The 72,089-nt window shown below is 33.8% G+C and overlaps 4 protein-coding genes and 3 long non-coding RNA genes across 7 annotated transcripts in view; all 7 read right to left on the bottom strand.

Annotated features, from left to right (window-relative positions):
* The window catches only part of LOC131941513 (uncharacterized), a 6,540-nt gene extending 5,281 nt beyond the window's left edge, over positions 1-1,259 (bottom strand). The window contains exon 1 of the long non-coding RNA XR_009386651.1: positions 1,145-1,259. This is a non-coding gene — a long non-coding RNA (uncharacterized LOC131941513). The remainder of the gene's footprint in view (positions 1-1,144) is intronic.
* Positions 1,260-6,408: 5,149 nt separating this feature from the next.
* LOC131941487 (FMRFamide receptor-like) lies at positions 6,409-7,413 on the bottom strand. Its single transcript, XM_059300761.1, has one exon. It carries the CDS (start codon positions 7,411-7,413, stop codon positions 6,409-6,411), a length of 1,005 nt encoding a protein of 334 aa, XP_059156744.1.
* A 5,441-nt stretch (positions 7,414-12,854) lies between these two features.
* Positions 12,855-26,816, bottom strand: LOC131941486 (uncharacterized). The gene is made up of 11 exons (XM_059300760.1): positions 26,699-26,816; positions 26,114-26,284; positions 25,314-25,475; positions 22,132-22,182; positions 21,773-21,913; positions 20,705-20,896; positions 19,880-20,086; positions 17,148-17,339; positions 13,583-13,714; positions 13,128-13,287; positions 12,855-12,961 (listed from the first exon to the last, which is right to left on the bottom strand). The coding sequence occupies exons 1-11, from the start codon at positions 26,814-26,816 to the stop codon at positions 12,931-12,933; spliced, it is 1,557 nt and encodes a 518-aa protein (XP_059156743.1). The 3' UTR covers positions 12,855-12,930.
* A 7,158-nt stretch (positions 26,817-33,974) lies between these two features.
* LOC131941469 (uncharacterized) lies at positions 33,975-36,488 on the bottom strand. The gene is made up of 3 exons (XR_009386648.1): positions 36,417-36,488; positions 34,484-34,541; positions 33,975-34,062 (listed from the first exon to the last, which is right to left on the bottom strand). It is a non-coding gene; the product is annotated as an uncharacterized LOC131941469 (long non-coding RNA).
* Positions 36,489-39,001: 2,513 nt separating this feature from the next.
* On the bottom strand, positions 39,002-43,323 carry LOC131941468 (uncharacterized). Its single transcript, XR_009386647.1, has 4 exons — positions 43,225-43,323; positions 41,325-41,531; positions 40,280-40,471; positions 39,002-39,125 (listed from the first exon to the last, which is right to left on the bottom strand). It is a non-coding gene; the product is annotated as an uncharacterized LOC131941468 (long non-coding RNA).
* Positions 43,324-44,587: 1,264 nt separating this feature from the next.
* Positions 44,588-54,946, bottom strand: LOC131941485 (uncharacterized). Its single transcript, XM_059300759.1, has 8 exons — positions 54,217-54,946; positions 53,529-53,741; positions 52,319-52,522; positions 49,642-49,758; positions 49,315-49,485; positions 46,861-47,022; positions 45,788-45,838; positions 44,588-44,721 (listed from the first exon to the last, which is right to left on the bottom strand). The coding sequence occupies exons 1-8, from the start codon at positions 54,944-54,946 to the stop codon at positions 44,597-44,599; spliced, it is 1,773 nt and encodes a 590-aa protein (XP_059156742.1). The 3' UTR covers positions 44,588-44,596.
* Positions 54,947-62,065: 7,119 nt separating this feature from the next.
* Positions 62,066-67,802, bottom strand: LOC131941484 (C-type mannose receptor 2). Its single transcript, XM_059300758.1, has 9 exons — positions 67,748-67,802; positions 66,140-66,228; positions 65,624-65,714; positions 65,047-65,262; positions 64,508-64,594; positions 63,951-64,039; positions 63,439-63,529; positions 62,764-62,979; positions 62,066-62,328 (listed from the first exon to the last, which is right to left on the bottom strand). The coding sequence occupies exons 1-9, from the start codon at positions 67,800-67,802 to the stop codon at positions 62,066-62,068; spliced, it is 1,197 nt and encodes a 398-aa protein (XP_059156741.1).
* Positions 67,803-72,089: the final 4,287 nt, after the last annotated feature.

Here is a 72,089-nt window from a genome sequence, read left to right as displayed (position 1 = left end):
GCTTAAGTCTCGTTTTTTTAAATTGTATTTATAACTAATACATCTTTGAATTGACCTAGATTCTAGATTCTAGATCTAGATCTATAAATAACTTTCTTGGACAGATTGTAGATCTAGAGAAATTTATCGTAAAACTAAATGAAAAAGACAGTTGAAAATTGATATAAGTGTTGGAACGTAATAAATACAGCAAACGGACGTATTGTTAAAGTTATGACCGACAGAAAATTAGATTTAGAACGCGTTAAACTTTTGAATGCGAACACAATTTTCTTCGATAGACGCCGCCATTTTATTGTACTAAAGAGTAAACAAAAAAACTGTGACGTCACGGTCCCGCCGAGTGTATTGGTCGTTCTAATCTTTTTAAAAAAATAGGGTTACTCTACCTATGAATGAATCAATAAATTAATTAACGTCTTTAAATAAATGTGTGATTAACAGTGTGTCTTAAAACAACAAATTTTCTCTACCTACATACTATTTTACAGCTCTCCACGATGAGTGCAACCATGTGCAATAGTCAATCAGCCAAACAAAAAAAAACAAATAAATATTCAAACATGTAAACAAACTTGACTTTTAGTAGTATAATAGATAGAAGATTGTGGGTGGGCGCATGCGCAAAAGAAAGTGGAAGTAGAGAGGAAGCGGGAAGAAGAAATGGCGTTGTTTGGTAATGAAACTGTTGTATCTTTATATCAATAAAATTGTGTAAATTACCAGGACAAGAGTTGTTTGGTGTTATCCATCAGGCCTTAATATGCAATAACACAACAGTGATTCGGTTGGTATTTGTCTTGAGTTTGTGCCATGAAGTTGACAGTACAAAAAGGCCGTGACACATTGCATCGCTCTAATTTGCCAGTATGAATAGCCTACTGGGGCTATTCGTAGACAACTACACGCAGCCACTGATACTGTGGTCGCGCAGATTTGTGAAGTTATGGCTATTCGAATGTCTAAATAGGTTTCGGTTAGTTAACTGAAGCTAAAATGTTAGGATCCAGTAACATTGTAAATAGTTAATTTTGTATACGTGTCTTTGTCAATAGAATGACCACACACCTATTTAAGGAAAAATGTGTGTACGATACATTTCTACATTAAAAGTGTCTGATAACTATGAAGCAAAACTACTTACAGCGTTTAGAGAGCTTTTGAAAAGAACTGCTTACTGTGAGATCGCACTTACGCAGACTGAATCTAACAACGGGGCAGGCTGTTACACTGATGTATAATACAAGCTTGAACATAACAGATAAAACCAGAGGCTACCAGTAAATATTGATTCGATTATTCGTGATCCAGTGGCGTCGCTAGGTCGTGTGTCATCTGGTGTGTCACAACATATTGTAACCCCCATTTAAAAACAAGTAATTAAAAAAGTCTAGTGACAATTTTAGCGCAATTTCCTTATGTTATCTAAAAATAGCTATGTCGTAGCGTAAATCAAGAGCAGGGTTAGTAAAACCATTGGTTAGTTATTAAAACGTTTTTTATTAAAAAAAAATTTCAGTATTTTACATGTTTTATTTACAACAGAGTAACATGACTAAAAACCATTGCGCGCCTAGCTACCGAACGTTATGTCGCAGCCATTGAACGTGATGGCGCAGATATTGAACGTGATGACACGTGTGGTGTGGTTGGATAAAATGCCTACTAATTCGGTCCAAATTTTAATTAATTAAAAAAAAAATTGTGACCGAACAAAAGGATATTTTTGAAAACTCTCTTCGGCAATATTGTTCCGAATTATGGAAGGAATCGATTGGTACATGTTTCAAGCCGCTAAGTGGTCTGGTTGCCGAGATATGGGCCAAAAACTGCATTTTTTTTCGAGTTTTTTTTGGCATCTCCGGGAAATCTATGAAAGAAACCCGGAATTTTTATGGCCTATGTTCATCCTCGTAACTTGCTTAACATAATTGCTTTTGGAACTAGTCCTCGATATTGCTTCGTTGAGGAGGAGATACGACTTAAAGCTGCGGACACACAAACATTCATCCATCCATTCATCCATCCAGAAATGACGGTTTAATAAACGCAATTCTCCAGAAAGGAAATTGCGCTAAAAAGTTTAAGTAATTAAAAATCATGTCCATATCCCGAGTTGCCTTCTCCCGGAGTGCGATATAAGAATCTCCGTGTTTTTTTTAGGGGAGATCACTCATCCTGTTGTTGATAAATGTAACATTTTTTGAAAATATTAATTGAACAAAATGTGTTTTCTTTTCCCATCAGTAAATTTTACAGTTGGTGTCCCATTCGCACCCCCCCCCCCGCCAGAAGGTAGTTGTACTATGTGCACATTGAACAGTAACGATATTTATCTTTTGTCGATTATTAAAACAGCTGGATATATCAAAGTATTAACTACGGTTGGCAAATTTCCACCTCAACGATTGTACCTGTTCTTGTCACTTGTTAGCCTTGTATTGTCCCTGTTCTTGTCAGTTTTTATATTTGTATTGTCCTTTAGTTGCCAATTATTAGCCTTGTAGTTTCTCTGTTTTTGTCACTTTTTAGCCTTGTATTGTCCCTGTTCTTGCCATGTGTTAGCCTTGTATTGTCTTGTTCTTGTCACTTGTTAGCCTTGTGTTGTCGCTGTTTTTGTCACTCAAATTGTTAGCTTTGTATTGTCCTGTTTTTGAAACTTGTTAACCTTGTATTGTTCCTGTTCTTGTCACTTGTTCGCCTTGTATTGTCTTGTTTTTTTGTCACTTGTTAACCTTGTTTTGTGCCTTTTTTGTCACTTGTTAGCCTTGTATTATCCCTGTTTTTGTCAATTGTTAGCCTTGTAGTTGTAATAGACACATTTTTTCGCTTGTTATGATGACGTCCTACAGCCAGTTTTGGAGAGGAAAATTTCCTAAAATATATTTAAATTGTTTCTAATGGCTTGAAAACAGACTTGTTGAACAAAGTTGATTTCTATCAACATTGATAACAACCACACTACGCTCACAGGTAATGTAACTGTGGCTCACAACATTGTTTAAATTGTAAAAAGTTGTCTAATGTTAGAACAGCACATATAGTGAATACATACCAACATTGTTACATTACTTTTTTATAAATATCGCATATAATCATGCGAAGTTGTAAAGCGCGGTCCACTGTAATATTGATTTCAGCCTGACTTCGCTATGTAACAAGTTTAATTAAAATGTTTTAACCACACATTCTTTATTTAGTAAAGCGATATAATTCACTGTTTATTAAACTAAATTTAATTAGAAGAAGAATGTGTACAGATTTGTTCAGTTTTATAATCCAGCATTTGTTTGTGTTTATCTAGATGGATTTACTTAGATAAAGCAAGATAGGGATCTCATATGGTCGTATACATTGTTAGAACATATTGGTTTACAATTATTGTGTCTGATACATTCCAGCATTATTTAACGATACAAGTTAAGTTATTTGTGACCTTAAATTTCTAACAACACATTTTGTCTTTATAGTTGTCCACTCATTTTATATTTGAAACAATTAACACATAACCTGAATATTTATTAAGTGCCAGAACAATTGTCTCGAATTCGAATTCTGGGCGTATCGCAATCGAAGAATGAATCTGAACAAACGATTGATTTCAATGCATTCGACAACGATTATGTTAATTCTACTTGAACTACATTCTTTTTAACTTGATGTTCGAAAGGTTACTTAGCTTTTATTTAATACATCGCTGTTGGCCTTAAAAGACTACTCATTGTGCTGCTGTTCATTTAGCCTTCACCCAGAATACGCCACCTTACGCTGTTTTTTTGTGTTAAACTTTGTTAAAAAATATGCAGTTTTCAAGATAACGTCATTGTTTGCATTGTACATGTATGCATTACTTCGAGTTTAGTTGTCTATCTCATGCAGATGTATTACCAAGCCCCAAGCACAACACTTGATTAAACGTATACGCTAGCAGTTTTAAATCTTGCAAGGCCTCCTTCATACAGGTAGACTTTTAATTAATTTCAAGAGTAAAACAATTGGAGTTTGTTGTGGAAAACTAGTGCGTAGCACAACAAATAAGATACACAACACCATTTAGGTAACGAAGCCTATACTAAATGAAAGAAATATTCTTTTACAAGAATAATAATAAACTTCAATATCATATCTAAACTAAACACAAACTAAATATCATATTCTATTCTAAATAGTCTACAACATAACACAAAAGAAAATCCTAACTATAGAATACATTGGCAAACTAATATTCCACACATAAACTATGTAGATATAAGGTGCTATTTCACACTTACAATGGGACGGCGTGGCCTAGCGGTAGAAAGCTAGACGGCTAACCCAAATATCTCAACCTCGATTACTGATTCAAGTCAGTAGGATTTCCTGAGCCCCCCCCCCCCCCCCCCCCACCCCAACTGTGATTGGTACCTAACTCACAAAAACAAAGGCGGCTGGGCATCGTGCTGACGACCCTTTATATGCTGAGGTCTCTGAAACGGATTCTCTACTTCATCTGCCCAATGTGTCTTAGGAAAATATGGTGATGATGAATTTAGAATCACACCCTGCTGTACAATTTCATCACTGCGAATGACGCAACGTGAATCTATTACTGGAATTGAGATCAAGCATCTAAAAATAGACTATTGAATCGTTATATTTGGATAATGCTAATCAATACTACACTAGTCTGCCAATTATCTCACTTACGTGAGCGTTATAATGTTTATTATTTCCAGACGAATATTTCCTTAATGTAGATTACAGGAAATTCTTTTATGTGTTGCCCATTAAACATTGTACTTCATGGTTTGATTGAAATGATCACAAAGCATAAAGTGTGATCTGGTGCATATTGATCTAACTTTGTTGCAAAAATGATACAATTAGTTTAGTAAGCAATATTCGTGGACAAATGAAGGATTTCAAATTTTGAATTTTATTTTGTACAAATTTTAATATTAAACTTTCCTTTTCAAACCTGACGGTCTATGGGGCAAGTGAAGTAGAGTTCAATTGTTTCTGTGACCTCAGCATATGAAGAGATAGTGTGGTCAGTACTAAGCCCTGTCGCCTTTACTTTCCCTTACGCGAGTTAGGTACCCATCAGAGTTGGGTGGACTCAGGGACGGTCTACTGATTTGAACCCGGATTCGAACTCGAGACTTACGGGTTAGCAGTCCAGCTCTCTACAAATATTAACATAATGCTAATAATATCCAGATGTATTGCTTAGTTCTAGACAGGCCACATAACTTTAAAGGCCTATATATTTTCTCTCGTAAAAAAGAAAATACCATCTACTAACTTTTTAGCATGTTGGCGTTATCCCTATTCCCTACAGACCAGCTAATAAGGATAGAAAAAGGAGTATATCTATTTATCCGACCTGGGGAAGAAACGGATAATGAAGACTGTTTTAACATACACCTTCTTAAGTCAGGTCCGAATAGATCAGAGTAGATTCATGGAATTCCAAAAACAAAGACTTTCGGATTATTGATCGCTTGCACATATTACCAGTATAAAATAAAATTAAAAAAGCAGTCACATAAATAACATCGTTTCAATCCGGTCCCCATTAGTCAGAGGCGTAGCGAGTGGGGGGGGGGGGGCAGGGGGTACATATGTTCCCGGGCGCCGACCCTAGGGGGCACAAAAATGGGTTTGAAAAAAAATTAAAAGCTTATTTTAACTGCAGTTTTGAATTATAAATATAAACAAGTTAATAAAAAGTCTAGTGACAATTTAAGCGCAATTTCCTTATGTTATCCATAACAATTTTAAATCGAGATAAATCATATATTCAGCAAATAAATAATGCAACACAAGTAGTTATAATAATTCAAAACAAAATAGAAAAAATATTTATTATTTAATAGGGTACAAAAATAACGTTTGAATTTGAATTAATAAGTAAAAAATAAAGACAACTATATTAACCTATATCAACGGAAATAGTTTTATTTTAACGAGTAGGCCTACACGATGCTCAGTTTAAAAAAGTAAAGTAGTAAATATCATCCTATAAATCTAAACTAATTTGTTCTTAATTATTTTTTTGTGACCGAACGAAAGGATATTTTTGAAAAACTTTCTTCGATAATATTGTTCTAAATTATGGCAGGAATCGATTGGTAAAGGTTTCAAGTCGCTAAGTAATTTTTTTGGCCCACAATCATCCTCGGAACTTGCTTAACATATTTGCTTTAGAACTAGTCCTCGATATTACTTCGTTGAGGAGGAGATACGACTTAAAGCTGCGGACACACATCCATACATCCATCCACCCATCCAGAAATGACGAATTATTAAACGCAATTGCTAGTATGGAAATTGCGCTAAAAATATGGGGGGGGGGGGGGGGGTTGCGCCAACGGAAAGGGTCGCTACGCTTCTGCCATACATTTACACAATTCTACGTTAGAGTATCTATGTTCGGGTAAATATTATGAAAAACTGTTCCCTATATTTCTGACTCATCCTGAGGTAGACAAAAATATTGACACTAGAGAGAACGGTCTCAGAGAGGTAGGAGGCACAGTAGCACACGAGGGCCACACCGAAATTTTTCCCTCCCAATCTCAAGTCGGGCACGAAACTGATGGCTGTCAGGATGGTAGATTGCGGGATGAGGCAGACGACGAACACGATGGAGATGGTAGACAGCATGATGACTGTCTTCTTCTCTCTGCTGGAGATGTGTGTCTCTGTCTTGACATGTGACATGGATTGTCTCCATCTCGCTTGGTGTTTTAGTTTGATCGTAATTATTCCTGTACTCATTAGTATAATGAAGAAAGTTGTGTACGGCGCCATGAGATCGTTAATATAATACGAGATATTGAAGACAATGTATGGGTTTTGGCGATACATGATGTGTATGGTGGATGTATTGGAAGAAGCGGAAAACGACTTGCCTAGGTAGACCGTGTAATATAGAGGAAACAGATCCAACGTTGTTATAGCAAAAATTAAAATCACGGTGACGATGACAGTTTTGTTGGTGAAGATGCGTTTAACTTTTAAAGGATTGACCACACAGACGCATCTTTCTAAAGACGCGAAGGCGGTGATAAACCCACAGACCCTGATGAAATAGTTGTGGGGGTAGAACGCTATGATCGTGCTCAGATCTAAGGGGTTAAGGTCAAGGTCGCCGTTCAGAATCCAGGGGTTCATGAGCAGGTAGAAGACCTGGAGCGTCACCAGCGCCCCTGTGTCGCTGACGGCGAGTGCCGTGAGGGTGATGTTGACGCTATCGCCGTAGCCCTGCTTGTAGAAGACCAGGATGTTGATGACGTTGCCTAGGATACCGAACAGCCCGGCGGCGCCACAGACGAAAAGCTGGACCGTCAGGACATGTTCCACGATGTGGGGGTCCAGCAGGTTGGTGGTCTGGGAGCTCTGGGGTGGGAACGTTGTGTTGCGACTCATGGTGTGAAGACCGGACGGTTTGATTATATCGCGTCTCTCAGTCTGAGGCGAGTCATAGGCACATTGGCGTCACTAGAGGAAATAGGCACGAATGGAGTTCCGGTATTTGGATTTATGTTGATATTGTTTTGTATATGCTTCAATAATATAATTATTAAAATTATATAAAAATGTATGTATGCCTTTACTACATGCATATATATTTATTGTATATATCTATATCTATATCTATATCTATATCTATATCTATATCTATATCTATATCTATATCTATATCTATATCTATATCTATATCTATATCTATATCTATATCTATATCTATATCTATATCTATATCTATATCTATATCTATATCTATATCTATATCTATATCTATATCTATATCTATATCTATATCTATATCTATATCTATATCTATATCTATATCTATATCTATATCTATATCTATATCTATATCTATATCTATATCTATATCTATATCTATATCTATATCTATATCTATATCTATATCTATATCTATATCTATATCTATATCTATATCTATATCTATATCTATATCTATATCTATATCTATATCTATATCTATATCTATATCTATATCTATATCTATATCTATATCTATATCTATATCTATATCTATATCTATATCTATATCTATATCTATATCTATATCTATATCTATATCTATATCTATATCTATATCTATATCTATATCTATATCTATATCTATATCTATATCTATATCTATATCTATATCTATATCTATATCTATATCTATATCTATATCTATATCTATATCTATATCCATATCCATATCCATATCCATATCCATATCCATATCCATATCCATATCCATATCTATATCTATATCTATATCTATATCTATATCTATATCTAAATCTATATCTATATCTATATCTATATCTATATCTATATCTATATCTATATCTATATCTATATCTATATCTATATCTATATCTATATCTATATCTATATCTATATCTATATCTATATCTATATCTATATCTATATCTATATCTATATCTATATCTATATCTATATCTATATCTATATCTATATCTATATCTATATCTATATCTATATCTATATCTATATCTATATCTATATCTATATCTATATCTATATCTATATCTATATCTATATCTATATCTATATCTATATCTATATCTATATCTATATCTATATCTATATCTATATCTATATCTATATCTATATCTATATCTATATCTATATCTATATCTATATCTATATCTATATCTATATCTATATCTATATCTATATCTATATCTATATCTATATCTATATCTATATCTATATCTATATCTATATCTATATCTATATCTATATCTATATCTATATCTATATCTATATCTATATCTATATCTATATCTATATCTATATCTATATCTATATATATATATATATATATATATATATATATATATATATATATATATATATATATATATATATATATATATATATATGAAAATGTTAAAAAGTTATGAAATAAAATTGATAATTGCAAAAGTCTACCGCAGTCCTCTACTTTGCTTAGCAGATATTGAACTAAGCGTCTTTGTCCTTTTAAGTCCTTGTGTGGGTTGACTTATTGAATCTCTAATCGATGTAATGAGCCTGTGACTTTACGCGAAAATGTATGCCACGCAATCGACAGTGACGTGCTTACAATTTCATCCAATTAGTTTGTAGAACAGTAAGACCTATTTCCTCACTCACCCGGTACTTTCTATTACAACAAATTTCGTTGATTTGTGATCGATGAAAACTGCCTCGTGGGTGAAAGTTTCTAGACTCTTCTCGTTATTTCAAATGTATTTGAACTGGATGACTGCTCAAAAAATGTCAGATCTCAAGCGGAGCCTACTTTTTCGATTTGATTTTTCCATACCCTTCGGGCAGGTAAGTGATAAAAACTACACGAAAATATAATAAAATTGATTTTTAATGCCGAAACAGGCTAACGCTGTCGTGTATTGCGATTTCTTTAGAGGATAATTGTCAAATAACTAAATTTTTGAATCAATAGCTGCAGTAGGAATTGATACGTTTTTGATTGATTAAAACCCGTTTCAACTTTCAAAAGTTGAATACCAGGGTGTATCAAATAAAGAAATCCTTTGTCATGATATAATCTTCTTTCTACTTCTACGTTCTAATTTTAGTGTTAGAAGCGATCCCTTCCAAAACAGTTAAGTTTACGTGTCAACTGGTTATACGCCATTGAAGGCATTGACTTCAATTTCAGACTGCTATTATTTTTGGATTTGTTTCCATAGCCTTTGCCCAAGAAAGAACAAACTACGAGGCAGCAGTTGTTTAATTTTGGAGTTGCCTCTCTTACAAGAGTGGCTGTCCCCAGCTAATCAGACTCATCTGCCCGCAGGTTCGAACTCGAGACTTTTCGGTTTAACGACCATGAGCTTTCCTGACTCGACCACACCGACCCAATATTATAATGAATGTTTTTAATTACCAAAATGATGTTTTTTCTAACTTTAAACATTCGGTTTCCAGATAAAAGACGAAAAATTTTAATTTTTCCTTTATGATTCTGTGCGCGTATGTCTACATTGTTTTGCATATTAGTTTCATGAACTCTGATATTATTGAGTAAAATAAACCGGGAGTGATCTCCCCTAAACTTTCTCGAATATTCTTATATAACACTAAGTGGGATGGCAACTCGGAATATAGACATGATTTTTAATTACTTAAACTGTTAAAAATAGAATAGAATCTGGTAGAAAAAAGAATTGCGCACCAAGCCAACGAGAAAACAAACTATGCATAATAGTGCGGAATATTATTAGTACTTTATAAATTTACATGCGTTTTTTTGAGAAATCGGAAATAGCGTAACCTACTACTTCCGTTAAACGGAAATTACTCAATATTTGACAGAAGTTAGAGGATTAGATCTTTTACTTACGTGTGAAATTTCATTTATCTATCTGAAATTGTACTCAGGTTATAGGCTTTTGGAAAACTCAAAGTAGAAAAAGTACCACTTTCGGTTATCGGAAATAGCTCAAAAGTTGATACGGATCTACCAATTTGATAAAATACTTATATATGAAATTTCATCAACCTAGCTTAAATGGTACTCAAGTTATCGTGTTTACAGAAACACAGACACACACACAAACGCACATTCATATACACACAGACATACGGACAAGATTGCAAAAATATGTTTTTCCGACTCAGGGAGGTGTAAAAGTCGAGATTTGTAAAAATCTCGTTTTTTTTTGCACGATTACAAGACTTTCTCTATACTTCGTATATACGAGAAAGTAGAAAAAACAAAGAAAATATCTATACACTACTAAAACTCAAGTTTGTTTACATGTTTGAATATTTATTTTGTTTTTTGTTTTTTTGTTTGTCTGATTGACTATTGTAAATGGATCTACGGTATATGCAGAACTGTAAATTAGTATGTAGGTAGAGAACAATTTTTGTTTTCAGACAGACTTTTAATCACACATTTTTTTAAAGGCGTTAATTAATTTATTGATTTATTCATATGTAGATTAACCACATTAATTTAAATTTTTTCAAACAATGGCTTTACCTTGACTGAATAGTGACGTCACATGATTTGTTTACTTTTTATTACAATAAAATGGCGGCTTCCATCATAGACTTTGTGGCCCATTCAATAGTTGAACGCGTTCTAAAGCTAATTTTCTGTCGGCCATAACTTTAACAATACGTCCGTTGGCTGTTTTTATTACATTCCAACACTTATATACATTTTCAACTGTCTTTTTCATTTAGTTTTACAATAAATTTCTCTATCTATACAATCAGTCCAAGACAGTTATTTATAGATCTAAAAATATCAGGTGGCCAAGCAAGTTATTTATATATCTAGATCTAGAATCTAGGTCAAATCAAAGATTAATTAGATACATATCAAAGATTAATTAGATAAAAATACAATCCATTTTATAATCATATTACATTTTTAATCCTTAAATACTTGATATAAATCTTTGTGATTTATCTATCTAGATCTAGATCTATCTAGCTAGAATAGGTCTAATGATTAGATCTAGATCTAGAAAGAGTTACGCAAAAACAAGAATTAAGACTTAAGCAAACGAGTCGTAGAATCTAGATCTATATATTTCTATCTAGATCTAGATAATTTCAAACCTTCATTATTTTATATAAATCTTTGTTGTGCTAATTTAAGATAAAATATAATTTTAAAGTTACTACTACTACATCTAGATCTATGCGCGTAAATCAAGTTGCATAAGGAGACTCAAAGTATTAAACTATAGTATAAAAAACATCTGTGACGTCAGGAGTTAAATAGCTAAGTTGTTAGTGTAATCGGCTTGCATGCGGGTGGCACAGGTTCTAGACCAATACGTCAATGAATTTTTTTTTTCAATTTTTATTTTATTTTTTAGATGTGAATGATAAAGTTGCCTATCTGAAATTGGCGGGATACAGAGCAGGTGAAGCAGAGTTAATCTGTTTCTTTGTCCTAAGCATATGAAGGGATCATGTGGTCAGAGACATGCTCGGCTGGAATCGTTTTTTAAACGATAAAAACATGTTGTCTGAGACTTGGCGGGACACTGGGCAGGTGAAGTAGAGTTGAGTAGGTCACCTGTGACGTCAGTATATAAAGAGATAGTCCGAAATCTTTGTTTTCGGTGTTTTTAAAAGATAAAAAACATCTTTTTGAATGTGGGGTCTGGTTTTTTTATGACGATAAGTGACAGACGTGATGTTTTTTATTAAAGCCCCCCGAAATCCACAGTTATCCAACGGATGACAGGTAGTCTAGTTTATTTTAAAAAGTGCCTGAACCCACTGTGTAGATTTCTCAAACAATGTGGGTTCACATTTCTACGATAGAATTGTCTACATAGACTTTAAACTTCCAACATAGAATCTATATTAAAATACTCAGGTAACCAAGCTTAGTGTCAAACAACTTCATCGGAAAACTCTCATTTTTCTATTCAGTTCTACTTTCAGACATTTTACTACGTGGGAGGTAGGGGATGACTCTTGAAACTTAAGGGTGTGGGCTGATTAATTTAAAGGGAGCAGATACTGTTAAGAATTTATATAGTTTCAATATAAATGTATTTATTTTGGGGGAGAGGTAGACGTTATTCAAGGGGGGGTGCCGTTTCTTTTCCTGAGTAGCATCTCGGCTCTGTATATATCACTGACCATGTTTCCTCAAAAAAGTTTATATATGTATATATATATATATATATATATATATATATATATATATATATATATATATATATATATATATATATATATATACATATATATATATATATATATATATATACATATATATATATAAACTGTTCTATTTATTATCACTTAATCTTAGAAGTAGAAAAAATTAAAAACAAGGATTTAGTGTAAGCCTGAATGCTTTATTAGATACTGAATAGAAAATATAGCTCATTAGTTAACAATAGTATTCTATTCCCTGGCACTTTTTGCATCTTTAGGCCTGTAAATATATATATGTATATATATATATATATATATATATATATATATATATATATATATATATATATATATATATATATATATATTAATAAAGGATGTATTGACTAATAAAACATTAGAACTATTCATTTAGTGGAATTCCGATCTAGATTGTATATATTTACTTTGGTACGAAGCACAGACATAAGATGACGAGGAACACTATGATCAGTAATGTTATTATTGTATAAATCTCATCAGACGTCATGAACCGAGCTCTTTGAAAGGTAGTGGACATTTGTAAGGGAGTTGAATTCAGCGAAAAATTATATATTTGATCTACAGCTGTTAAGAAATTATACAAAAATGTTATATATATGTGTGTGTGTGTGTGTGTGTGTGTGTGTGTGTGTGTGTGTGTGTGTGTGTGTGTGTGTGTGTGTGTGTGTGTGTGTGTGTGTGTGTGTGTGTGTGTGTGTGTGTGTGTGTGTGTGTGTGTGTGTGTGTGTTAACATATATATATATATATATATATATATATATATATATATATATATATATATATATATATATATATATATACAATATATAGGTATTACTTATATATCGTAGAAAATACTTTATATGTGATGTTACTCACAATCAAGACAGTATTCCCCAATTCTGTTACGTACACATTTCTTACAAACCCCAGTAAACTGACAATCTTGGTCAGAACATGTGATGCTACATACTTCGCTACAATCTATACCGTGTCTTCTTTTACCACACTCTGAAATACATTACATAGAGCAGGGTTTGTTTATATAACGACATTAAGTTATTTTATAAATGCCACTGTTTTCACTCTTTGGCATAACGCCAAGAAAATATTAAATACACGCACACTACTAAAACATATTAAAAAGATTAATGTCAAATATCATTTTCGTTTAGATTCCCAGAAACATTGGATACATTTTAATAACATAATAACAGTAGAGAAGAAAAATCAAATTAATTTAACTCTTTTTTTCCAATTTTGACAAGGGAGGTAATTAACAAATAAATTTCACTCACGCTAAATAATTAACTTGTTAAAACCTACGGAATGGCTAAAGTTAAATTAAATGTATGTGGTTTAATACATGTTGTACGTCGGCGGTTTACATTTCACCACGGGGAAAGGGAGAAGAGAAATCTCGGCAGACATTAATTAGAGCGTTGCGCAATTTTAAAATTTTTTATATTGTTTGATAAGTAAAATCAAATATTAGAGAGGTTTATGAGTTACGGTTTTGGTTGCTATATCAGCATAAAAAAACATACATCATAGATGCAGCCGTTTCGATAATACAGTGATGTACGAGTGGTGCTTGCGGATTAATGTGGCTAGGACAGGGGTCGGCAACCTGCGGCTCGCGAGCTGCATGCGGCTCATTTGACGTCAAGATGCGGCTCTCCAGCTCCTTGCACACATATTACTAGTTATATAATTTCATTTTTACTGGACGGTGGGGCACGACTTTACCCTGCGTTTAGTGGGATAGAAGATAAGCCTTATGTGAACCAAAAGATAGAAGCGTACAATGCAAGCTATTCAAACCGATATCCAAGCCAGTTAGTCGGCGTTTGCCGTGTTGAGGCCTGACTGGCTAATGGGAGACACCTCCTGAGCCGGTGATATCCGTAAAGAAAAAATAAAATATAAATTAACAGCCTCTAAAGTGAATCGAGACAGTCCTAAAATAATATTATTTGATTACTAATTTTACTATTCTGGCGAAACATGTCAATGTTTTTATATGAATAAATATTATTTCATATTTAAAGCTATTTATTTTAAATAACAAATCAAATTTATTTACCTAATCCTCATCAAATACCAAAATATTGTACTAAATAAACCGGGAGTGATCTCCCCTAAACTTTCTCGAATATTCTTATATAAAATAACATGGGATGGGAACTCGGGCTATAGACATGATTTTTAATCCATTTTAAATACTTAAAGTTTTAAAAATAGAATAAAATCTCGTAGACAAATTAATTGCACACCAAGTGAACGCCAAATAAAAAAGCGCATAATAGTGCGCAATATTATTAGTACTTTTAAAATTTACATTAGTTTTTTGATAAATCGGAAGTAGCGTAAATTACTACTTCCGGTAATAAGAAATTACTCAAAATTTAAAATAAGGTAGAGAATTAGATCTTTTACTTACATGTGAAATTTCATTTATCCATCAGAAATAGTACTCAAGTTATAGGCTTTTGAAAAATTCAAAGTAGGAAAAGTACCACTTCCGGTTATCTGAAATCGCTCAAAAGTTGATATTCATCTACGATTTTGATAAAATACTTATATATGAAATTTCATCCACCTAGCTGTAACGGTACTCAAGTTATCGTGTTTACACACGGACAGACACACAGACACACACACACACACAGACATACGGACAAGATTGCAAAATTATGTTTTTCCGTATCAGTGTGGTGTAAAACGTCGAGATTTGTAAAAATCTCGATTTTTTTTTTGCACGATTACAATACTTTCTCTATACTTCGTATATACGAGAAAGTAAAAATGTGGCTCTTTAAAAACTGGGAAATTTTGTTTGTAACTTTTGGCTCTTGCGTATCAAGAGGTTGCCGACCCGTGGGCTAGCAGTGTTTCTTAAAAGACTTTTTTCTCCGGGGGGGGAGCACTTGAAATTTTCGGGGGGGGGGGGGGGGGGCGGTAGACTTTCTTCAGGGGGGGGGCGTAGAAATTTTTCGGGGGGGGGGGGGTTGCGCCCGAAGAGATGCCTGGAAGAAATTCTGTGTACTAGGAGAATGGGTTAGGTGTGGGTCGGTACAGTGTTGCATTTTTTTCAGATTGCTGTTTATGTGTCGTAAGGTCTATTTTATGGTGGTCGTTGCTGTTATTTTAATGTATTGAATTCTCATTAATTAAATTATGTCTCTCTTAGAACCCTTCAAAAAAAAACATAAAGATTACAATTGCCCCAATTTTGTACACACTCCTTACAGAAAGATAATGATGCAGTCAGCTGCTTATTCATTTTGCTTTAATTGCTTTAAGGGGATATGCAAGTGTAGCACTATAGTATAACAAATCAATAAATCTCTGTTCCCAAGATGGTACATTTAAAAAAGATTTACCGTAGCGGAGCACGGGATGCAGCTAGTATATATATATATATAAAATATATATATATATATATATATATATATATATATATATATATATATATATATATATATATATATATATATATATATATATATATATATATATATATATATACGTGGTATGCTACTTTTGATTGAAAATGATTCTTTTGGGACAGGGGGGACGGGAAGCAGAATTGCTATGTTCTACTTCTAGCTTTCTAGCTTTTTAGCATGCTTTTAGAGTAGGCCTATAGAAAAAGTAAAAAGAAGTACATACACTATAATATGCCAAATAGTATTAATTATTTTCTATTATTTTCAATATTTAAAAAAAAAAATTCTTATTTGAACTGGACAATAACATTAAAACAATAAAAACAAGTATCGCAATATTACGATGTTCCAAAATCACGTGATGCTCAAATGAAGCAAACTGAACAGATTGTATGGTGTATCGTACCACCCGCATATTCTGCGCTGAACGACGCCCGCTTTAAATATACTTCAATCATTAACTGTATGGCTTGACAAAATGATAAGTGCTTTGGGAGCTTTAGAAACAGCGGCCAACGTGGAAAAAAAGGCCTCCGTGCCTACTGTTGTTACCGTTATTGAAAAAAATTCGAAATAAATTTGAAACAAAAATGTCTTCTGTGACACAATGTTGAAATCTTTACAATTCTCATTTTGAACTTCTTGGATATATAGTTTCATTTACGCTCGAGATTTTACAATTGCTTAGTTCTTACCAAAATTACTATACATCTATGAAATTTTCAAGAGTCGTTCTAGTTCTGTGTGCATGTTATCGGTTTTATGTGTTGATATTAGTGGACATCTCGTGTTAGAATTCTTGCACTTCAATACTTTATCTATACACAATGCACAAAGTTAACTATTTCGGAAGATTAAATACATAAACTCATGTTTGTTCTCTGTAATAAAATTTCAGAATGTATAACGAATTTTCAATCTTCTAAAATTGATAATCCAATTATATAACAAGTAAAACAACAAAACCAATAACAGCTAAATATGCTATTCACCGCCGAAAACCTGTATTTCACATAGTGTTAGCACATCGCTTGCGTTCAAAACAATGCTCAACACTAGACCACTGTAGGGGACGTTGATTTTGTAGAAAGGTGAAAAATTATGAAAAGTCTTCGAAAATACGACATCGTATTCGTCGTTCAAAAGCTCCACCTTAAAATCTTTCATGACGCTACCCGTCTTTCCTAGAGAACAACAACAATGCGCATATGTTGATTTGTGATTTATTAAAAAAAAAATAATAAAAAATCTGCCTGCACGCACATACACACACACATCTACACACCTTCATACACACACACGAATATATACATATAGAACATATATATATATATATATATATACATATATATATATATATATATATATATATATATATATATATATATATATATATATATATATATATATATATATATATATATATATATATTGATGCAAATCGCCATGTGCAGCCAATGCGCATATTGCCAATCTCACTTGGCTGCTGAGTTTATAATTGAACGAAATTTACAATTTTCATTTGCCGGGGATGGCGCACTAACATAAATGTCCGATCTAGGCTCCGTTATGATGGTGCTTTAGTTGACCCAATTGAGAATAAGCTTAAAATTATTTAAAAAGACCCATCAAGTCTTTTAAAATTCTTGTACAATGTTATTAAAATAATTAAATACATTATAAATATCTGACTGATTTTATTGGACTTTGCTGATAATCGAAAACATTTGATGTTTTCGTTAACGAAACAATTTTTTTAAAGCCGAAAGGAATTAGGTTGTGTAAGATTTATCACACAAAATGTAAATACAAATGATCAAAATAATCTGTGTGGTTTAAAAAAGATATTAAATTATGTAATTTGCAAAGTTTTAAGAACAAAATGAAATGAAGTTGTGTTTTCAGAACGTCGATAACGGAGCTCATGTAGAGCAAAATAAATGTTTTTATTACAAAAGTAATATTATAACTTAGGTTTGTTAAAATAAATAAATGTAGCCTTAAACTACAAAACGAAAATAGTTTCGATTTCTCAATTTACAACCTTTATAACACTGAAAATTAATAAATTTCAGAATTATGTTCAGATATCTTTTTATAATACTGTTTATAAATATATATATATATGCTTATATATATATATATATATATATATATATATATATATATATATATATATATATATATATATATATATATATATATATATATATATATATATTACTGCCTATTAGAAAAATCTTTTAAAAAAAAACAATTACTTTTTTTCCCAGTTTCAACATTATTTTTAATAGAGTTCTCGTCAACTCGTTGATACCCATCATTAAGGATGCTATTTTATTATGAGTAGCCAATTGCTTGGCTTGTGTGTATAAAGCATTTATTATGCAATGTGCCTCATACTCAAAAGAACCGTTTGGCTAATAGCCTTAGAATCAATAATCCGCACCCTTTATACTTTCCAAAAGTAATGAATTTTGAAGTGTTTTTTTTTCTAATACAGAAGTAGAGTCTAAAATTTGGTGATATATTTTATAACACGAAAATGTGTAGTTATAAACCCAAACCCGAACCCTACAAAATTGTGTTAAAAGGATATGCGCGGAAAAAAAATCACAAAATTTCTTGTTTTTCGTCATGATGGGTTTCTTGCACTTTTGGATACTTTGTCCATTTTTGTATTAAGAAAATAATAACTTAAAAGAGAAAAAAATATTTTATGTGTTTGAATTACGATTTTCATGACCCTGTTAATTAAAAAATAATCAATTTTCCGCAATCTAACAAGCTCTCTATGAAAAGTTTTATATCCGTCATTATATTGTATTTGACATCATTGGAAAGCTGGATTTCTCATGTATTTAATAAACTTAATTTCCTGCATCTCGGAAACACCCAAAGCTTACAATCGGCTTTGCAGTTTACACAGATATGGTACTTTCCTGACCTACTTTTCGTTACTTTTGGCTGTTTTTCTCAGTTCGCAGGTTTTTAACACTAAAAAGCCTACTACTTTTTTATTTATTAAACAATGCCAACCATATTTTCAGTAACTTTTGTCACGAGGGAATTGTGATTGCTTTTATAGAAAAAGTATTTGGTAATTAATATGCACATTTTGAAACTTTTGAATACTAAAAAGGGTACGATTTTTTAGACCTTGTAAAATTCTTACCAGTAATTATTTCAAAAAGTTGTCGTGACAAAAGTTTTATTATATACTGAAATATAAGCAGTTTAAATTTGATTGCTATAGGTGCATAAACAAAAAAGCCCTAGTATTTTTAAAAGTACCGAAAAATTCAAAATGGCGGAGGTTTTTTGGGTTTCCATGACAACCAAAATTGTTTTCGACCCTTTTTTTGCTGTTTGATATTTACTTTTATATGCAAAATATGATAAAAGTATTCAAAAGGATTTAGATCTTAAACTGTGAAAAATAGAAAAAAACATAGCATATCCCCTTAAACTACAGGTAACCCCCATATTATATAACACCAAACACAACCCTACTCCAACCAAACGAATCCAGATAAACTGCTTATTATCTTCTAACTCAGAATTTGGCTTGTCAATAAAAGGATATCTCGGTGAATGCGCGCATTGACCGACATATTCGTGCAAAAACCGACTTCGAGTTTTGTCGTAACTTTTAATTTTTTTCTTTCATAATGTATTGACTACATAATTATTACAATAGAGTTAACAATACAGTTCCTCTCACCGCTGGTATAAATTAAGATTTGGTAAACCACACGTGGCCATTTGAATGTCGATTTGCAAGCGATGCTTCGTCCAGGCTTCGCAACAATTAGGCAATTATCGTCGTCTTCGTAGTCATCAAATACCACTTGGTACTCTTCGTTAGAAACATACGAGTCGTTACCATCAGAAGTTACGAGGACATTGGATTCTTTAATTAAATTTCTGCCTAGAAAAGTAATGCGAAATTTATTTAGCACCATAAGAAAATAATATTCTGCTAGTATATTATATTACAACTATAAACTATTACATGGAGTATATTATATTACGACAACAAAATATTACACAGAGAATATTACATTAAGACTATAAAATATTACACTGAGTAGGCCTACATTATATTACGACTTTAAAATATAAAATATGATGTTATTATAGTACGAGTTTAAAAATATTCCACTGAGTATATTATATTACGACTATAAAATATTACACGAAGATAATTAGATTACAACTATAAAATATTACACTAAGTATATTTTTACGGATATAAATATTACACAAAAAATATTATATTACGACTACAAAATATTACATTGTGTATATTATATTAGGACTATGAAATATTACACTGTGTAGATTACATTAGGACTACGAAATATTACACTGTGTATATTATATTAAGACTATAAATATTACACTGTGTATATTATATTAGGACTATGAAATATTACACTGTGTATATTATATTAAGACTATAAATATTACACTGTGTATATTATATTAGGACTATGAAATATTACACTGTGTATATTATATTAGGACTATGAAATATTACACCTACCTCCGTTCACGGTGACGTGGCAAATGTAAGCATGAAACGATAATTTAATTCCAATCTCAGTTACAAAATTTCTTGTTTCACATTCAAAGTCGAAGGTAAATTCATCAACCCAATAAATCAAAGGTTTGGAGCACAAGACAACAGTTCCGTTGAAAAGTTTTTTGGAAACTGTAACATTCACATCTTGTTGTTCTGAAACAGTAAATCGTCGAACTTTTATAATGACGAATTATAAAGGTTAAACTACGAAACACTCTTTAAACATATACAATATTATTTAAGAATACAGTTCCATTGAAAAGTTTTGGGAAAACTGTAACAGTCATGTATTTTTTCTGGAATGGTAGAATAAAATGGCGAATTTTTTTTTCAATGCAGAATTTTAAAGGTTAAAGGCAAGACGCTTTGGCCTTGTGCAAAAATCGTCTACGTGCTTGAGATATTATCTTCGGTGTTTTTAGACGGGGTGATCTTTGTTTTTCCAAACTGTATACATAATATATACATAATATGACTTGATTTATAAAAGAGAATAAACACGAAATATAAAGTACAGTGCCTTGTTGTGCGTAATGAGGTAAATGCAACTATAATTAGCCGTTTTGATATAACCATCAGTGAAGCATAACCGAGAAGTAAGAACCATTCTAATAGTTCGAGAACTTAGAATTCGGTCATGTGTGACGGCCAGCTGATCAATGAAACGCTAGGGCAGTTGGTTTGTACAACGTGTAGTAAGGGCTTGGACAAAGATATTGTTAGAGGTTATTTGAGTTAGAGTTTGTAGCGTGTAGATATAGTTACGGTGTACATCGTTTCATTGATAGAAAGTTATTGTCAGTTTAATACTGGAACGGTAGAGTTAGAATTATGAATAAATTGTGCAGTTATCAAATAAACATTGAAACTTGAACAGTATAGAGACGTCTACATTTTCAAAAATAAATCGATCCCTTAAACCTAAAATACAGATAACGGTGCATATAAACCACAACTCACCAAACCGTGTCTTTGATATACATTAAAACCTCTGCATTATGTTCTAAAAAACAACAAATCTCTACATACCCTTCCTTAAAAAGTTCAGCCCGAGTGAAATAAAGTAGGTTTCTGCATCGAATTTTATATCGAGTACATCAGTGAGGAAACAGCTACTATTTACACGAAAATCCTGCGGATATACTGCGCTCGCCAGGTAAAAAAGATTTTCTGTTTTAGGAAAAATAGCGGAAAATTTTTTAACGTAATTGTAAAGAACGTAAATAAACACTATTAATTTATGTTTTCTATTATTAATAGCGCATGTGGTATTATAATTTATAACGATATTGGAAACTTACATACATACAAAACACATATATTATAAAACTATATAATCTCTATTATCATGTAATTTACTATATGGACACAAAGTTTTTAGTACTTACTATAATAACAATTTGGTCCATACCATGGTTTATCACAACTATTGGATGTATCTAAAATGAAATTAGTGGGGGTTTAATATTTATATTCTTAATTATTTAGTATTTTATGTGTCGTATAAATTAGCAGTTTTTAAGTTGCAATTTACGGAACGTTACATTAAAATATACCATCCTGAACGATATTAAATATGTGTTTAATTACCATAGAAATAAATGTGTGCTACACCTATAGTATCTAGCATTATGTTGAAACGTTAGGGCTGTACATCTGTAAACAAATCTAAGATAGCAGTAGTATATTAGGTCCCTTTTGGTTAGCATGGGTGAGCAGGAGCGGGAGCAGGAGCAGGAGCAGGAGCAAAGGATATATAGGAAAATACTCACCCAGCCTGGTACAACGAGATATAGCAAAATACTCACCCACCAGGCGGTGGTGGGTGAGCCGGCGGGACAACGACATATAGTAAAATACTCCCTGGGGGAGGTGGAGGTACATCGACATATAGTAAAATACTCACCCACCTGGGTGAGCAGGTAGGTGAGGGTGGGTGAGCCGGCGGGACAACGGGATATAGTAAAATACTCACCCACCGCCTGGTGGGTGAGTATTTTGCTATATCTCGTTGTACCAGGCTGGGTGAGTATTTTCCTATATATCCTTTGCTCCTGCTCCTGCTCCTGCTCCTGCTCACCCATGCTAACCAAAAGGGAAACAGTTGTCTTTCCTCTCGTTTCTCTATTAGGGAAGACACGCGACACGACTTTTAAAATGTAAGCAAACGTGCACGAGATGCACTTAAAATAAACACCGCTGCGAAAATGACAACGGGATGGTGACCCTTTTTGTAAATCAAATAAGGTTCGCTTTTGTTGTCGCCATGATAATATATACCTATAAGTTCTCTCCGCTTTTACCGACCTAGAATGAATTTCGCGCGCGCGCGCGTGTATGTGTGTGTGTGTGTGTAAGTGTGTGTATGTATGTGTGTATGTGTGTGTGTGTGTACATGTATCTAAAAAAAAAGCGTATCTTGTCAACACCTGGGCAACAAGTCATAGTCAAAAAGGCCTACTTCATTACAGATCTATAGGAAACCTCTCTTTACATGTACTTACGTTAGGGGGAGTAAACTCGATTGAATAAAAAACCGTAAATAAAATAAAATTAAAAATTAAAATTAAAATCCACCTCCCCACCCACCTCACTTAGGTTGTGGAATCGTTTACTATATATCCTTTACTCCTAATTAAAAAAATTAAAATCAAATTACGTAACTCGTTAATAATAATAATTAAACTAATTATAAAATTAAATTAAAAATTTAAAATTTAAAAAAATCAAAATCAAATTACGTAGCTCGTTAATAAAAATGACACAATATAAACAAAGTAATTAAATTAAATTAAATTAATTAAAAACTTATTAAAACTCATTAAAACTCATTAAAACTCATTAAAATTACGTAACAAGGTCACCGCTGGTGTTTACGTCACATGGTCACTGATTACGTCACGAGGTCACCGGTGGTGACCTACTGATCTACTCCCCCATCTGCTCACCCACCCTAGGGTGGGTGAGTATTTTACTATATCTGATTGTCCCGCCGGCTCACCCACCCTCGCCCACCTTCACCCAGGTGGGTGAGTATTTTACTATATGTCGATGTACCTCCACCTTCCCCAGGGAGTATTTTACTATATGTCGTTGTCCCGCCGGCTCACCCACCACCGCCTGGTGGGTGAGTATTTTGCTATTTCTCGTTGTACCAGGCTGGGTGAGTATTTTCCTATATATCCTTTGCTCCTGCTCCTGCTCCTGCTCACCCAAAAGGGACCTAATATACTACTGATAGCAGTCGCTGTTTTAAAACTAAGCTATGTAACAATATAATAAACGACTAGAATTGAGCTGAACATTTGCATTTGTTAAAATTATTATTGGCTGTTATAAAAAAAAAAAGCAGTCGGTTTTTCTAATATAACATTTTTGCATTTTGCATGTCAATCGATACTAAGTTATATTTAGCCTTGATTTTATAAAAGTTAAATAAATATTCACAAATAGAATAATTTTATTAATAAATATTTAAATAATTTACATTGTAAAATATTATTTCTGTATTAAAAAAATAAAAATCCTGAAAACTTTTAAGCATGGGCATACTAGCTGTTAATTTAAATTTGAAAGTATGGTAATAAGTAAAAAAGCACTCTAAAGCTTGTTACATAAGCTTGCAATAGCCTGCTTCTAGCTAGACAGTTCATCTATACAATACAACAAATAGCTTTTAGTTATTCCAGACATCTCTATATTATAACCAAAGTAGGCCTATGGTTTTTGTTATATTATTAGTCATCACTACAACACAACATAGGTATGGCTTTTAGCTAAACCAGGCATGGCTTCGATATAACAGAGGTAGGGCGTCTAGCTAGAATATGCATATCTTACAACCATTCTTGTGTAATGTGTATGTAATGGGTAGTGTATTTGGAATAAACCTTGAGCGATCTCCCCTAAACTTTCTCGAATATTCTTATATAACACTACGCGGAATGGCAACTCGGTATATAGACATGATTTTTAATCCAATTTGTAATTACTTAAACTTTTTAAAATAGAATAGAAAAAAAGAATTGTGCACCAAGTGAACGCCAAAAAAATCTGTGTATAATAGTGCTGAATATTATAAGTAATTTATAAATTCACATGCGCTTTTTGAGAAATCGGAAATAGCGAAAATTATTACTTCCAGTCAACGGATATTACTTTAAAAAATGGCTAGTAGACAGAAAATTATATTTTTTACTTTCATGTCAAATGTCATTAATCGGTCTGAAATAGTACTCAAGTTATAGGCTTTTGAAGAATTGAAAGTATAATAAGTTCCACTTGCCGTTATCGGAAATCGCTGATGCAGAACTACAAATTTGATATAACACTTGTATATGAAATTTCATCAACCTAGCTGTAACGGTACTCAAAATGTCGTGTTTACAGAGAAACAGACAGACATACACACACACACACAGAGACATACGGACAAGATTGCAAAACTATGATTTTTCGACTCAAGGAGGTGTAAAAGGTCGAGAATTGCAAAAATTCGATTTTTTTTTGCACGATTTACAATATTTTCTCTATACTCTGGTTACGAGAATGTAAAAAAAAGAAGAATTACGTATGCATCTCCCAGGAGCAGTCCACTGAAGGTTATCTTGGCACGTGATTTGTGTGTTCCCTTCTAGTGTAAATCCTTTGTTGCACTTCAGCTGGCATTCGCGGTGCTTACAGAAGATCCATTTGCCATTTGGCACCTGCACTGCACTGCTGCATTTTAGTACTGCAATCAGAGGAATCATCATTGAATGATATATTATATTTACTCATTTGTGAAAGTTAACTACTGGTGTCAACAACTTTACTGTATCTCCTTTCTTCGTTCTTAATTTAAGTGTTGGAAGGGATCCCCTCCAACACAATTAAGTGTGCGTGTCAACTGGTTATGCAACATATTGGCCATTGACTCTGATTTCAGTCTGCTTTTCTAAATGCGACTTATGTCATGAATGAGATAAGATGCATGGTTTAGGGATATGCATATGACTATATTTTGTATAAATTAAAGTACCGATTCTGGATAAAAATCCGTTTTCAGTGCCATTTTTTGTTTCCGGTTAAATTGAATTAAGGTGGTGATTTTGGTTTTGGTTTTAGTTCTGAGAAAATAGACAGCACTATCAACCTAGCGCCCATTGTATCCTTCCTCAAAGGGCCATTTTTCTCGTGTTGCTGTGTTTGTAATTAATAATTAGTTTTAAAATGTAATGTTACAGCTGTTTACATTGCTTGTTACAGCTGTTTACATTACTTGTTACAACTGTTTACATTATTTGTTACAAATATTTACATTACTTGTTACTGCTGTTTACATTACTTGTTACAACTGTTTACATTACTTGTTACAAATGTTTACATTACTTGTGCATACACCAGGCGCCGTCCAAGTCGCATCCCCTTGACAAGTTATCGTCTCGTTGCCTTCAACACTGTATCCTCTCTCACACTCTAACATACACACGCTATTGATGTGATGCGAGCATTGCATCCAGCTGCCAAATTGGACCACAGGGGCGTCGCCGCATCTTAATCCTGTCAAATACATAACCAATAACAAACACGCGTTATTGGCGATGGTGCTGGTGAGATATAATACCAATCAGTGTAAATAATGATTTCACCTACTAATTTTAGAATAATATATTCAGTTCAGATAAAATACAAATCAGTGTAAATAATGATTTCAACTACTAATTTTAGAATAATATATTCCGTTCAGATAAAATACAAATCAGTGTAAATAATGATTTCACCTACTAATTTTAGAATAATATATTCCGTTCAGATAAAATACAAATCAGTGTAAATAATGATTTCACCTACTATTTTTAGAATAATATATTCCGTTCAGATAAAATACAAATCAGTGTAAATAATGATTTCACCTACTAATTTTAGAATAGTCTGTTCCGTTAAAACAGGAACCAGTAGACGGAGCACATCTACCCGAGCACTTGCACATTTTCTCGCACTCAAGGCCGTAGCGTTGACCGCCGCACTCGTAGTCTGTAAAGAACAAATCCAGAAATTGTTGTAACCAAAACGCAACAGGGAGTTTCTTCATTTACTTGGGACTGCGTGGTCTAGCTCGCTTGGTAGCCTGTAAATCTCGAATTCAAATCCGGGCTCAAGTCAGAACAACGCCTTTGTGTCTGATGACACTCAAGTTAGCGAAAGTAAAAGCGGCTTCGCATAGTGCTGACCACACTATCCATTTATATGCTGAGTTCACAGAAATGTATTTCACCTACCTCATGGACTTTCAAGATACTGTACTTTTTAGTATTTTCATAATAGCTTACGGGAAATACTTTGCGTGAAATGGTTTCATATTGTACATTTTTAGTCAAACATGACTTGTTTGCTTTGCATTAGAGACGTAATCAATCTTCAAAATATATAAATGGTAACTGAATAGCCTACCCATCTACCGATACTTCTTGATTATTGTATAGCGTTTTGTACGTTTAATACAGGTAAAATTGTTAATCTTCCCACCCTTACAGTTAGCATGGAGTTTTTGGATAACCTGCACCTGTATAAGACCCCCCTGGAGATAGGAAAATCTACATATTCCAATACTTGCAATTTAAACTAATTCACAAGCGTACAGTGACGTAGATTTTATGTTTTAGGTCTTTATTTTTGTTTGTTAAATGGATGATTAGTATAGTAGCTGACACAATAGTATATAATTGTTTGAAAAATAATTATTTTTAAAAAGTTAACTCCTTTGAAAATTCAACGAATGAGGTATGTCTTTGTTTACATTTTCACCAACAATTGTTTATAATGAAATACGTCATCTGGACAAATCTAACGACCCTAAGGGTTTTTTATTCGACGGGAATTATGGTTTTTTTTTATCCTCCAGGGTCGGTCTACAACCTTACAAAATATTAGGGAGATCGTTCGTTAATTTATTTATATATATCTTATATAATGAGAATTTCACTCGCGGTCACTTTTTAGCCCTCGTTGACAGCTTTAAGTCTGACCAGCAGTTTTTCCATACGGCCTAGTCATCTATAAAGGCGCATGCAAAAATATGGCCAGATAAATAGAGGATGAGTATCCTAAAATTTATGTTGAAATTACCCTGTTTTTCCACATAAAATACAAAGATTATATAGGGAATTCACATTGGTCATTTTTTACCCATTTAAAGATTTTTCCTTGATGTGGCGAGTTTATTCTGACATTGCTAGGTGTTCTCCTACCACCTCACAAAATATCAAGGAGGGGGGCTGTTGGGCAAGAAATGTTTTCCTTATATAGTTCAAATAAGGAGGTTTTCACTCGCGGTCACGTTATATCTATAGTCGAGCGCTTTAAGTCAAACCGACAGTTGGCCAAGCCTTTTACCTAGGAGCATGCAAAAAATTAGCCAGACATAGAAAAGGTAAGTGCCCAAAAATCTTTGTTGTATTGACCCTTTGTTTTTTTACAAAGATTATATAGGGAGATACAACTGGTCAGTTTTGACCCATTTCCAGATTTTTCCGGGACATGGCGAGTTTTTTATGACATCCCTAGGTGTTCTCCTACCACCTCACAAAATATTAAGGGGGGGGGGGGGTCGTTCGGAAAGAAATGTTTCCGCTATATAGCTCAAATAAGGAGATTTTCACTCACGGTCATGTTTTAGCCCTCGTCGAGGGCTTTGAGTCAAACCAACAGTTTTCCCTACAGGTCAATCCATTTGCCCAGGAGCATCCAAAACATTAGCCAGATATACTTCGTTTAAGAACCCTAAAATCCGTGTAGAATTGACCCTCTGTTTTTCCCATAAAATACAAAGATTATATAGGGAAATACAACTGGTCTGTTTTGACCCCTTTACGTAGTTTTCCCAGATATGCCGAGTTTTTCGTGACACCACTAGTTGTTCTCCTACCACCTAAAAAATATCAAGGGGGGGGGGTCGTCGAACGAAAGTTTTTTTCCTAATAGAGCTCATATAAAGAGAATTTCACTTGTGGTCACTTTTTAGCCCTCTTCGAGGGCTTTGAGTAAAACCGACAAGTTTGCCCTACGGCCAAGACATTTACGTATAATCATACCCAAAATTAGCTGATATATAGAGGGTAAGTACCCAGAAATCTTCGTTGAAATTACCCTCAGTTTTTCCTCTAAAATACAAAGATTATATAGGGAAATACGACTGGACAGTTTTGACCCATTGTCCTATTTTTCCCGGACATGGCGAGTTTTTTTGTGACACCCCAAGACGTTCTCATACCACCAAACAAATTTCAAGGGGGGTCGTTGGGCAAAAGCGTTTTTCGTAATAGAGCCCGTATAAAGCGCCGGTCAGTCGAGGTCAGTTTTCACTACCTCTAAGTAGACTTGTTGGCCAACCGGCAACGGCTCTCGTGTCCTATCGCCCCAAGGCCTCATCGTGCCAAATACTACTCAAACATGTATTCAAATTCAAACACACCATTTATTATTGTGCATGCAAATTCAAATAGAATTGAACAAGACGACTATATTTACCTCCAAAAACCTGGACCTCACAAATAATGAGTTGGTGTTTCCTAATATGAATCCTGACTTGCTGAGCTGCGACGGCTTTGATTGTCCAGTTGTAAAACGATACCTTTTTGAGTTTTGGTATATCCTCAAATCTGTGTACTACACGCCCGCCAATAGTTTCGTATGCTTCCAAGTAAAATTCGCTTAAACTATATTCAGAATTTTCTGTAACAAAATTGATGACACTTTACTTAACGTGAATATTTACAAATAGGCATTAATTTAAAGACAACTAACAAAACAGCTTCCTTAAATAATACTATATTCAGAAATTTCTTTAACAAAAATAATGACACATTACTTATCGTGATAATTGACTAGGAGCAAGTAATTTAAAGACTACTAACAAAACAGCTTCCTTAAATAATACAAGTACTCGACACGTTAAAATATTGCAGCCAAGTTAACTTTTTTTAAATATTAAAATTTTTTTTTTACTTTCCGTTGTATTGTGCACAGTGAGTTGGCATACAATGAGAAGTATTGCAGTTACGCAAAGTATATATTTAGAATCGAGGAATTAACAAAGCTCAAAGATGTACAACTTTTTAAATCGGAAAAAAAACTCAGTTTTGCAATCCCCTTTTCCATCTTTAAAGCAATAAAAGGAACTTGTTAAGGGGTAAGCCCCGGAGAAAATAATTCTTAAGAAATGAGCTTTTTAAAATTATTTATTTGTTTATGTATAAGTTAGGGTACTTAAGGGAATATATGTGCATGCATCAGGGTCTCTTCAGAAAATATGGGTGTCATGGCAACGGCGGCCATCTTGAAAAATATAACCTTTTTGTGGAACTCTAAAACTTCACCCTAACTTCGATTTACACAGAGAAATAAATAAACGTATTTATTAAAAAGTTTTTTTTTTCTGGAGCCTACCCCACTTAATGTACCCAAGACGATTGTATCATTTCTTGTGCAAACCTTAAAAGTAAAAATATGTAATCGATAAGTTTTAATTAACTAATTCACCCTTACTGGCGTTAAATAGAATAAACCTTCTAATGTTGACTTTTCGTTTGAAGGTAAGAGTGAAATGTTGCTCAGGCGAGGCCGTTGTAAGAGATCTAGTTTGACTGCATGATCCATTCTGGAATATTCTGTCATCATTTCCGTCAACTGCCTTTCCAGCCGGGTAGAGTACGTGTTCGCTAGATAGTGTAACATTTTGTCGGACGGCAACATTCCGGCCTGCGAATCATTGTTATAATCAACGTCATATTACATTATGTTTTATTTTTATTTTACATTCAGTTTTAGGTAATTTGATCAATGCTTGTCATCTGACACTAAAATTGTACATCCAATCAGGCATTATTGAGTGTCAATATCTCACTAATCTGGCATTAACTTGTGTCAATAGCTCACTAATCTGGCATTAACTTGTGTCAATATCTCAATAATATGGCATTAACTTGTGTCAATAGCTCACTAATCTGGCATTAACTTGTGTTAATATCTCACTAATCTGACATCAACTTGAGTCAATAGCTCACTAATTTGGCATTAACTTGTGTCAATATCTCACTAATCTGGCATTAACGTGTGTCAATATCTCACTAATCTGGCATAAACTTTTGTCAATATCTCACTAATCTGGCATTAACTTGTGTCAATAGCTCACTAATCTGGCATTAACTTGTGTCAATATCTCAATAATATGGCATTAACTTGTGTCAATAGCTCACTAATCTGGCATTAACTTGTGTTAATATCTCACTAATCTGACATCAACTTGAGTCAATAGCTCACTAATCTGGCATTAACTTGTGTCAATATCTCACTAATCTGGCATTAACGTGTGTCAATATCTCACTAATCTGGCATTAACTTTTGTCAATATCTCACTAATCTGGCATTAACGTGTGTCAATATCTCACCTCCACTTACGAAAATTGCACAAACAGACACGGGTGTCTCAAACTGAAACTCGAAGCCGTTTGATAGGCCGGTGATGTTGAAAAAAAAATCAAAGGCACCCCAGCCTGGTTTTTTGAATAGGTTGGAACACTCTACAGGACCTTCACTGCTGCTAAACGTTAGAGCGATGGATCCATTTATCTCCTCTGGAAATATAAGTACATAAAGACTACTAAAAGTTTCTTTTAATTGTAGTGGAGTTGTAGTGGAGTTGTAGTGGAGTTGTAGTGGAGTTGTAGTGGAGTTGTAGTGGAGTTGTAGTGGAGTTGTAGTGGAGTTGTAGTGGAGTTGTAGTGGAGTTGTAGTGGAGTTGTAGTGGAGTTGTAGTGGAGTTGTAGTGGAGTCGTAATGGAGTTGTAATTGACTTCGGCCCAGTGTTTGTAGCATATAGTTTGTATCATATAGTTTGTAGCATATAGTTTGTAGCATATAGTTTCTAGCGTATAGTTTGTAGCATATAGTTTGTATCATAAAGTTTGTAGCACATAGTTTCTAGCACATAGTTTTTAGCATATAGTTTGTAGCGTATAGTTTGTAGCATATAGTTTGTAGCATATAGTTTGTAGCATATAGTTTGTAGCATAAAGTTTGTAGCACATATTTTGTAGCATATTGTTTGTAGCATATAGTTTGTAGCGTATAGTTTGTAGCATATAGTTTGTAGCATATAGTTTGTAGCATATAGTTTGTAGCATAACGTTTGTAGCATATAGTTTGCAGCATATAGTTTGTAGCATAAAGTTTGTAGCATATAGTTTGTAGCATATAGTTTGTAGCATATAGTTTGTAGCATATAGTTTGTAGCATATAGTTTCTAGCGTATAGTGTGTAGCATAAAGTTTGTAGCATATAGTTTGTAGCATATAGTTTGTAGCATATAGTTTCTAGCGTATAGTGTGTAGCATATAGTTTGTATCATAAAGTTTGTAGCACATAGTTTCTAGCACATAGTTTGTAGCATATAGTTTGTAGCGTATAGTTTGTAGCATATAGTTTGTAGCATATAGTTTGTAGCATATAGTTTCTAGCGTATAGTGTGTAGCATATAGTTTGTATCATAAAGTTTGTAGCACATAGTTTCTAGCACATAGTTTGTAGCATATAGTTTGTAGCGTATAGTTTGTAGCATAAAGTTTGTAGCACATATTTTGTAGCATATTGTTTGTAGCATATAGTTTGTAGCGTATAGTTTGTAGCATATAGTTTGTAGCATATAGTTTGTAGCATAAAGTTTGTAGCATATAGTTTGTAGCATATAGTTTGTAGCATAAAGTTTGTAGCATATAGTTTGTAGCATATAGTTTGTAGCATAAAGTTTGTAGCATATAGTTTGTAGCATATAGTTTGTAGCATAAAGTTTGTAGCATATAGTTTGTAGCATATAGTTCCCAAGCTGTTAGATATTTTTGGATAACGACATATTTTCTTTTTATTGTTGTGAGAAGAGAAGCCGGCCTTATAGGATCCACTTAAGTTTTACCACACAGCTTTATTGAGCTCTGATCTCTCCTCTGACAGTGTTTGATGGTTTTGCTTCTTCGGTTTCTGCGACGGTTTTTTTTTCATGTAAAGGCTGTTGGCCCATGGCAAAACCAAAAACACTTGGGCAGGGTTATGAAAACTTTGTTCTTGCCCATTTCCTGATCAGCCTGTCAGCTTGGTTAGACGGTCCAGGAGCAGGGTCTGAGGGTCATTGGAGCATGCAAACCAGCTCACCATAACGGCCATTGGAGCATGCAAACCATCTCACCATAACGGCATTTGAATATGCAAACTGACACAACTATCACGTCATCAGAGCATTTAAATTGTCACACCTAGACGGTAATTGGAGCATTCAAGTTGACATGCCACGGCAAGGCACTTTATACGGTGACAGCATAAAATCATTACATCTGTTTACATAGACACCAACGAGTAACCGGAATTTTTACAGATTCGTTGAACGTACTTAATAATGCAGGATTGAGTATAAGGTTGAGTTTGGGGTCCGGTGTATTAGTATTCATTTAGTAACGTGAACAGAGGAATTTAGATTTGAAAAAACGTGCAATATATAAATCAGTAGTAAAAACGTACAGATTACAATATATACACTCATTTTACTCTCACTTATACCCATCCTCACACTCACACCCACAGTCACCCTCACACCAACCCTCACACTCACACTCACCTTCACACCCACCATCACACCCACACCCACACTCACACCCACTCTCACACCCATCCTTACACACACTCACCCTCACACCAATCCTCACACCCACACTCACTCTCACACCCACCATCACATCCACTCTCACACCCACCCTCACACACACACCTACCTTCACACTCACACCCACCCACCCTCACACCCACATTTACACTCACGCTTACACCCACACGCACCCCCACAAAACACTCACTTTCACACTCACACTCAAACCCACCCTCACACCGACACTCACACTCGTACTTGTAGGGACTTACCACTATTTTCGGTGAATAGTCTAATCCAGTTGAAATCATAATGTATTTCCCAGGATAATTTCAAAACATCGACATCTAAGCATGTGGTTTTCGATTGGTCTCTGAGTTCAGGTCTATCGGGGTTCATTGCCTCCATTTCTTTTACCAAATTAGCTGCAGAGAAAATACATCTTACATTTCCTACAACGAACATCTGATGCAAAAGTCGATAAATAAAAAAAAAAATATTTTTGCCTTACAGTATTGGCATGATGGACCAAACCAATCATCAGCACAATCACGTCCATTCAAGCAGCTACCACTAGGATTGCATAAATTGTCAGCACAATGGCACTGATAACTGCAATCAGGTCCAACCCACCCATCTGCACAAGGATCTTTTAATTGAATAAAAAATTAGCAAATTGATAAGCTTTAATGCGTTGATATTGCTACATTAATCATAAAAAATTGCACACACACACATTTATATATATATATATATATATATATATATATATATATATATATATATATATATATATATATATATATACATAATATATACATTATATATATATATATATATATATATATATATATATATATATATATATATAATGTATTTATTATGCATATATAATATATATTTCCTCCAGAAGTATCCGAAATTTTTCGCTTAATCATCGGCTCTAGATGAAGACAAAATAATGAGTTATCAAGTTAAATAAGATATTCTAAGAAAATAGTTTAAAGATCTATTATTTTTTATCAATCTCAATATGAATCTAATAATTAAAAGAAAAAAAAACTTCCTACCTGAGCTTGCGTAAAGCAAGAACGTCAACGAGACGACGAGACTAGTCACTTGTCTCTCCTAAAAAATATATATTCTGTTTTGGTAAATGAACAAAAGCACAACTCTACCAAAATCATAACCATGATAAATAGCTCTAACATATATTCATTTAACACACACAGAGACATTATATATATATATATATATATATATATTATATATATATATATATATATATATATATATATATATATATATATGTATATATATATATATATATATATATATATATATATATATGTATATATATATATATATATATATATATATATATATATATATATATATATATATATATATATATATATACGCAAAAAGAGCATAAAGAATAGAATACATAGTAATTTATTTAAAATTTTCAAAATTTGTGTCCGTTAAAAACACTTAATTTTGGAGAATGATGGAATATTAAAACTAGTTTTTAATGGACCCACAATTTGAAAATTCATAATAAAATAATTTGAAGAAGTGCACTTGAAATTTTTAAATGATTACCCCAAAATATGGTAGAAGATAATGAATTCATTGTATATTGGGCTTAAAATGTAATATTTTATGAATGGTGGTAAAAATTACGAATGGGTTAATTTTTCAAGATGACCGCCGTGGTTACTAAGATTTATGGAAACATATGCAGATGTACCTTAAAACAGCTATAAAGACACAATTGTTTCCTAACGAGTATTAAAACAGTTTAAGCCTACGCCCTTAAAGTAATTAAGTAAATATTGTTAATATTTCTACATTGAATCAAATGTATATGCATAGGGAGAGATATAATTTAGGATTTTAAAAAAAAAACGCAAAAAAGTGTGATTGCATAGTAAGCGGTGGAGGGATAATCTAATACTGTTTTGATTCGTTGTAGAATTATAGAAATCTGAATTTTTAAGCTAGTGTTAGAGAGTGCTTGCCTGTTGATGGAATAAATTATTGGTATATGTTGGACTAGACAGGCCTAGATAGATTGCGAGGGGTGTTTTTGTCTCTATACTGCTTATGTAGTCACTGAAATTGTGAGGTTGATGAAATAAACATTTATCTTTTTATGATATCAATGACCACATCACAGGGTGTCATGAGAATTAAGAGACTGCTTTTGTTATAATAGAATGAAATTTACGCTAATGACTGATTATTATCTCGTATACGGATTAAAGAGGAAGAATTGTAATCGTGCAAAAAAAAAAATAGAAATCTAGATGTCTACAAATCTCGACGCTTTAGATCTCCCTGAGTCGGAAAAACTTAATTTTGCAATCTTGTCCGAATGTCTGTGTGTTAGTGAACACAACAACTTGATTAACGTTACAACTAGGTTGATGATATTTCATATATAAGAGTATTACATCAAATGTGTACATCAGTATCAATTTTTAGCGATTTCCCGTAACCTTAATTGGAACCTATTCTATTTTTGGTTTTCAAAAGACTATAACTTAAGTACTGTTTCAGTTAGATAGACGAAATTTTACTGAAGTAGTACTTTACGCTATTTCTGATTTCTCAAAAACAGCACATGAATTTATAAAGTACTAATGTTCCGCACTATGATACACACATTGTTTGGCGTTCACCCGGTGCCCAATTCTTATTTCTACGAGATTATATTCTATTTTTAAAAGTTTAAGTAATTAAACATTTATTTTGAAAAAAAATTTCTCTATCCCCCATAGCCATTTCCCGTAGTTTTATATAAGAATATTAGAGAAAGTTTATGGTAGATCACTTTTTGTGTGTAACACTCTTGTATATTAATTTTAATCTACCTTTGAGTATCATTACTCTTACATTTCATTTTTGGTCTATGCTCTAATCTAATGTATACAAATTATATCGAATTAGGTATTGTTAATAATGTTTACGTGTCTAAAAACATTTAATTAATCCCACCATTTGTCAATCTGTTCAGTACATGTGTAATTCCTTGCCACTTTTTGTTGTGTAAGAAAGATTAACTTCCTGTATGTTAGAAAGGTTCAAACATTGTTTTCAAACATTGTGTTCAAACATGGCGCACATATAGGCATTGCTTCTCATTTGTCGGTGCGCATTTTAGATGCAGAAATGTCCGTTCTATACATTGTCACATAATTATGTAGGCTACTCTCTGCGTGAACGATGAACGTAGGCGAGTATATTATCAACATGTTAGGCACGACAATGGTGCAGTATTATTATCTGACGAGAAAATTGGCCCGTTGAGGAAGAATACAACGGGCGCTAGGTTGATAGTGCTGTCTATTTTCTCTAAACTAAAACCAAAACCAAAATCACCACCTTATATCAATTTTACCGGAAACGAAAAATGACATTAAAAACGGATTTTTATCCTGAATCGGTACTTTAATTTATACAAAATATAGACTAATCTTATTCATGAAAAAAGTCGCATTTAGAGTTTCTTTCTTGCAACTCTACTTGAGAGGAGGGGGCTCCACCCCCCCCCCCCACACACACCCCCCAAAATATGTCAACCGTCCCATTCAATGAAATATAATTATATACTTTTTCCAGTGTCCGCCCCCTCCCAGAAAATTCTACCCCCACCCCCGACAATTTCAAGTACCCCCACTCCTCTCCGGGGAGGAAAAAGTCTGAAAGAAACGCTGGTCGCATTTGTAGATCATACAAACTAAAGGAATAATCTGGGCGGGGCTCCGCCCCTACCGGAAGAGATGCATGAAAACAAAACTGCACGCTAAACACTTTTTAGATTAGAAAAAGTTCCCCCTCCGGGGAGGAAAAAGTCTGAAAGAAACACTGGTGCCGCGCTTAGCCACTATCCGAAAAATTGCATTAAAGAAATTGCAAGTAAACTTTTTTTTTTATATTAGACACATTAATTAGGCGGTAATTTTATTATAGAGTATCGATGAAGAAATTTCTTTTGAGTTGGGGAGGGGGGGGGGGGGGGGGATGGGCTGAGACGTTCTTACGCGGGGGTGGGGCTTCGCCCCTACCCGAAGAATTGTATGAAAGAAACTCTTCACGCAAACCACTTAGATTAGACAAAATTGCCTTTTTATTCAATGTTTACTCGAGAATCAATGACGTCATATTACTGTATGCACTCTCCGGCTTGATATTATTTTCTACTATATGCTAAATGTGACGTCATATTTCGTTTTCGTTTCACTGTGAAAGTTTTTAAATTGCTAGTGTTTTCTCTATAGCGTTCTTGTCAGACAGATAGATACATAGATAGACAGACATCGAAACTATTACATAGAACGAGAAAAATGGCCCGTTGAGGAAGGATACAACGGGCGCTAGGTTGATAATGCTGTCTATTTTCACTAAACCAAAACCAAAGCCACCACCTTAACCTCAAATTGAATCGGAAACGACAAATTACTCTGAAAACGGATTTTTATCAGGAATCGTCATTTTAATCGGATTTAAACTTGATCTACACTTAGTTACCGCGCATTGATACTAAATACAGTCGTAGCCACACCCCTAAGCCATTCACCTTATCTCAATCATGACAAAAGGCGCATTTAGAGTTTCTTTCAGGCGACTCTACTTGGGGATATGGTGCTCCGCCCCGCCCCCCCCCCTCCCCCCACACCTCAAAGCATGTCTACCGTCACATTCAACGAAATATAAGTATATACATTTTCCAGTTTCCACCAACAATATATGTGAGTTCTCAGAGCTTTTACAGACCAACACACATACAAACAAATATACAGAAACACACACAAACACACACACAAACACATATATATATATATATATATATATATATATATATATATATATATATATATATATATATATATATATATATATATATTAAAACGCAAGAAAACTGTTCTAATTATCATTTAATCTTAGAAGTAGAAAATTAAAAACAAGCATTTAATTTAAGCCTGAAAGCTTTATTAGATACCAAAAAAAATATAGCATATTAGTCAACAATAGTATTCTATTCCCTGGCACTTGTTGCATTTTGAGGCCTGTAAATATATATATATATATAAATATATATATATATATATATATATATATATATATATATATATATATATATATATATATATATATATATATATATATATATATAAATAGAGGATTTGTTGACTAATAAAACATTAGATGTATTCATTTAGTGGAATTCCGATTCAGATTGTCTGTATTTACTTTGGTACGAAGCACAGATATAAGATAACGAGGAAGACTATGATGAGTGATGTTATAACTGTATAAATCTCATCAGACGTCATGAACCGAGCTCTTTGATTGGTAGCGGACATTTGCAAGGAACTTGAATTCAGCGAAAAATTACGCATTTCATCTAGAGCTGTTAGGAAATTACACATCAATTATATATATATATATATATATATATATATATATATATATATATATATATATATATATATATATATATATATATATATATACAATATATAGGTATTACATATATATCGTAGAAAAGACTTTATACGTGATGTTACTCACAATCAAGACAGTATTCCCCAATTCTGTTACGTACACATTTCTTACAAACCCCAGTAAACTGACAATCTTGGTCAGAACATGTGATGCTACATACTTCGCTACAATCTATACCGTATCTTCTTTTACCGCACTCTGAAATATATTCTCTGTGTTATATATATATATATATATATATATATATATATATATATATATATATATATATATATATATATATACATATGCATATATTTACGTTCCCTAGAACCAGATTGTTAAAAATCCTTTTTTTTTTAATGCTCGGCTTTAAATATTCCTAGTCCTGTTACATTTTTATTTTTCAGTGATAGGTGTCAAACGTATCGTGTGTTCACTAAGTAAACGTTTACAAATTACATGGAATTTCGTTATCCTAGGTATACGAGATAACATATATACGTGGTATGCTACTATTAATTGAAAAGGATTATTATTGGACATAAGGACGGGAAGCAGAATTTCTATGTTCTATTTCTAGCTTTTCATAGTTGTAGCATGCTGTTAGAGTACAGAAAATTTTTAATAATATGCCAATTCGTATTAATTTTTTTCTTTTAGTTTCAATATTTTAACAAAAATTCTTATTTGAACTGGACAATAACATTAATACAATAAAAACAAATATCGCAATATTACGATGTTCCAAAATTACGTGATGCTCAAATGAAGCAAACTGGACAGACTGTATGGTGTATCGCACCGCCACCATGTTCTGCGCTGAACGACGCCCGCTTTAAATATACTTCAATCACCAACTGTTTGGCTTGACAAAATGTAAAGTGCTTTGGGAGCTTTAGAAACAACGGCCAATGTGAAAAAAAGCCTCCGTGCCTACTGTTGTTACTGTTATTGAAAAAATTCGAAATAAATTTGAAATAAACTGTCTTCTGTGACACAATGTTGAAATCTTTAAAATTCTCTTTTTGAACTTATTTGTATAGTTTCATTTACGCTCGAGATTATACAATTGCTTAGTTCTTACCAAAATTACTGTACACCTATGAAATTTTCAAGTTCTGTATGCATGTTATCGGGTTTATTTGTTGATATTAGTGAACATCTCGTTTTAGAATTCTTGCACTTCAATACTTTATCTATACTCAATACACAAAGTTAAATATTTCGGGAGATTAAATGCATAAACTCATGTTTGTTCTGTGTAATAAAATTTCAGAATGTATAACGAATTTTCAATCTTCTAAAATTGATAATCCAATTATATAACAAGTAAAACAACAAAAACAAGAACAGCTAAATATGCTATTCACCGCCGAAAACCTGTATTTCACATAGTGTTAGCACATCGCTTGCGTTCAAAACAATGCCCAACACTAGACCACTGTAGGGGACGTTGATTTTGTAGAAAGTTGAGAAATTATGAAAAGTCTCCGAAAATACGACATCATAGTCGTCGTTCAAAAGCTCCACCTTAAAATCTTTCATGACGCTACCTGTCTTTCCTAGAGAACAACAACAATGCGCATATGTTGATTTGTGATTTATTTTAAAAAATAATAAAAAAATCTGCCTACACACACACAAACCTACACACACACACACACGAATATATATATATATATATATATATATATATATATATATATATATATATATATATATATATATATATATATATTTATATATATATATCCCCACGTGCGGCAATGCGCATATTGCTCAGCTTTCTTGGTCGAAAAAACCAACTCTTTTAGAAAAACCAACTATACTATTTTTTCCCCATTTCAACAATATTTTTAATAGAGTTCTCGTCAACTCGTTAATCTCAATCATTCTGGGTGCTATTTAATTACGATTAGCCTATTGCTTGGCTTGTGTATATAAAGCATTCATTATGCAATGTGACACTTACTAAAAAGAACCGTTTGGCTAATAGGCTGATTATCAATAATCCACACCCTTTATACTTTCTAAAAGTAATAAATTTTGACGTTTTTTTTTTCTAACACAGAAGTAGAGACTAAAATTTGGTGTATATTTTATCACACGAAAATGTGTAGTTATAAACCCAAACCCTACAAACATTAAAAAAGTTTGTTAAACTACAGATAAACCCCATAAGTATAACAACCGAACCCAACCCTACTCCAACCAGACGAATCCCGAAAAACTGCTTATTATCTTCTAATTCAGAATTTGGCTTGTCAATAAAAGTTTATCTCGGTTAATGCTCGAATTGGCCGACATATTCGTGTAAAACCGACTTCGAGTTTTGTCGTAACTTTTAATTTTTTTTTTCATATTGTATTGACTACATAATTATTACAATAGAGTTAGAAATACAGTTCCTCCCACCGCTGGTATAAATAAGGATTTGGTAAACCACACGTGGCCATTTGAATGTCGATTTGCAAGCGATGCTTTGTCCAGGCTTCGCAACAATCAGGCACTTATCGTCGTCTTCGTAGTCATCAAATACCACTTGGTACTCTTCGTTAGAAACATAAGTGTCTTTACCATCAGAAGTTACGAGGACATTGGATTCTTTAATTATATTTCTGCCTAGAAAAGTAATGCGAAATTTATTTACCACTATGAGAAAATAATATTCTGCTAGTATATTAAATTACAGCTATAAACTCTTACATGGAGTATATTATATTATGACTACAAAATATGACACGGAGAATACTACATTACGACTATAAAATATTACACTGAGTATATTATACTAGCCGTCCCGGCCAGGCCCTGCTCTGGCTTCTGTGAAAAACCTTTCTGTTAAAGACCATTACCTGTGTGTTTAGTAATCATCCTAAACCCGGCATTTCCCACCCAAACCACAACCAACCAAAACAACAAAACGCAAACATAACGCTAACACAATTACAAATACAAACGAAAACAAAAACCTAACAACAAACCCAACCACAACCACAAACACCAATACAAACACAAAGAAAAAACAAACAAAAATGCAAACGAAAACAAAAACCTAACAACAAACCCAACCACAAACACCAATACCAACAAAAAAAAAAACGAAAAAGCAAACGAAAACAAACCAAATCCAAACGCAAAACCAACCAAAAACACAAATACAAACCCAAACAAAAAAAACACAAACAAAAACGAAAAAAGAAAGAACAAAAACGAACCAAATCAAAACGCAACCACTAACGCAAACCCACCTAAACACAAAGAAAACACTAACGCGAACATAAACGCCCGGGGCGGAATCACCTGTTTTAGCTTAATGAACGACTATAGTACCCCAACTTATTCATAGTCTTTTGCACTGACTTAAACGAACGCGCCTGTTTCAATTTGATGAACAATTTTAATACTCCAAGCTTATCCGTAAAATACCTACAACATTTGCACTTGATCAATCCCCGCTAATTATGTAATTATTTTTTTTTCCAACACCAAAACAAAGTAATTAAAAAGTAAATTATTTTCACGGAATGCAATGGTTTTTTATAAAGGGAAGTAATTGTGTTTTTCCTAATTTATCAAAGGGAAGTAAGTGCTATAGGACTAAATAAAGACATAATTAGAATTTTTGTAAAAGATGATATTTTTTTTAAAACTTGTGTTTAATGAACATGCCGATAATTATTACTATAATTTGAAAAATGAAAATTATTTCCCAACACTTTCAATGGTAATTTTTTAGCTCATAAATTTAGACAAATGCGCACGATAATTTTTCTAACACTTAAAATCGTACAATTCCAACGACATACAAATGCATTACATACAGAACTGAGCTTTATATATTAGATTATAACGATAATATTTAGTTTATGAGTTTATTAAATTACGACTAAACATATTACACAAAGATAATTATATTACGACCCTAAAATATTACACTGAGTATATTATATTACGACAATAAATATTACACTGAAAATATTATATTACGACTATAAATATTACACAAAGATAATTATATTACGACTTTAAAAATTACACTAAGCATAATATATTACGACTATAAATAATACACTGAGAATATTATATTACGACTAAAATATATTCCACCGAGTATATTATATTACGAGTTTAAAATATTCCACGGAGTAGGCTATATTATTTTACGACCTTAAAATATTACACTGAGTATATTATTTTTATGACGAAAAAATACTACACTGTATATATTATATTACGACTATAAAATATTACACATAGTATATTATATTACGACTATACAAGATATATTAATATTAAGAAATATTACACCGACCTCCGTTCACGGTGACGTGGCAGATGTAAGCATGAAACGATAATTTAATTCCAATCTCAGTTACAAAATTTCTTGTTTCACATTCCAATTCGAAGGTAAATTCATCGACCCAATAAATCAAAGGATTGGAGCACAAGACTACAGTTCCGTTGAAAAGTTTTTGGGAAACTGTAACATTCACATCTTCTTTTTCTGAAACAGTAAATCGACGAATATTTAAAATGACGAATTGTTTAACATCGTTTAAGAATACAGTTCCGTTAAAAAGTTTTATACACAAACTGTTTATGAAATAGAGTAAATCGAAGAATTTTAATAATGACGAATATAACAAAGTTAAACTATACAGCTCTCTTTAACCACATAAAAATCGTCTATGAAAACAGTTCCGTTGAAAAAATTTTGGGAAACTGTAACATTTATATCTTCTTTTTCTGAAACAGAGTAAATCGACGAATTTTTATAATCACACATTTTAAAAATTAAACTACGAAACACTTTTTAAACACATACAACATCGTTTATGAATACAGTTCTTTTAAAAAGTCTTTGGAAAACTATAGCATTCATTTCTTTTTTCTGAAATAGAGTAAATCGACGAATTTTTATTATGACGAGATGTATAACTATACAGCACTCTTTAAACACCTCAAAAATCGTCTATGAAAACAGTTCCGTTAAAACGTTTTGGGAAACTGTAACATTCATATCTTTTTCTGGAATGGTAGAATAAAATGACGAATTTTTCACAATGCAGAATTTTAAAAGTTAAACGACGCAACACGCTTTGGCCCCGTTAAAAAATCGTCTACTTGCTTGAAATATTATCTTCGGTGTTTTTAGACGTGATGATTATTGTATTTCCAAACTGTATACATAATATGACTTGATTTATAAAAAAGCATTAACACGGAATATACAATACAGTCCCTTGTTGTGCTTTATGAGGTAAATGCAACTATATTTAGACGTTTTGATATAACCATCAGTGAAGCATAACCGAGGAGTAAGAACGATTCTAATAGTTCGACAACTTAGAATTCGTTCATGTGTGACGGTCAACTGATCAGGCTATTTGAGTTAGAGTTTGTAGCGTGTAGATATAGTTAAGGTGTAAATCATTTTAGTGGTAGCAAGTAATTGTCAGTTTAATAGTATAAATTATGTGTAGAACTGTAGAGCTAGAATTAGGAATAAATCGTGAAGTTATTAAATAAACATGTTCAAAAATAAATCGATCCCTTAACCCCTTAAATGCACATAACGATATATACATACCTACCAATAAGCACACCGTGTCTTTTAAATTCCTAAAAAATTCTACATTATGTTCTAAGACCTACAAACCTCCACATACCCTTTCTTAAAAAGTTCAGCCGGAGTGAAATAAAGTAGTTTCTGCATCAAATTTTATATCGAGTACATCAGTGAGGAAACAGCTACTATTTACACGAAGATCCTGCGGATAGACTGCGCTCGCCAGGTAAAACAGATTTTCTGTTTTAAGAAAAATAGCGGAACATTTTTTTAACGTAATTGTAAAGAACGTAAATAAACACTATTAATTTATGTTTTCTATTATTAATAACGCATGTGGTATTCTAATTTACAGCGATATTGAAAACTTACATACATACAAACACACATATATTATAAAACTATATTATCTGTCAGGTGACTGGTTGAGTCGCTTGTCCTTCAGTGCCATAGTTGGTCCAGGGTTGGTGTACTTACACGTAGACCACAGGGGGCAGTTGGTGACCATGGGGGGCAGTGGGTGACCACAGGGGGGCAGTGGGGGACCACAGGGGGCAGTGGGTGACCACAGGGAGCAGTGGGTGACCACAGGGGGCAGTGGGTGACCACAGGGGCAGTGGGTGAACACAGGGGCAGTGGGTGAACACAAGGGCAGTGGGTGACCACAAGGGCAGTGGGTGACCACAAGGGCAGTGGGTGACCACAGGGGGCAGTGGGTGACCACAGGGGCAGTGGGTGACCACAAGGGCAATGGGTGACCACAGGGGGCAGTGGGTGACCACAGGGGGCAGTGGGTGACCACAGGGGGCAGTGGGTGAACACAAGGGCAGTGGGTGACCACAAGGGCAGTGGGTGACCACAGGGGCAGTGGGTGACCACAGGGGGCAGTGGGTGACCACAGGGGCAGTGGGTGAACACAGGGGCAGTGGGTGAACACAAGGGCAGTGGGTGACCACAAGGGCAATGGGTGACCACAGGGGGCAGTGGGTGACCACAGGGGGCAGTGGGTGACCACAGGGGGCAGTGGGTGACCACAGGGGCAGTGGGTGACCACAGGGGGCAGTGGGTGACCACAGGGGGCAGTGGGTGACCACAGGGGCAGTGGGTGAATACAAGGGCAGTGGGTGAACACAGGGGCAGTGGGTGACCACAGGGGGCAGTGGGTGACAACATCGGGCAGTGGGTGACCATAGGGGGCAGTAGTTGAACACAGGGGGCAGTGGGTGACCACAGGGGGGCAGTGGGTGAAATATAATCTCTATTATCATGTAATTTACTATATGGACACAATGTTTTTAGTACTTACTATAATAACAATTTGGTCCATACCACGGTTCATCACAACTATTGGATGTATCTAAAATGAAATTAGTGGGGTTTTAAAATTATATTCTTAATTATTTAGTTTGTTATGTATCGTATAAATTAGCAGTTTTAAAGTTGCAATTTACGGAAAGTTACACTAAAATTTACGGAACGTTATACTAAAATGTACAACTTACGGAACATTACACTAAAATATACCACCCTGAACGAAATTAAATATAATGGTCAAGCGAGGCTTTGTTTTCTGTCCCAAGGTTTAATTACCACAGAAATAAATGTGTGCTACACGTATAGTATCTATCATTATGTAAAAACTTTAGGGCTGTACTTATGCAAACAAATCCCCGAAAGCAGTCGCTGTTTTAAATCTAAGCTATGTACAAATATAATAAACGACTGGAATTAAGCTGACAATTTGCATTTATTAAAATTACTATGGGCAGTAATAAAAAAAAGCAGTCGGTTTTTCTAATATAACGTTTTTACATTTTGCATGTCAATTGATACTAACTTATAGTTGGCTTTGATTTTATAAAAATGAAATAAATATTCACAAATAAAATAATTTTAGTAATAAATATTTAAATAATTCACATTGTGAAAAATATTATTTATGTATTACAAAAAATAAAAATCCAGAAAACTTAAGCATGGGCATACTAGCTGTCAATTTAAATTTGAAAGTATTGTTATAAGTAAGCCAAATTCTTTAAGTGAAAAAGCACTCTAAAGATTGTTTCATAAGCTTGCAAAGGCAAAGTTTCTAACTAGACAATAGCCTGCTTCTAGTCTGACTTTTCATCTCTACATTACAACAAATAGCTTTTAGTTATTCCAGACATCTCTTTATTATAACCAAAGTAGGCCTATGGCTTATTATATTACTATTATACTAGTCATCACTACAACACAGCATAGGTATGGCTTTTAGCTAAAACAGGCATGGCTTCAATTTAACAGAGGTAGAGCGTCTAGCTAGAATATGCATATCTTATAACCAGTCTTGTGTAATGTGTATGTTATTGGTAGTGAAATTGAGAAAAGAAGAATTACGTATGCATCTCCCAGGAGCAGTCCACTGAAGGTTATCTTGGCATGTGATGTGTGTGTTCCCTTCTAGTGTAAATCCTTTGTTGCATTTCAGCTGGCATTCGCGGTGTCTACAGAAGATCCATTTGCCATGTGGCACCAGCGCTGCACTGCTGCATTTTAGTACTGCAATCAGAGGAACCATCATTGAATGAGAGATAACATTTACTCTTTTGTGAAAGTTAACTCCTGGTATCAACAACTTTACTGTATACCTTATTTATTCTTCTTCGTTCTTAATTTAAGTGTTCGAAGGGATCAGAGGCGTAGCGACCCTTCCCGGCGCCCGGGGACAAACTTTCGATTTGCACCCCCCTCAAACTTTCGATTTGCACCCCCTTGTTTTTCCAACCCATTTTGGCGCCCCCTAATGTCGGCGCCCGGGGAATTATGTCCCCCGCGCAACCCCCCTTCGCTACATCTCTGGAAGGGATCCCCTTCAACATAATTAAGTATTACGTGTCCACTGGTTATACGACATATTGGCCATTGACTCCGATTTCAGCCTGCTTTTCATTTTGGATTAGCTTCCATAACCTTTGTCCAACCAAGAATAAACTACAAGGCAGCAGTCGTTTGATTTTAAAGTTGTCTCTCCTAGAAGACTGGCTGTCCCCAGCTAACGAGCCTCATCTGCCCGAGCTTTACTGTATAAATGCCTCTGTATATTTATGAGTGTGTGCGTTTGGTTATGATTTTTTTTCTCTTCTTCTTAGTTCTTAATTTTTAGTGCTGGTAGGGATTACCTACAACACAATCAAGTATTCGTGTATACGTGTCAACTTGTTATGCGCCATTTAGGCCATTGATTCCGAAATGAGCCTGCTTTTTTTCCTTTAGTCTTGCTTCCGTAGCCTTGTACAACCAAACAAACTACAAGGCAGCAAAGTTGCTTTCCCCTGCGCTCGAGCCTCATCTGCCCGAGGGTTTGATGACTCGAGACTGTCATTTCAGTTTACCAATCATGAGCTTTGGGGTCGTCCATAAATGACGTCACTTTTTTGGACGATTTTTACCACCACCCCCTCCCCTCCGCATGACGTCGTCACAAAAAGCCAGACCCCCTCCCCTAAAATGACGTCACACCTCAGCCTACAACCCCCCCCCCTCAAAATTGAAGTTGAATTTTTTTTTTAATCATCGATATTTTTCTAAAATGTTGTCTGAACGTAGTCAAAATAGAGTATTTTAATCAATTCCTATTACAATTTATTGAAACAGTTATCTAAAACGCGAAATAACTTCTAAAATCCGTTTTCTAGCATTGCTTTTTACTTTCTCGTATATACGAAGTATAGAGAAAGTATTGTAATCGTGCACAAAAAATCAATTGAAATTTTAACAATTTTCACCGTATTACACCTCAGTCTTCATCACATCCGAAGTATAGAGGACTTATTTTAATCGGGCAAAAATTATCAATCCAGATTTATCAAAATTAAGAGGTTTTATGCGTAATCCAGTCTGAAAAACTGGGCTTTGCAATTCTGTCCGTATGTCTGTGTGTGTGTGTGTGTGTCTGTCCGTGTGTAAACACGATAACTTGAGTACCGTTACAGCTAGGTTGATGAAATTTCATATATAAGTATTTTATCAAAATCGTATATCCGTATCAACTTTTGAGCGATTTCCGATAACCGGAAGTGGTACTTTTTCTACTTTGAATTTTTCAAAAGCCTATAACTTGAGTACTATTTCAGATAGATAAATGAAATTTCACATGTAAGTATAAGATCTAATTCTCTACCTTCTGTCAAATTTTGAGTAATTTCCGTTGCCCGGAAGTACTAATTTACGCTACTTCCGATTTCTCAAAAAAACTAATGTAAATTTTTAAAGTACTAATAATATTGCGCACTATTATGCACTTTTTTATTTGGCGTTCACTTGGTGTGCAATCTTTTTTCTACGAGATTTTATTCTGTTTTTAAAACTTTAAGTATTTAAAATGGATTAAAAATCATGTCTATAGCCCGAGTTCCCATCCCCTGTTATTTTATATAAGAATATTCGAGAAAGTTTAGGGGAGATCACTCCCGGTTTATTTATAATGCAAAAGTGTGACGTCGCATCATCTGACCCCTCTCCCCTCTTATCACACACCGTCACAAAATTACTGACCAACCCATCCCCCTTATGAGTGTGACGTCATTTACGGACGACCCCTTTACCGACTTGACCACTCCGACCCCTTTTCTTAAGACAATGTTGCTGTGTTTGTAACTACTAATTAGGATTAAAATGTAATGTTACTGCTGTTTATATTAATTGTTACTTGTTACAGTGTTTACATTACTTGTTACAGCTGTTTACATTACTTGTTACAGCTGTTTACATTACTTGTTACAGCTGTTTACATTACTTGTTACATTACTTGTTACAACTGTTTACATCACTTGTTACAAATGGTTACATTACTTGTGCATACACCAGGCGCCGTCCAAGTCGCATCCCCTTGACAAGTTATCGTCTCGTTGCCTTCAACACTGTATCCTCTATCACACACGAGCATACACACGCTATTGACGTGATGCGAGCATTGCATCCAGCTGCCATATAGGACCACAGGGACGTCTCCGCATCTTAATCCTGTCAAATACATAACCAATAACAAACACACGTTATTGGCGATGTTGGTGAGATATAATACCAATAAGCGTAAAAAAAGATTTCACTTACTATTTTTAGAATAATATATTCCTTTCAGATAAAATACAAATCAGTGTAAATAATGATTTCACCTACTATTTTTAGAATAGTCTGTTCCGTTCAAACAGGAACCAGTAGACGGTGCACATCTACCCGAGCACTTGCACATTTTCTCGCACTCAAGGCCGTAGCGTTGACCGCCGCACTCGTAGTCTGTAAAGAACAAATTCAGAAATTGTTGTAACCAAAACGCAACAGTTAGCATGGAGTTTTTTGATAACCTGCACCTGTATAAGACCCCCCTGGAGACAAGAAAATCTACATATTCCAATACCTGCAATTTAAACTAATTCACAAGCGTACAATCAAGTAGATTTTATGTTTTAGGTCTTTATTTTATGTTGTTGAATGGATTATTAGTATAGTTGCTGACACATTGAGATCTAGCTCACTGATATATAAGTAACTAAATCTTCTGTCAAACTTTATTTTTATTGTGGCGCTATTGTGTTTCTGAAATATTTTCGATTATTTTAAACGTATTTACAGTATCTACGATCAACCAAATCGCTACACACGTTTTATCTAAATCGTTTAAACAAGATCACTTCAGGGTTTCTAAATATAATTTGTAATTAATTTGAAATATGCATTTGCGTAGGGTTTGAGCATGCTTATATAAATAGGCACATATAAGTTACATACTGTTACGTCCATTACATGCTTCCCCTGATTGTGTGTATGTGTAATGTGCTCGATCGACAGGTGTCCTCTATTTGTATATAGTTGTAGCCCTCGGTTGAGTGTGTTTACATGTAGCGAGAGGTGTTCAAGTGAGGTGTGTCAGGTGACGGGTGTCAGAGCGTGTGCTAGGGTGTGTGGCGGTTGGTTGGCGTGTGGCTTTTGAGGAGGACGTGGAGTGTGTTAAGTACTGTGTATGGTAATTTGTGTCGTAAACCTTTAACAATTTTTTTAATATTATTGTAGTATATTATATATATATACATATACATATATATATACACATATATACATATATATATATATATATATATATATATATATATATGGTGACAGGACAAATGATCTCAGGACAAATGATCTCAGACAAAATATCTCAGACAAAATATCTCACAGACAAATGATATCAGGACAAATAATCTCAGGACAAATGATCTCAAGGACAAATGATCTCACGGACAAAAGATACCAGGACAAAATATATCAGGACAAATGATACCACGGACAATTGATCTCAGACAAAATATTTCAGACAAAATATCTTACACCTAAATTTTAATAGTGTATTGGGTGATTTTAGTTGATCTGAACAATTTTTATTAACTGTCGTATGCTTTTGTTTAATATGTTTAATATTGTTTATAGGTCCATATGATAATTGTATGAAATGTTTGCCGTATAAATTTATCATTTTGCACTTTTAAAATTGTATATTCCATTTTAAAATTAGGATTATTACTATAGAAGATTAAAGAAATTTTTCGATAGACAGCGTAGGCGGGCTTGCCAAACATGAGACAATCCAACCATGTCAGGTGGACGAAACTAGATCAAAGAGGATGAAATAACAATAGAGAAACACCTTCGTATCAAGGTGGCAGCCCGCTTTGATGGTAGAGAAATGCCTTAAGGGAAAGACATCTACCCTCCATGAACAATACAACTAATAGCTAAATTCAATAGTTATGCGTCGGTCACACCTTAGTGATCAGGTGACTAATGCTTATTTAAGACAAACAGCAGTCATCGCGGAGTTAGAACATGTCGAGCAATTAAGAGTTCACATAATACACGATCTCATAGTATTGGAGAGGTGTGATCATAACGATGTACTGTCAGCAAAGAAACGTAAACGTTATGTTTGTGTTGATCATGCAATAAAAACAATAATTTTACGTTATGAACCTAGAGATCCATTAACATTTTTGAAAGATATTTCGCATGGTTTAAACATTATTGTTGTATAGCTACCGTTACTTTGTTTTATACATTATGATTTATCATACCTTTCAGGCCAAAGGAGTAAGTTTGTTTTAATTTTTATTTTTTCAAATCAAATGCTATTACAAAGATTAAGTTAAACAAATATTTTGATGGTTTGTTAAGTTTAACACATTCATTTTATTCACAATTATGATGCGTAAAGAAAGTAAACAAAACCATATTGACAGTCAATTTTAAAAAAAAAAGTTCAAATGAACATACTATCAACATTTTGCTGTGAGATATTTTGTCTGAGATATTTTGTCTGAGATCATTTGTCCATGATATCATTTGTCCTGATATATTTTGTCCTGGTATCTTTTGTCCTTGAGATCATTTGTCCTTGAGATCATTTGTCCTGAGATCATTTGTCCTGAGATCATTTGTCCGTGAGGTATTTTGTCTGAGATATTTTGTCTGAGATCATTTGTCCTGAGATCATTTGTCATGGAACCATATATATATATATATATATATATATATATATATATATATATATATATATATATATATATATATATATATCCTTAGTATTACTTAGTATTATCGTTCCTGTCATCTAGTCTGTTGTATGGTACGATATACGCTGTGTTGTGCTTGGATATCCCTAGACTGAAGAACCCATCATTTTCTGCTTACAAGTTATAATAATATGCCTATTGAACACTTATAACCAAAATACTACTCATACATGTATTCAAAGTCATATACACACGTTATTATTGTGCATGCAAATTCAAATAGAATTGAATAAGACGACTATATTTACCTCCAAAAACCTGGAACTCACAAATAATGAGTTGCTGTTTCCTAATATGAATCCTGACTTGCTGAGCTGCGACGGCTTTGATTGTCCAGTTGTAAAACGATACCTTTTTGAGTTTTGGGATATCCTCAAATCTGTGTACTACACGCCCGCCAATAGTTTCGTACGCTTCCAAGTAAAATTCGCTTAAACTATATTCAGAATTTTCTGTAACAAAATTGATGACACTTTACTTAACGTGAATATTGACTAATAGGCAGTAATTTAAAGACAACTAACAAAACAGCTTCCTTAAATAATACTATATTCAGAAAATTCTTTAACAAAAGTAATGACACATTACTTATCGTGATAATAGACTAGGAGCAAGTAATTTAAAGACAACTAAAAAAACTCGAAACGTTAAAATATTGCAGCCAAGTTGACTTTTTTTCCCCACGTTTTCTAATACTGTTGACTCTCTACAAGCTCCCTAATAAAAGTCAATAGTATTATCTAATCAATAGTAATATAACTTTTACTTCGGCGCCCCACGTTTTTGATCGCTTATAGTAGAGTGATCGCTTGCATTATTGTGATGTATAGTATTTATTTTCTACTTTTTAGTTCAATCAGAAAAAGTGGGTTTTTTAAAACTTTTTTAATGATTATTATTAAATACAAAAATATTTTTTTTTACTTTCCGGTGTATTGCGTACTGTGAGTAGGCATACAATGAGAAGTATTGCAGTTACGCCAAGTATCTATTTAGAATCGAGAAATTAACAAAGCTCAAAGTTTTACAACTTTTTAAATCGGAAAAAATCCCAGTTTTGCAATCCCGTTTTCTCTTTAAAGCAATAAAAGGAACATTTTAAGGTGTAAGCCCCGTAGATAAAAAATTCTTAAGTAATGCGCTTTTTTATTATTTATTTGTTTATGTATAAGTTAGGGTACTTAAGGGAATATTTGTGCATGCATCAGGGTCTCTTCAGAAAATATGGGTGTCATGGCAACGGCGGCCATCTTGAAAAAAAAACCTTTTGTGGAATTCTAAAACTTCACCCTAACTTAGATTTACACAGATAAATAAATAAACGTATTTATTAAGAAGTTTTTTTTTTCTGGAGCCTACCCCACTTTATGTACCCTAGACAATTGTGCCATTTCTTGTGCATACCTTAAAAGTAAAAATGGGTAATCGATAGTTTTTAAAGAACTAATTCACCCTTACTGGCGTTAAATAAAATAAACCTTCTAATGTTGACTTTTCGTTTGAAGGTAAGAGTGAAATGTTGCTCAGGCGAGGCTGTTGTAAGAAATCTAGTTTGACTGCATGATCCGTTCTGGAATATTCTGTCATCATTTCCGTCAACTGCCTTCCCAGCCGGAAAGAGTGGGTGTTCGCTAGATAGTGTAACATTTTGTCGGACAGCAACGTTCCGGCCTGCGAATCATTGTTATAATCAACGTCATATTACATTATGTTTTATTTTTATTTTACATTCAGTTTTAGGTAATTTGATCAATGCTTATCATCTGACACTAAAATTGTACATCCAATCTGGCATTATTGAGGGTCAATATCTCACTAATCTGGCATTAAATTGTGTCAATATCTCATTAATCCGGCATTAACTTGTGTCAATATCTCACTAATCTGGCATTAACATGTGTCAATATCTCAATAATCTAGCATTAACTTGTGTCAATATCTCACCTCCACTTACGAAAATTGCACAAACAGACACGGGTGTCTCAAACTGAAACTCGAAGCCGTTTGATAGGCCGGTGATGTTGAAAAAAAAATCAAATGCACCCCAGCCTGGTTTTTTTAATAGGTTGGAACACTCTACAGGACCTTCACTGCTGCTAAACGTTAGAGCGAAGGACCCATTTATCTCATCTGGAAATATAAATACATAAACATTGCTCAAAGTTTCTTTTAATTGTAGTGGTGTTGTAGTGGAGTTGTAGTGGAGTTTTAGTGGAGTTATAGTGGATCTGTAGTGGGGTTGTAGTGGAGTTGTAGTGGAGAATTAATGCAGTTGTAGTGGAGTTGTTGTGGAGTTGTAGTGGAGTTGTAGTGGAGTGAGTTGTAGTGGAGTTGTGGTGGAGTTGTAGTGAAGTTGTAGTGGAGTTGTAGTGGAGTTGTATTGGAGTTGTAGTGGAGTTGTAGTGGAGTTGTAGTGGAGTTGTAGTGTAGTTGTAGTGGAGTTGTAGTGGAGTTGTAGTGGAGTTGTAGTGGAGTTGTAGTGGAGTTGTAGTGGAGTTGTAGTGGAGTTGTAGTGGATCTGTAGTGGAGTTGTAGTGGAGTTGTAGTGGAGTTGTAGTGGAGTTGTAGTGGAGTTGTAGTGGAGTTGTAGTGGAGTTGTAGTGGAGTTGTAGTGGAGTTGTGGTGGAGTTGTAGTGAAGTTGTGGAGTTGTAGTGGAGTTGCAGTGGAGTTGTAGTGGAGTTGTAGTGGAGTTGTAGTGGAGTTGTAGTGGAGTTGTATTGGAGTTGTAGTGGAGTTGTAGTGGAGTTGTAGTGGAGTTGTAGTGGAGTTGCTCCGAAAGTGCTCCCACGTAATTGACTTCGGACCAGTGTTTGTAGCATATAGTTTGTAGAATATAATTTGTAGCATATAGTTTGTAGCATATAGTTTGTAGCATAAAATTTGTAGCATATAGTTTGTAGCAAATTGTTTGAAGGATGAAGTTTTTAGCATATAGTTTTTAGCATAGAGTTTGTAGCATAAAGTTTGTAGCATAAAGTTTGTGGCATAAAGTTTGTAGCACATACTTTGTAGCATATTGTTTGTAGCATATAGTTTGTAGCATATAGTTCGTAGCATATTGTTTGTAGCATAAAGTTTGTAGCATATAGTTTGTTGCATAAAGTTTGTAGCATAAAGTTTGTAGCACATAGTTTGTAGCATATAGTATGCAGCATATAGTTTGTAGCATATAGTTTGTCGCATATAGTTTGTAGCATATAGTTTGTAGCATATTGCTTGTAGCATATAGTTTGTAGCATATTGTTTGTTATCAGTATTATTTTTTTACTTGAGCGGGTCTAGCAGATTGTTATCAAGTTCGGAATCCCATGTTCCAAAGCTGTGAGATCTTTTTGTATAACGACATATTTTCTGTTCATCGGTGTCAGAAGAGAAGTCGGCCTTATAGGGCTGGTAAGTAGGTCAATAAATAGTTATACGGCTCAATATAAACCAGCATGAGCCAAATAACTGTTTATTGACCTACTTACCAGCCCTGTAGGATCCAGTTAAGTTTCACCACACAGCTTTGTTGAGCTCTGATCTCTCCTCTGACAGTGGTTGATGGTTTTGAATCTTCTTCGGTTTCTGTGACGGTTTTTTATTTTTCATGTTAAGGTTGTTGGCCCATGGCAAAACCAAAACACTTGGGCAGGGTGATGAAAACTTTGGTCTGGCCCATTTCCTGATCAGCCTGTCAGCTTGGTTAGACGGTCCAGGTGCATAGGTCTGAGGGTCATTGGAGCATGCAAACCAGCTCACCATAACGGCCATTGGAGCATGCAAACCATCACACCATAACGGCCATTGGAGCATGCAAACCATCACACCATAACGGCCATTGGAGCGTGCAAACCATCTGACCATAACGGCCATTGTAGCATGCAAGTCATCATACCATAACGGCCATTGTAGCATGCAAGTGATCATACCCCAGCAAGGTATTTTGTGGGGTGACAGCATAACAAAATTAAATCTGTTTACATAAACACTGACCAGAATTTTTACAGAATCGATGAAGGTACTTAATAATGCAGGACTGAGTATAAGGTTGAGTTTGGGGTCAGTTGTATTAGTATCCATTTAGTAACGTGAACAGAGGAATTTAAATTTAAAAAAACGTGCAATACATAAATCAGTAGCAAAAACGTACAGATTACAATGTAATACACTCATTTTACTCTCACCAATACCCATCCTCACTCTCCCACACACACTCACCCTCACACCCACTTTCACACCCATCCTCACACTCACACCAACACTAACAACCCAGTCACACCCACCCTCACACACACACCTACCTTCACACTCACACCCACCCACCCTCACACCCACATTCACACTCACCCTTACACTCAGAAACACACCCACACCACAAAACACTCACATTCACACTCACACTCAAACCCACCCGCACACCCTCACTCACATTCGTTCTTGTAGGGACCTACCACTATTTTCGGTGAATAGTCTAATCCAATAGAAATCAAAATGTCTTTTCCAGGATAATTTCAAACCATCGACGGCTACGCATGTGGTTTTTGATTGGTCTCTGAGTTCAGGTCTATCAGGGTCTATTGCCTCCATTTGTTTTACCAAATTAGCTGCAGAGAAAATACATCTTACATTTCCTACAACGAACATCTGATGCAAAAGTCGATAAATGTTTAAAAAATGTGTAAAAATATTTTTGCCTTACCGTATTGGCATGATGGACCAAACCAACCATCAGCACAATCACGTCCAGTCAAGCAGCTACCACTAGGAGTGCATAAATTGTCAGCACAATGGCACTGATAACTGCAATCAGGTCCAACCCACCCATCTGCACAAGGATCTGTTAATTGTATTAAAAATTAGCAAATTGATAAGCTTTAATGCGTTGATATTGCGACATTAATAAAAAAAATTGCACACACACACAAACATATATATATATATATATACATAATATATACATTATATATATATATATATATATATATATATATATATATATATATATATATATATATATATATATGAGACCATTGTGCAAATGCTGTAACCGGAACAATGGCATAGACTTATATATATATATATAACTATATATATATATATATATATATATATATATATATATATATATATATATATATATAAATATATATGTATATATATATATATATATATATATATATATATATATATATATATATATATATATATATATATATATATATTTATAATGTATTTATTATGCATATATATATTTCCACCAAAAATATCCGAAATGTTTCGCTTAATCATCGGCCCTAGATGAAGGCAAAATAATGAGTTATCAAGTTAAAAAAGGTATTCTAAGAAAATAGTCTAAAGATGTATTATTTGTTATCAATCTAAATATAATACTAATAAAGAAGAGAAAAAAACGTTTTACCTGAGCTAGCGTAAAGCAAGAAAGTCAACGAGACGACGAGACTAGTCACTTGCCTCTCCTAAAAAATATATTGATTCTGTTTTGGTAAATGAACAAAAGCACATCTCCTGTAACATCATAACCATGCTAAATAGCTCTAACATATATTCATTTAACACACACACACAGACATTATATATATATATATATATATATATATATATATATATATATATAGTTGTGTAAATATTTATACATTGAATTAAATGTATATGCATAGGGAGAGATATAATTTAAGATTTAAAAAAAAACGCAAAAATGTGTGATGGCATAGTAAGCGGTGGAGAGATAATTTAATACGGATTGATTCGTTGTAGAATTATAGAAATCTGAATTTTAAGCTAGTGTTAGAGAGTGCTTGACTGTTGATGGAATAAATTAATGGTATAAGTTGGACTAGACAGGCCTAGATAAATTGCGAGGGGTGTTTGTATCTCTATACTGCTTATGTAGTCACGGAAATTGTGAGGTTGATGAAATAAACATTTATCGTTTTATAATATCAATGTCTATATCACAGGGTGTCATGAGAATTAAGAGACTGGTTTTGTTATAATAGAATAAAATTTACGTTAATGTCTGATTTTTATCTCGTATACGGATAAAAGAGGAAGAATTGAAGAGGAAGAATTGTAATCATGCAAAAAAAAAATCAACATCAAAATCTAGATGTTTACAAATCTCAACGTTTTAGATCTCCCTTAGTCGGAAAACTTAATTTTGCAAACTTATCTGTATGTCTGTGTGTGTCAGTGGACACAAGAACTTGAGTATCATTACAACTAGGTTGATGATATTGCATATATAAGAGAATTACACCAAATTTGTACATAAGTATCAATTTGTTAGTGATTTCCTGTAACCTGAATTGGAGACTATTCTACTTTTGGTTTTCAAAAGACTATAACGTAAGTACTGTTTCAGTTAGATAGACGAGATTTTACTGAAGTAGTACTTTACGCTATTTCTGATTTCTCAAAAACAGCAGATGAATTTATAAAGTACTAAAGTTCCGCACTATGACACATACATTGTTTGGCGCTCACCTGGTGCGTAAATTCTTATTTCTACGAGATTATATTCTATTTTTTAAAGTTTAAGTAATTAAACATTGATTTCGAAAAAAAAATGTCTCTATCCCCAATAGCCATTTCCCGTAGTTTTATATAAGAATATTGGAGAAAGTTTATGGTAGATCACTTTTTTGGTGTAACACTCTGGTATATTCGTTTTCTACTCAAGCAATTTATTTAGTCTAATTTTAATCTACCTTTGAGTATCATTACTCTTGCATTTCATTTTTGGTCTATGCTCTAATCTAATGTATACAAATTATGTCAAATTATATTGTTAATAATGTTTACGTGTCTAAAAACATTTAATTAATCCCACCATTTGTCAATCTGTTCAGTACATTGAAAGCGATTACTGTGTAATTCCTTGCCCATTTTTGTTGTGTAAAAAAAGATAAACTTCCTGTATGTTAGAAAGGTTCAAACATTGTTTTCAAACATTGTGTTCAAACATGGCGCACATATAAGCATTGCTTCTCTTTTGTCGGTGCGCATTTTAGATGCAGAAATGTCCGTTCAATACATTATCACAGATGTACTCTCTGTGTGAACGATGAAAGTTAGCGAGTATATTATCAAAATGTTAGCGCGACAATGGTGCAGTATTATTATCTAATGCAAATAAGTGATTTAAGAATATCACTTTTTAAATAATTTGCTTTTTTCAATTGACTGCGAGGAAGTTAAGTCGTATAGAAATAAAGTGGAAGTTATCTCCTATAAATATTTTCGTATATTCTTGTATAACATTTATGAAGGTGTGGGTGGGTGGGGTGCAATTTAAGAGCTATAGAAATGTTTTTTATTATTAATGTGTGTAATACTTAAAATTTTAAATACAACAGAATAGCAACGAAAAAACGAATTGTGAACAAAATTATCCCCTGGCATAGTGCCCACGACGCCCTCCCGAGTAAAATGTACTGCTCAGGCTGACCTTGCTAACACCATGCGTAGGCTGTACACCAGCTAGCCATGCATGCCGTTTACCTTATTCGTTACTGTCCCGTCAAGGGGTGGAGCAGACGCGCGTTATGACCAACTCCCCCGCAGGTGTAGCACGCATTTTTTTCGTGGTTTGACCTGTATGGCTTCCTGGAGATCGCGGTGCTATGTTTTGCCAGGATACCTTATCTGCTGTAGAACTTGTAGCGACGAATGGAGTGTTTTTGGGTCCCTGTCCTCGTCACCTTAGTATGTTGAGTGCTCTTATAGTTGTCAATGACTTTAAGGTTATCTTCCACACTTACCTTAGCAGCAGCAGCTAACCTACCCAGGTCGACTATTAGGAGGTTTACCAGTTCATTCACGTTTCTTTTGTGTTCGGCTGCCTGATACAGGTTTTTAAAAAGGCTTCCACGTTCACTCTCTCTCTCTCTCTCTATACGGGAACCGGCTCAGAAGGTTGACTTCCATTAGCCAGGCAGGCCTCAGTGTAGCAAACTCCGACCACAAGAGTTTCCCACGCATCGGTCGCTACTTCCGTCGGCTCTCACCGGGCTTTCCTTCCCCACCCACCAGACGCGGGACGTCGTCCTACCGCCTGGTACCCAGCTTGATCGTGGGGGGTGTTCGGCCAGATCAAAAACCTCTAGCTGCTGTTGGCTACCACTAGCCATTCCGCACCCATTAGGGGGGTCATGAGCTTGGTCCGACTAGTAGCACTCTTCCGAAGCCACGTGAAGGCCGCAATATCTGGTTAGGGTCGAGAGCAAACCCTTTTTGGTTCCCGGCAGTCTTGCACCTCTCCTCCCCCACGCGATTATGTAGGGGACGTGGGAGTCCGACGTACCAGGCTTTATTACAAAGCTTCGCACTTCATCATTATTCCACGTCATCTGACGGAATTTACTCCTGTATTTCTCTTCATTGAAGCCTGCATGGGTCATGAATTATTTTGTTATTACGGACTAAAAATCATGGTCCAAGTTTAGTCCCGCCTGGATGAGTTACCTGGGTTCGATGCCCTATATCTTGCCTTCGATCTGCTTTACAGAAGCCTCAAGTCTTCATCCTCTTTCATGGTTGCCACGTCCCTTAGCAGAGTAGCTAACATTTGCCTCGACATGACGAAATAACAATAAAGACACACATTCTTATCAAGGTGGCCGCCCGCTTTGATGGCAGAGACATGCCTTAATGGAAAGACATTCGCCATCCATGGACAATACAACTAGCATCTAAAGTCCATATTAATACGGCGGGCACACCAGGTGACAATTGCTTATTTTAACAAACAGCGGTCATAGCAAAGCCAAGTTGGTAGTAGTTTGCATGCAAGCAAGGCAGTATTAGTGGTGATTATCCAGCTATGGTCTCTTTCGATACATCGCATAAAAGCCAGAAGTGGAGCAGCAGGCAAATGGTTTGAAATTGTGAAGTTAGAACATGTCGAGAAAGAGTTCAAATAATACATGATCACACAGTATTGTAAAAGGTGTGATCATAACGATATACCCGCCAGCAAAGAAACGTTAGCGTTATGTTTGAGTTGATGGTGCAATAAAAACAATGGTTTTACGTTACGAACCTAGAAACCCATTCACATTTTTTTAAAAATATTTAACATTTTTCAAAAAAAAAAATGTTGTATAACTACCTTTACTTTATTTGTTTTATACATTATCATTTATTATACATTTCAAGCTAAAGGAGTAAGCTTGTTTTGATATTAAATAAAGTAAACAAAATCATATGACAGTCAATAAATAAATGTTCAGATAACTAAAATCATCCTATGCACTATTAATATTATTGCTGTGAGATATTTTGTCTGAGATATTTTGTTTGAGATCATTTTTCCATGGCATCTTTTGTCCTCATATATTTTGTCATGTTATAATTTGTCCGTGAGATCATTTGTCATTGAGATCATTTGTACTGAGATAATTTGTCCTGAGATAATTTGTCCGTGAGATATTTTGTCTGAGATATTTTGTCTGAGATTATTTGTCTTTAGATCATTTGTAATTGAACCATATATATATATATATATATATATATATATATATATATATATATATATATATATATATATATATATATATATATATATATATGAATGTAAATAATACTACAATAATATAATGAATAATAGAAGGTTTTCGACGCAAATTATAATACAGACATTTTAAATTTAACACTAATGCATTAATATTGTAACAAAATACGTTTTAATTGTAACACAAATACATTTTAATTGTAATACCAATACATTTTAATTGTAACACAAATACATTTTAATTGTAACACAAATACATTTTAATTGCAACACAAATGCATTTTAATTGTAACACAAATACATTTTAAATTTTAATTGTAAAACAAATACACAGCCAATGTCGCTACAGTACAATATGCACTTCGTCATTAATTTTATTTTATTACTGCTCATTTTGTTTAAAAAATATAAGAAAAAAATCCTAAGAAAGACTATTAACAAGTAACAATGCTAATGCAAAAGTGCTAAATGATAACAATCCTAAGACATTGTGTAGAAATATACTGCAGTAAGTGTGATCGACAGCGTGAAATGTAAAACATTGCTTGTGACAGTCACTGCAGAACTGTCTGTTGTTGTAGCTTGAGTGGTGCTGGCGCTAGTTCTTGTAGGTACTGTGGTTGTAGCTTGTAGAGTTGTAGATGGTTGAGTTGTAGTTGGTAGGGTTGTAGATGGTGGGGTTGTAGCTGGTAGGGTTGTAGCTAATGGGGTTGTAGGTGCAGTGCATTTTGTCGTAGAAGAATCTGAAAATAATACACGTACATAAAACACTAATCATTAAATAGATGTGTTTTATTATATTTAATAAAATTTAGTTCACAAATACTGCATTGAATAAAAGAAAACGACATATATTCTTTAAAAAATAAATAACAATATCTTATTCTAACCCATCATGTTTTATGCCTAATCAACCTTCGCTATATTATTGTGTTAACAACAGTAACATTTTGAAATTACAGAAAACACTATGCTCAAATTGAGTTTTATGAGATTAAAAAAGATCAAGTGAAAATAAAACAAAACATTCATATAAATGTTACTCTAATAATAGCTGCTTATAAGCTCATTGAAATTAATTCAAACGGACGCATACCATTATACTTTAGCTAACCGTCCCCCAAATATAAAAAAATTATAATATTTAATAATATAATGTATATTGACTTAAAACTTACTGGGTTCAATGCACAGGTACATTAGTTTTAAAGTGCCATAACTGTCAAAGATGTGTCCATTTGTGACTCCCCCGCAATCTTGGAGGTCACTGTTGTAAGTTGTGGGGAAATTTAGTGCCCACCAATCGCTTGTTATTTCAGTAGCTGGGCTCTTGGTTTCATCCCACGCAAATTGTCCCTCAACTGCTTTGTCGTTGAGACCAATCCAATATACCTCTGAAGTTTAGACAGTCAAATGCATTTAGATATGTAATTAAAAATAATTAATGTCTACTTTTAGTATACCAACATCCATATTAAAAGTTTTTTTTAAAAAAGTAAATGTTTAACTATCTAGAAGTTTGTCAATTAACTTGTGACTTAATATGGATGAATAATTTGTTTTACTGATATAATTAACAATTTTAAAATATCTAATAAATGTATGAAGACTCATTTTTTTCATATTGGACATTTTTTTTTACTGAAGAAATATTCAAATGCCGGCGATATTGTACATTTCACAGATAACAGTGCTCTCAATTATTATAATGTACTTAAATTAACATTAAATGAATACTTACTCATCGGCACGTACATTGAAACGCACCCAATGGATATATATATATATATATATATATATATATATATATATATATATATATAATGTGTAATAAATAAATGATATTAACATACCTCCACCTATGCTGAACTCCGACTCAAATTTACTGATTTGTGACAGTGAGCTAACGGTCGCAAGAGCACCTCCCATGTTTGCGCAGGCAGACTGTAAAAAGTAGCAAAATTAGTATTGTGCATAGTATAATCGTTTATATATAATTCCTTACGTTATAAAAGCAACAATGTATTATCTGTAGCGCTTTAGACATTTATTGCCAAACAAAGTATTGAAAATTATGCACCAACAAAAATATAGCGATTCATAATGTAAAATCCCTTTTTATCTATCATAATCTAAACATTTTTAATTTAAAAAGTAAAAAAAATGTTATAATGAAATAAAATGGTGATGAATTCAATAAGTATTTTAAGAAATAAGTCACATATTAATTATGAGGCATTTTGACTTTATTTCCCCCACACTGTATTGTGTAGAATTTAACTTACATGTTCTGTGATATTTTACTATAAACATTTATTTTTCTAAATTCTTAACACATTAAAAATGTAAAGGTTGAAACATGTACCTGCGCTTCGTTCCAAGTCACTTTAGGATATTTCACAAAAACAAAACACTTTCCATCCACAATTTTAGCTCCGTCCCATTTTGTGTTACCTGAAAAACGTATGTTTTGTTTTAACTGTTTTTGTAAAAATTGTTTCATTTAAGTCATACTAGGTATTGCGTTTCGTGTAATATATCGTTTTGAAAAATTATGATTGCCATGCATTGTCGTTTTTTTTTTAAATATATAGATGTTTAGTTTAATCATCAGATTTTGAATCTAAGTCCAAAAGAAAGATTTTATAATATGTGTAATTTTAGATGGGCTTTTCTTTCTAGAGGCATTTGTATGTAAGGCTAAGTTGAAATGGTGTGTACAAGCGCAGCTAAGAGATTCTGGAAATTAAGAATCGATCATTTTTAAATATCAATCTAGTATTGATTGTTTCTCAATTTATTCACACTTTTGGTTCTGTTGATATTTTATTTTCACAATTAATTGTTTAAAATGTAAGGGCTAACTCAAACAAATAATAGATAGGACGATTAAGGGTAATAAAAATGTAGATCGCGACATACCAATAGTGGATATAGCTGTTGTGGTTTCCGGCTGAATTACTGTAGCAGGTGGGGTTGTAGGTGCAGTGCATTTTGTCGTAGAAGAATCTGAAAATAATACACGTACATAAAACACTAATCATTTAATAGATGTTTGTTACGATTGGTAACGAAAATGTGTGCACGTATATTGCATTTAAAGAAAGAAAACGACTTCGATCATTTAAATGAAAGATTAAAGGATAATATCTTATTGCAACACTATTGTTTTATGTTTGCATAACCAACAATTGCTATATTATTGTGTTTGTAATATTATAAAGTTTCATAATGAAATTAGAAAAAATATAGTATGCTAAATTGAAGTTTAGTTTTAATAACAAAAAGGTCAAATGAAAGTAAAACAAAGTATTCCTATAAATGTTGGTCAAATGATAGTTGCTTATAAGCAAATTGAATTTAATGCAAATGTGCACATAAGTTTATACCTTAGCCAACCGTGCTCTTTATCCCAAAACATCACCGTATTTAATTAAACACTATCTTCTCTGATGACTTACTGGGTTCAATGCACAGGTACATTAGATTTAAAGTGCCATAACTGTCAAAGATGTGTCCATTTGTGACTCCCCCGCAATCTTGGAGGTCACTGTTGTAAGTTGTGGGGAAATTTAGTGCCCACCAATCACTTGTTATTTCAGTAGCTGGGCTCTTGGTTTCATCCCACGCAAATTGTCCCTCAACTGCTTTGTCGTTGAGACCAATCCAATATACCTCTGAAAGTTAGAGAGTCAAGTGCAGTAAACATATTACTAAATAACCAGTAACGTCTATTTTTAGTAGACCAATAGTATTATGAATTGGAGAATAAAAAAAAAGAAATCTGAAACATTTTAGAAGTTTGTCAAGTAATATTTAAATCATTTAGATAAGCAATTACAATTAATTTAGTGTGAATTTAGATAAAACCTTAGTTTTAAAGCATTTTTAAAATAACTTTTTAAAAACTTGTTTCTTTATAACTCTTCTGAAATTAATGAATTTATATATGTATGTATATATATATATTTATATATATATATAAAGAGAGAGAGAGAGAGAGTATAAAACGTAAATAAATGAAACATATAGACATACCTCCACCTATGCTGAACTCCGACTCAAATTTACTGATTTGTGACAGTGAGCTAACGGTCGCAAGAGCACCTCCCATGTTTGCGCAGGCAGACTGTAATAAGTAGCAAAATTAGTATTGTTCATAGTATAATCATTTATATATAATTCCTTACGTTATAAAAGCAACAATGTATTATCTGTAGCGCTTTAGACATTTATTGCCAGAAAAGTATAGAAAATTATGCACCAACAACAATATAGCGATTCATAAATTTAGAGTTTCTTTTTATCTTTCTTTTACCTTAACATTTTTCATAACAAAATTAACAAATTGCTATGATGAAACAAAATGGTTATAAATTTAATAAGTATTTTAGGGAATAGGTGGCGTGTTAAGTAGGAATAAAATTGATCTATTCTAACCATTGTCCCACATTTTATTGTAATAATTTATTTTAAATATGTGTTGATATTTTACTATGAAACAATGTTTCTAAATTTTAAACAAAATTAAAAGTAAACGTTTCAATTACATACCTGCGCTTCGTTCCAAGTCACTTTAGGATATTTCACAAAAACAAAACACTTTCCATCCACAATTTTACCTCCGTCCCATAACGTTGCACCTGAAATAATTTAAAAAAAAACAACCGGTAATGTGAAATTAGGTTTATGTCAGTCATAGAATTATTGTATTACCTATTGTATATCGCTTTGTTAATGTTTGGTTGTCAGCGCATAATCGGTATATAGAGATAGTTTGTTCTATATCAGGGTCTGAATTTAAGGTTTTAAAATAATTTTTAAATTTTAGACGTTCGAATGCAATAGAGGGAGGTGCATGCTGAGTTTATCTGACTTTGTGTACACGGGGCGTTCAGAGAGTCAAGATATTAGAGATATTTTACTTCAAAACATGAAAATAGCATTGATCGATACTTAAGCATATAAAAAATGTTAATAGCCTAGAGATTTCATATTTACTGTTTTGAAGAATATTACATATAAATTATACTAATTATTTAATTGTTACAACAAAGAAATTTAATATCAATAATTAATTTTTACTAAACATACGACGAAGATTCAAAACATGAGACGTATTCTAACATTCTGATCTTTCGTCTACAGATTTGGTAGATTCTAAACGGCGAACAGAACTCAATATGTTCTTAAAAGTGCAAGTCGTTCATTTGTTATTGTTAGCGTATTAATATGGACATCAGTGTCGTATTCAAAAACACACTTGATGTAAAAATAAAGAAGTAAATTATGTTTTTACTTTCTCGTATATAGATTTATACGAAGTATAGAGAAAGTATTGTAATCGTGCACAAAAATCACTTGAAATTTTAACAATTTTCACCGTATTACACCTCAGTCCTTCTTAACATCCGAAGTATAGAGGACTTATTTTAATCGGGCAAAAATTATCAATCCAGATTTATCAAAATTAAAAGGTTTTATGCGTAATCCAGTCTGAAAAACTGGGCTTTGCAATTCTGTCCGTATGTCTGTGTGTCTGTGTGTGTGTCTGTGTGTGTGTCTGTGTGTAAATACGATTACTTGAGTACCGTTGCAGCTAGGTTGATGAAATTTCATATATAAGTATTTTATCAAAATCGTAAATCCCTATCAACTTTTGAGCGATTTCCGATAACCGGAAGTGGTACTTTTTCTACTTTGAATTTTACAAAAGCCTATAACTTGAGTTCTATTTCAGATAGATAAATGAAGTTTCACATGTGAGTAAAAGATCTAATTTTCTACCTTCTGTTAAATTTTGAGTAGTTTCCGTTGAACGGAAGTACTAATTTACGCTATTTCCAAATTCTCAAAAAACGCATGTAAATTTATAAAGTACTAATAATATTGCTCACTATTATGCACATTTTGTTTTGGCGTTCGCTTGGTGCGCAATTCTTTTTTCTACTAGATTTTATTCTATTTTTAAAAGTTGAAATAAACAAAAATCATGTCTATATTCCGAGTTGCCATCCCACGTAGTGTTAAATTAGAATATTCGAGAAAGTTTAGGGGAGATCACTCCCGGTTTTTTATATTTATAATCTATGTATGCAGTTTTCCACGTAGGATGAGCACGGATAAAATATTTCTAGATCAGAGCTATGTATGCCTACTTACCAGTTTGATTGCTAAAAGCCAAGAGCAAAAACAATAGTGTTGGGCGTGAAGCCATTTTAGGTAAAACTCTGAAATATAAGTATTGATAAAAATATAAATAATCTAACATACGAAAAAACATACATACATGTATATATATATATATATATATATATATATATATATATATATATATATATATATATATATATGTATATATATATATATATATATATATATATATATATATATATATGTATATATATATATATATATATATATATATATATATATATATATATATATATATATATATATATATATATATATATATATATATATATATATATATATATATATATATATATTATAAGCTAGAATTGTATAATAACCTTGTTGAAGGCGAATGTAGACCTACTACAGCTGTATATAATGAAGATCGCGTTTAGACCGACTGTTTAATTGTATCGGTATTACTCGATATTTATACAATTTCAACCCATTGTTTAGATTCCAAAAATCTTTTCAAGTGTTCAATGTCTTGTTAACATTATATTATTTACTATCCCTGACCTCAATGGTGTTCATTGGCTACAGAATTGTGTGGGTGTTACAGATTGGGTAAACATTTGTTCATAGAAATCAGCGACCCTTAGAGCGTTAAAAATTTAATCGACAATGATTTTCGCGTGAATGACGTCGGTGAACTAGGACACCTTCCCTTCCCCTCTTCACCTACGTCTTGGGACTGTACTGTTAAATGAACAATCGGCCCACGCTCTAATGTACGTACGTGTTTGTACATACACACACACACACACACACTCACACAGATATATATATATATATATATATATATATATATATATATATATATATATATATATATATATATATATATGAAAATATGTGTGTGGGTGTGCTTGTATGTTTGTTCGCCCTTTATGCATCACTACACCATTTATCAGATCAACATGAAACATAGAGGAGTTGATGAAAATTCTTTAAGGGAGGTGTATATTAAAAAACGAAATTCAATTTCGCAAGGGCGGAAACCCGGAAATTTCGCAATTTCGAGCCCCGAACTACTTGTGAGCGCTAAATCGCATACGTCTTATTTAGCTATGGATAAGATGGTTTATTGCAGTCGTTTACTAAATTGAATCAGGCGCGTCATTCGGCGTCCGTCGGCGCCATGCAGGATTTGACGATGCGGCGTCTTCGATGAGCATTATAGCCCTTACATTTTTTTTAAACGCTTGCGATACACGATGGTTACGATGAACTACTATAGTCGTTGATGGCGCGATTAAGTGCCCAAGGCGCACCTCGAGCAATATGGCGCCTACGTTCTATTTAAATTGTGTCATGCACTCTGAAAACGGCGAGATACTATTTTTGAAGGCTAAATCAAACCGGGCACGTGTACTTGTGCCCCAACACTAAGAGATTTTGCGCCTCGGGCCTCCCCGTTAGCACTATGGCGTTTACGTTTATTTTAAAGAGCATCCTACACTAGGGGCTCAGAGGCACACGACACACCATGATTAAACAAACCAGGGGCCGTACCCGGCGCATTTGTGGTAGTGCAACCAGGGCTCCTCGAATGCCATGCTACGTATGTGACATCTTGGTGTTTGCCGAAGTGTGTTCTACCGCACAATTACGGAAGGTAGACTTTCTTACAGCACGCCCTGAGGCGTTCTGGGCGGTAGTGTGGACAAACCCGTGTATAGACAAATACAGAAACACATAGTAAATAACTCAGTTTTAGGAAACAATGTCATACGTCAGAGAATATGGGATTGGCAACCCATTATGAGACCGTTTTTCAATAGTGCCTTTTATCTGAGACCATGCCAACGCATGGGACGGGAACGTGTATATATATATATATATATATATATATATATATATATATATATATATATATATATATATATATATATATATATATATATATATATATATATATATATATAACCTGCTCGAAACATCATCATTCATGATGTTAGTTTAAAATCACTAAATGAAAATATCTAACTACTTTTTCGGATATGAGATGCAATATATCGTGGTTAGTGTAATAGTATACCTAAGTAAATAAATATTTAATCATAAGAGTCACAATAATTTAAAAGTATTTGGAAATGGACATTAGAGTCGTTTTTTTATCATGTATATTTGTAAACTCGATGTATGTATGTCTGAGTGTTTTTCTTGTTCACATCTCTAGACCATTAATCCGATCACTTTGAAACTTTGATACGATACTTCTAAAAGATTCAATAAACAATCCCAAGATCTCGAAATTTTTCCTGTCAGAGATTAAAGCTATATTATAAAATATCGTACGTTGTCGATTTTATTGACAGATCAATGTAATGCGGGGAAGGGGGGGGGGGCGTAAAAAATATTTAAAAAGCCAGGAGAACAAAAAGAGTTTTAAAATAAAATTCTCAGTTCGTTTCATGAATAGGTTGGTGATTAGCGTGTGGGTAGTAAAGGTAACTGTAGTACAGGACGCTTTGGCCAGGACGCTTCGCTTGATAGCTTTAAATCGATTAATAAATTGAAATCAGCAAATCAATCGCCGTAAGACCAATCAAAGTTAAGGGTGTATACGTCATTTACGCCTACTTGTAGCTTGTAAAATCTCGGTGAAACTTTTCTCGCCTTTTTGACACCAGCAGGCTTGAAGATATTAGACGTAGATCTTAGCGTGGATAACTGCTGCTTAAAACTGCACGCTTACAGAGATTCTGGGATTGGGGATTGGGAACCGCTGCTACAGGCATCAAACTTTCATAGAGTAAGGCACATAGACCACATTGGGAACCACTGCTTTAAGCTGCAAACTAACAAAGAGTCAGGGACATAGTCCACATTGGAACAGGGCCCGTGCTACCTATAAGGCGAACTAGGCGGTCGCCTTGGGCGCTATCCATAAAGTCAAAACCTGACGGTCTATAGGCCAAGTGAAGTAGAGTTCACTTGTTTCTGTGACCTCGGCATATGAAGAGATAGTGTGGTCAGCACTATGCTCGGCCGCCTTTACTTTCGCTAACAGGAGTTAGGTATCCATCAGAGTTGGGTGAACTTAGGGACGGTCTACTGGCTAGAACCCGGATTCGAACTCGAGACTTACGGGTTAGCAGTCCAGCTCTCAACCGCTAGATCAATCCGTCCATAGGGGGCGCAAAAATGTGTAATCGCCATTATTAAAAATTACATAATAATTAATAACTTTTTATATATTAAATAAGCTATATACAGGGTAATAATCAAAGGCGTAGCAATCTATTATGATGCCCATAACGAACTATCAATTTTGCGCCCCCTCCTCAAATTATGCCGATATTTAGCTATTCGCCTTGATGAAAATGCGCCCCTCTCCACCTCCATCAACGCGACGTTGTAAAACACGCGCAATTTTACTTTCATAGGGCTCGTATGTCTCGTTTTCTCTCAAGTTAAGTTAAAAATCTCGATAGACAAGGAGATATTTAGATTTTGAAACTAAATTAAATGCTGCCACCACAAGATCCTAGACAGAATTTTAAATTAGAATTCTATTACATTATCTTGGATATAGGTAGGCCCTATACAGTCTATTTAAGAGAGGTTCCAACAATTAGAACAACATAATATTCTATTTAGCTATCTTTATGTTATATCCAATATCAACGAGAAGACACCTGCGGATATACTTACTGCCGGGTCTACGACAAATTCCCGAAAGACACTTGCCCGAATGCCGTTTGCCCGAAGGCCGATTTCCCGGGCGTTTGTCGCATTCGGGCAAGTGTCCATTCGGGCATTTGTCGCATTCGGGCAAGTGTCCATTCGGGCATTTGTCGCATTCGGGCAAGTGTCCATTCGGGAAATCGGCCTTCGGGCAAACGACATTCGGGCAAGTGTCTTTCGGGAAAACGTCCGGCTCCCCTTACTGCCTGCATACACTCAAAAACATCGTTAATGCATAATGCTAATAAATATATTGATGCTGGTGATATTTGAAATGAGCTTCACATAGTAGATCGAAGGCTTCCTAAGCAAATGTCATCATTATATGTGCTTTTCTATATTGCACAACCAAAATTGGAAGATTGTGTACCAAAATTAATGTTGTTTCCATGAGAATACTATTAACTTTTCCAGTGTGACTAGTGAAGAGTGCAGTTTTTGAAAATTGAAATTAATTACTGAGGCAAACCTTTAAACTACTTGCATGACACTATTCATAATTTTCATGAATGAGGTACTTTAAAACAGGATTATTTCAGACCAGAAATGAGCTTCAGCCAGTTTCAATGAAATAGGTTAAATGGTTTAATTTAAAATTTAGTGAGGCAGTCTACTA

Source organism: Physella acuta, unplaced genomic scaffold (genome assembly GCF_028476545.2).
Source record: "Physella acuta isolate Inbredline_101_S28 unplaced genomic scaffold, ASM2847654v3 ptg000363l, whole genome shotgun sequence".
In the NCBI taxonomy this organism is placed as follows: domain Eukaryota; kingdom Metazoa; phylum Mollusca; class Gastropoda; family Physidae; genus Physella; species Physella acuta.
Note: the sequence above shows the minus strand (reverse complement) of the source record. Positions and strands in the feature narration are given on the sequence as shown.

Bases quoted from the DNA above. Each gene is read 5' to 3' on its own strand.
- LOC131941484 (XM_059300758.1), bottom strand. From the start codon at position 67,802: ATGGCTTCACGCCCAACACTATTGTTTTTGCTCTTGGCTTTTAGCAAT. The intron at 66,229-67,747 runs GTAAGTAGGCAT...AAATTATTTCAG, and splicing joins GGCTTTTAGCAATCAAACTG to GTGCAACGTTATGGGACGGA. The intron at 65,263-65,623 runs GTATGTCTATAT...TCTAACTTTCAG, and splicing joins GGAGTTCAGCATAGGTGGAG to AGGTATATTGGATTGGTCTC.
- LOC131941486 (XM_059300760.1), bottom strand. From the start codon at position 26,816: ATGAAGAAACTCCCTGTTGCGTTTTGGTTACAACAATTTCTGGATTTG. The intron at 25,476-26,113 runs GTAATGTAAACA...CTCTGATTGCAG, and splicing joins GGCGCCTGGTGTATGCACAA to TACTAAAATGCAGCAGTGCA. The intron at 13,715-17,147 runs GTGAATAGCATA...AATGTATTTCAG, and splicing joins TGAAATACAGGTTTTCGGCG to AGTGTGGTAAAAGAAGACAC.
- LOC131941485 (XM_059300759.1), bottom strand. From the start codon at position 54,946: ATGCTACAAACTATATGCTACAAACTATATGCTACAAATTATATTCTA. The intron at 49,486-49,641 runs GTAGGTGAAATC...TGTATTTGACAG, and splicing joins AACAGACTATTCTAAAAATA to GATTAAGATGCGGAGACGTC. The intron at 47,023-49,314 runs GTAATGTAACCA...CTCTGATTGCAG, and splicing joins GGCGCCTGGTGTATGCACAA to TACTAAAATGCAGCAGTGCA.
- LOC131941487 (XM_059300761.1), bottom strand. From the start codon at position 7,413: ATGAGTCGCAACACAACGTTCCCACCCCAGAGCTCCCAGACCACCAAC.